General features: G+C 42.4%; 2 protein-coding genes across 5 annotated transcripts; one reads left to right on the forward strand and one right to left on the reverse strand.

Annotated features, from left to right (window-relative positions):
• Nucleotides 1-2,789: 2,789 nt before the first annotated feature.
• LOC110520182 (protein ADP-ribosylarginine hydrolase-like) lies at nucleotides 2,790-6,584 on the reverse strand. Its single transcript, XM_036964942.1, has 4 exons — nucleotides 6,012-6,584; nucleotides 5,859-5,896; nucleotides 5,177-5,295; nucleotides 2,790-4,583 (listed from the first exon to the last, which is right to left on the reverse strand). Exons 1-4 carry the CDS (start codon nucleotides 6,379-6,381, stop codon nucleotides 4,169-4,171), a joined length of 942 nt encoding a protein of 313 aa, XP_036820837.1. The 5' UTR covers nucleotides 6,382-6,584; the 3' UTR covers nucleotides 2,790-4,168.
• On the forward strand, nucleotides 6,209-58,214 carry LOC110520180 (rho GTPase-activating protein 15). 4 transcript variants are annotated; one of them, XM_021597316.2, is made up of 14 exons: nucleotides 6,209-6,337; nucleotides 6,696-6,802; nucleotides 14,852-15,026; nucleotides 17,938-17,997; nucleotides 18,301-18,450; nucleotides 23,330-23,419; nucleotides 33,725-33,823; nucleotides 34,143-34,305; nucleotides 35,457-35,588; nucleotides 37,371-37,469; nucleotides 39,121-39,198; nucleotides 44,661-44,795; nucleotides 52,096-52,201; nucleotides 57,689-58,214. In XM_021597316.2, the coding sequence occupies exons 3-14, from the start codon at nucleotides 14,937-14,939 to the stop codon at nucleotides 57,870-57,872; spliced, it is 1,386 nt and encodes a 461-aa protein (XP_021452991.1). In that variant the 5' UTR covers nucleotides 6,209-6,337; nucleotides 6,696-6,802; nucleotides 14,852-14,936; the 3' UTR covers nucleotides 57,873-58,214. The 4 variants fall into 4 exon arrangements, with proteins under 4 accessions (XP_021452991.1, XP_021452990.1, XP_021452993.1 ...); XM_021597315.2 differs by having other exon boundaries at nucleotides 6,237-6,367; XM_021597318.2 differs by lacking the exons at nucleotides 6,209-6,337; nucleotides 6,696-6,802 and adding an exon at nucleotides 7,912-7,936.
• Nucleotides 58,215-72,089: the final 13,875 nt, after the last annotated feature.

Here is a 72,089-nt window from a genome sequence, read left to right on the forward strand (position 1 = left end):
TAGTTATTTCGCTGAACACTTGATGGTTTAATTTTTGGGGGGGCAATGAAACGAGGCTACTCACCCAAATGTATATTCCTGTTGGAAAATATAAATGTAGTGTTTGAAAGTGTGAAAAAAAATGTGTATAACATTGCAAATACACTTAGAAGTTCCTTTTTTATATGAAATGACAATGTTCTTGCATCCCACATCCTTGCCTACTTCTCAATCGTATTGTAGAAGAAGGTCCAGGGTCACTCTCCTCGGACCCTCTTCTCCAATAGGTTTTGAAAAGGAGGCAAGGGGAGAGGATGTAAGCAATTCAGGAAATATTAATTTAAAAGACACTGTGTTTGGCCAATGTGTGAGTGCGAACATGTGGGTGGGGCAGACTTGAAAAGTTCTGTTCAAAACTTCCTCCAACTTCAAATAGAGTGGGGACTTACATCTTGGTTCCATCTGCATTCTGCCAGTGCTGCCAGCAGTGTTCTGGCATCAGACTGGTGGTGAAAGGGAAGAATGCTGGCTGGCGTACATCAGAAAATGGTTGTGGTAGGACTCTAGATCAGCTGTTGATCTGTAAAAACAAAAAAGAACACAAAGACATGTCATAATGAATCCGTCATGAAATCAACTAAATTGTAGTCCTCCTTTGGCTGTGAATGTCAAACATCACCCTGATGAAGGGTTTACCGATCCTCCCCTCTGTGAGGCGTCTGTTTCTCAAACTAGACACTAATGTACATGTTGACTTGGCCCATGTTGAATTGATACAATGCTTCCCACAGTTGTATGAATTTAGCTGGATGTCCTTTGGGTGCTGGATCATTCTTGATACACACGGGAAACTGTTGAGCATGAAAAATCAAGCAGCGTTGCAGTTCTTGACAGAAACCATAGCGCCTGGCACCTACTACCATACCCCATTCACGGGCACATAAATCTTTTGTTTTCCTCATTTACCCTCTGAATGACACACACCATCCATGTGTGTCCAAGACTTTAAAAATCCTTCTTTAACCTGTCAAGTGGATTTAACAAGTCACATCAATAAGGAATCATAGCTTTCACCTGGTCAGTCTGTCATGGACATTCTTAATGTTTTGTATACTCTGTGTATTTTCTTAGTCCAAGTAAAGTGACACAGGATGGTCATACTGCTTCTGGACAGTGCCAAAGTGTATTTTCTACAAGTTATTTCAAACATGATTAAAAAAATGACTCAATGTAATTACTACAACAAACAATTTAAGAAACAAACTTTCAATTGAAAGGAAACTTCTTGGCAGAGGAATAACACATTTGAATAAATGTGGGTTTGACATTCTTAAAAGTAGGGGTCATAACCAGCTATAAAATAATGCAATTTGTCAAAACAGCTGTAAAGATATGGTAAATAATGTCATGACAGTGTTATGACCATATTATGCAGGTTATCTCAGCTCTTATGATACATTTTCATAAGAAACATTAATGTGTTGGAAATCCCAAATTGTTTGCATAGTCAACTTACACACAGCTCTGACAAACATGCTTAAAGTTGAAGTCGGAAGTTTACATACACCTTAGCCAAATACATTTAAACTCAGTTTTTCACAATTCCTGACATTTAATCCGATTAAAACATCCCTGTTTTAGGCCAGTTAGGATCACCACTTTATTTTAAGAATGTGAAATATCAGAATAATAGTAGAGAATGATTTATTTCAGCTTTTGTCTTTCGTCACATTTCCAGTGGGTCAGAAGTTTACATACACTCAATTAGTATTTGGTAGCATTGCCTTTAAATTGTTTAACTTGGGTCAAACGTGTCGGGTAGCCTTCCACAAGCTTCCCACAAATTTTGGCCCATTCCTCCTGACAGAGCTGGTGTAACTGAGTCAGGTTTGTAGGCCTCCTTGCGCACACACACATTTTCAGTTCTGCCGACACATTTTCTATAGGATTGAGGTCAGGGCTTTGATGGCCACTCCAATACCTTGACTTTGTTGTCCTAAAGCCATTTTGCCACAACTTTGGAAGTATGCTTGTGTTCATTGCCCATTTGGAAGACCCATTTGCAACCAAGCTTTAACTGACAGTTCTCCAAAAAGTACGATCTTTGTCCCATGTGCAGTTGCAAACCGTAGTCTGGCTTTTTTATGGAGGTTTTGGAGCAGTGGCTTCTTCCTTGCTGAGCGGCCTTTCATGTTATGTCGATATAGGACTCGTTTTATTGTGGATATAGATACTTTTGTACCTGTTTCCTCCAGCATCTTCACAAGGTTCTTTTGCTGTTGTTCTGGGATTGATTTGCACTTTTCGCACTAATGTATGTTCATCTGCAGGAGACAGAAAGCGTCTCCTTCCTGAGCAGTATGATGGCTGCGTGGTTCCCATGGTGTTTATTCTTGCGTACTATTGTTTGTACAGATGAACGTGGTACCTTCAGGCGTTTGGAAATTGCTCCCAAGGATGAACCAGACTTGTGAAGGTTGTAGACCTTTTCTGAGGTCTTGGCTGATTTCTTTTGATTTTCCTATGATGTCAAGCAAAGAGTTACTGATTTTGAAGGTAGGCCTTGAAATACAGCCACAGGTACACCTCCAATTGACTCAAATGATGTCAATTAGCCTATCAGAAGTTTCTAAAGCCATGAAATCATTTTCTGGAATTTTCCAAGCTGTTTAAAGAAACAGTCAACTTAGTGTATGTAAACTTCGGACCCACTGGAATTGTGAAACAGTGAATTATAGGTGAAATAATCTGTCTGTAAACAGTTGTTGGAAAGATTACTTGTCATGCACAATGTAGATGTCCTAACCGACTTGCCAAAACTATAGTTTAACAAGAAATGTGTGGAGTGGTTGAAAAACAAGTTTTAATGACTCCAACCGAAGTGTATGTAAATGTCAGAATTTAACTGTACCCCACCAGACTTGCCACCTGGGGTCTTTTCACAGTCCCCAAATCCAATACAAATTCAAGAAAGCATCAAGTATTATATAGAGCCTTTATCGTATTTCAGAATCTAGACATACAGTACTCCATATTTGAGGGAAAACTATATGGAGTATAATGACACCAAGATGTGTCTGTATCATGTACAGTTCACAGATCACAGGGTCTTGCAGGAGGCGTGAATAGGTCTAAAAAGGGCCTAAAATGGCAATTCCTCTGTAAATATCCTTCCTCCCAATGAAGTTCTTATGTGAGAACTACCAGAACAATCTAGAGTGGAATTGCCCTATCTTAACTTATCAGCAGATAGGAAAAATTACTTTAAGGATATCAAAGACTGAGCCAGACATACAGTTCACGTTTAAATTGTTCATAATTTTCTACAGTGATGATTGCAACCACTTTCCTATAACAAGCTGATATGGGATAGAAGCCACACTGTTAAACAGGTTTCACTGGAAAATCAAGCTACAGAAAGGAGAACAGCATATTTTTCAGGGAGGGAACCAGTGAAGAAAAATCACCAGTGTAAATATGATTTATTTATTTTCCCTTTTGTACTTTAACTATTTGTATCGTTGCAACACTGTATATAGGGATAATATGACATCTGAACTTTTGTGAGTCTAATATTAACTGTTCATTTTTTTTATATATATTTTTTCTTCACTTTTATCTATTTCACTTGCTTTGGCAATGGAACCATATGTTTTCCATGCCAATAAAGACCTTATATTGAAATTGAATTGAGAGACGGGGAGAGAGGAGGGAGTTTCAAGAGTGATTTGTTAAGTTACATTGCCACCCTCTGGTCACCACCATACGTGTAGTCTCCATTTTGAAGATGTACACAATAACGTCAATCTAATCTGAAGTAAAGCAATCCATTTTTACACTCTGCCATAGCTAATGTGCTACAATAATAGCACAACTGTAGCAGTAATGTATGTTAGTGAAGGATTGATTATAGGCTGGTAATTAAACATTTTACGTTGCCATAAAATAAAATGTTTGTAATTATACAGCAAATTCTGCAGCTGCGTATGACTCCATCTCCTAGTCAGTAGGTAGACTACAGTTTGAGATCATAAATACTCTATAAATCTTTCCAGATCCAGTCATATTCTTTAAAAATATGTAATAAAAAACCAAGGGATACAAAATTAGTGTCAAAAAAGGAGAAATGACTGATCATCTGCAGGATATGTAATGAATTTCACCTTTAACCATCTTGGTTTCATTTACTTCACTCTTTCAAAGAACCTAGATGTTTCCCCCTGAGCTTGTATAGCCGTTCCCCTAGTTTGGATAGTCTGTCACGGTACTCAAGCCTCTGGTAGTTGATCTCTGGCACCCCTCTGAAGCCGAACAGTGCGCCCCACCAGGCAGCAGCGATCACGGCCGTGGAGTCGCTGTCCCCGCCATGGAAGAAGCCATGATTGGCCAGCTCAACCCAGGAGTCGCCTGCCCTCAGGAGGGCATCGTAAGCTATCATGGGAGCATCATGCCCACTGGCGCCACCACAACCCTTGAAGCTCACCGCCCTATAGAAACTCTCCCTCTCCTTCACACCGTAGAAGTCTGGGAACTGAGGTTTGCTCTTTCCATCCAGAATGCCTCTCTTTTCTAAATAGGATTTCCACTGAATTCCAAAGTAGTCCCTGGAAAAATGAGATTAGTCAGAAGCAGATGAAAGTTATACATCTTTCTACATTGTAAACCCAGCCATAGATGTAGGAATTTAATTTGGCCTGTATTGTCGCAGCAAAATAATTCTGCAGCAACAGGATTTGATCGTTTAGTCCATGATGTTGCATGATCGGTGATTAGGCTTTTTGCTGGTAACATGAGGCTACATGAAAAATGGAATACTGATAATTTGACTGGGTGTTAGTGCAGTTTTGTGTGAATTTCTGTAAACTCCAAGCTCATCTCCATTTCCTCTAGGGCAGGAAAACTCTCAGCAACAAAAAAATGTCAAAACTAAGATCCAATATCTGGGTTGGACAATGGTGTGTTATTAACTGGAATCAGTATGTCACATTTCTTTATAAACAACAACTTTCACTAATTAACATTGAGGTGTGACGTACAGTCAACCAAAGGAGGCTGTTGGGCAGAGATATTGGAGGACTGGCTTATAGTAATGGTCGGAATGGAGTGGTATCAAACATATCAAAGGAAACCATGTGTTTGACACCGTTCCACTCTGCCCACCAGCCTCCTCTGCAGAAAACCACAACAAAGGCCTCACCAGTGCGCCATGTTCAGCTCCACACAATTGCCCGAATGCCTGACGTACTCCTTGGCTTTGTCCAGGACCTCCATGAGTCTGTGTCCACAGGCAGGGTGCCCCTCACGTAGAGCATGGTGCTTGCAACGCGTGGGTTAGTTTCCCACAGGGGACCAGCATGAAAAATATGAAAATGTCTGCACTCTCCTGCAAGTTGCTCTGGATAAGAGTGTCTGCTAAATGACTAAAAATGTAAATGCTAAAATATTTGTATGTTTAGTGTTAGAGAAAATGTGCAGATTTTCTAAAGGGCTCTCGATCAAAACATCTGCCCCCATCTGTGAACGTCTCACAGAACGCTAGATTGACTTCCAGAACTCATTAGGAACACACCTTTCATCTCATGCTAATATTGTCTGTCTATGACAAATGGAAAGTGATTTTTATTTTAGATTAATGGCTATAATATTATGTCTGAATGTGCTACCCTGTTGAAACCACTCTCTCCTGCTGTGCTACGATGTAACTATCGCAGGCATGTGCTTCACCTGTGAGGTAGGGTTCAGCTCGGAGTGGATGGACAGTAGGAAGAGCAAATAAAATGGTTTCAGATTTCACATCCTACGACAGATAGGCGCAGAAAAAATGCTACTATGTACGTGGGAACCAGGGCTATTGCTCAATGCAAGCCATTTTGATCTACGGTGTCCACAGAACCGGTACCAGAACCACGTAGGTCCCCTATATTTACATTAAGATAAGTGTACCGTGCCCAAGTGTGCAGAAATATTGCCATATGCCTCTCATGTTAACACAACATGACACACCTCATGAAGGAATATAAACTGTTACATACCTGCTCCTCTTCCAGCCATGTCTGTCATGCTTACAATGTACTTCTCCACCAGGGCTCGATACAGCACAGGGAGGGACGCCCCTTCCCCCTCCCCTACCTTGACCAGAGCCTCAGCTGTAGCCAGGTGCATGACGGTGTCATCACTAACAGGGAAGTCTATGGCATCCAGCTTCTCTAGACCTCCTCTCTTCTGAACTTGCTCATGTATTAACACTCCATCATTTTCAAATTCCCAGGTACCATGGTTGCAGCCCAGGGCATCTCCTGCTCCACTCAGGACCATGCTGGCCTTGTACCTCTGTTCCAGGGGGACCGTGTCTGACATGGTGAGATCTGGATGGTGTTCAATCACTTCTGTAAGAGATTCCATTGGATCATTGACTAATTGAATGTGACATTGAATGTTGATTAATATAAAATACAGAAAAAAGCTGTTGAGACGAGATATGAGGCGGTCAACCCCAATGAGAGTCACTGAACCATCAATGATAAAAGACAAACGTCACAGAATGTAGAGATATGGATGTATTGTGTAGAATTATTGAATGTCCCCAATACGAGCTAGTGCAGTAAATTGATACCTTGTGCTGGTGGCTGATCTTATAGACTTATATAGGCAGAACTTGAGTGTCAGTTTCCCTCTGTCGGTTCCCTTCCTGTAATTCTGTACTTTCCCTTTTGCAGTCTCCGCCCCCTCTCAGCTCCATACAAGGCAACAATGAGTTTTGAAAAACACTTCCTCGATTAGGGCCAATGGGAATGTGAAGTTGCAATTGCCCCATCTTCTGGAAGTAAGTAGGAAATGCATAGTTTATTGACTATTGTACACTTTCCTCACGGTCTATTCTAAAACTTTATGCCTTATAAAACATTTATAGATTATTGTTTATGTTAAGGTTTGACCAAGGATGGCGCCCATGAAGACCACATTTTGAATTGTGCATTCAAATTAAACTGACAGTGTGTCCTCACTGTAAATAACCAAGCTGACATCATCAGGAGTGTTGTTAAGGTGAATCAGAGAAGGATGAAGAAGAGAGACATTCTACGAATTCATTTTTTCTGGTTCATACAGTCAATGAACAAAGCAGACCAAACCCAGCTGCTATCGTATTGGTGTCCATGGGACAGCCGCCACTTGCTTTTAAGCAGACTAAAACAATGACAAAATGTTTCAATTGTTAACATCCTCAGTAAGACATCTTTATTTATCCACCATCTTTGGGTGAATTCCCCAAGACCACAGGAAAACCCCAAATGATGTAAAATTTTGTCATCAACCAATGTCATCAACAAACAATTGTTTTGGAGCTTGTTGATAATGTTACAACATTCGTTTTAAATCTTATGATATATTTATTTCACCTTTATTTAACCAGGTAGGCAAGTTGAGAACAAGTTCTCATTTACAATTGCGACTTGGCTAAGATCAAGCAAAGCAGTTCGACACGTACAACAACGCAGAGTTACACATGGAGTAAAACAAACATACAGTAGAAAAATAAGTCTATATACGATGTGAGCAAATGAGGTGAGATAAGGGAGGTAAAGGCAAAAAAAGGCCATGGTGGCGAAGTAAATACAATATAGCAAGTAAAACACTGGAAGGGTAGATTTGCAGTGGAAGTATGTGCAAAGTAGAAATAATAATGGGATGCAAAGGAGCAAATTAAATAAATATAGTAGGGGAAGAGGTAGTTGTTTGGGCTAAGTTATAGATGGGCTATGTACAGGTGCAGTAATATGTGAGCTGCTCTGACAGCTGTTGCTTAAAGCTAGTGAGGGAGATAAGTGTTTCCAGTTTCAGAGATTTTTGTCATTCGTTCCAGTCATTGGCAGCAGAGAACTGAAAGGAGAGGCGGCCAAAGGAAGAATTGGTTTTGGGGGTGACCAGAGAGATATACCTGCTGGAGCACGTGCTACAGGTGGGTGCTGCTATGGTGACCAGCGGGCTGAGATAAGGGGGGACTTTACCTACCAGGGTCTTGTAGATGACCCTGAGCCAGTGGGTTTGGCGACGAGTATGAAGCGAGGGCCAGCCAACGAGAGCGTACAGGTCACAGTGGGGGGTAGTATAGGGGGCTTTGGTGACAAGACGGATGTTACTGTGATAGACTGCATCCAATTTGCTGAGTAGGGTATTGGAGGCTATTTTGTAAATGACATCGCCGAAGTCGACGAGCAGTAGGATGGTCAGTTTTACGGGGGTATGTTTGGCAGCATGAGTGAAGGATGCTTTGTTGCGAAATAGGAAGCCAATTCTAGATTTAACTTTGGATTGGAGATGCTTGATGTGAGTCTGGAAGGAGAGTTTACAGTCTAACCAGACACCTAGGTATTTGTGGTTGTCAACATATTCTAAGTCAGACCCGTCCAGAGTAGTGATGCTGGACGGGCGGGCAGGTGCAGGCAGTGATCGGTTGAAGAGCATGCATTTAGTTTTACTTGTATTTAAGAGCAGTTGTAGGCCACGGAAGGAGAGTTGTATGGCATTTAAGCTCGTCTGGAGGGTTGTTAACACAGTGTCCAAAGAAGGCCACAGTGTCCAAAGAACCCTGTGGCACCCCCATAGAGACTGCCAGAGGCCCAGACAACATGCCCTCCGATTTGACACGCTGAACTCTATCAGAGAAGTAGTTGGTGAACCATGCGAGGCAATCATTTGAGAAACCAAGGCTATCGAGTCTGCCGATGAGGATGTGGTGATTGACAGAGTCGAAAGATTTGGCCAGGTCAAGGAATACGGCTGCGCAGTATTGTTTCTTATCGATGGCGGTTAAGATATCGTTTAGGACCTTAAGGTGCACCCATGACCAGCTCTGAAACCAGATTGCATAGCGGAGAAGGTGCGGTGGGATTCGAAATGGTCGGTAATCTGTTTGTTGACTTGGCTTTCGAAGACCTTAGAAAGGCAGGGTAGGATAGATATAGGTCTGTAGCAGTTTGGGTCTAGAGTGGCCCCCCCTTTTAAGAGGGGGATGACCGCAGCTGCTTTCCAATCTTTGGGAATCTCAGACGACACGAGAGGTTGAACAGGCTAGTAATTGGGGTTGCAACAATTTAGGCAGATCATTTTAGAAAGAAAGGGTCCAGATTGTCTAGCCCGGCTGATTTGTCCATATTTTGCAGCTCTTTCAGAACATCAGCTGACTGGATTTGGGAGAAGGAGAAATGGGGAAGGCTTGGTGGAGTTGCTGTGGGGAGGACAGTGCAGTTGACCGGGGTAGGGGTAGCCAGGTGGAAAGCATAGCATGGCCAGCCGTAGAAAAATGCTTATTGAAATGTTCAATTATAGTGGATTTATCGGTGGTCACAGAGTTTCCTATCCTCAGTGCAGTGGGCAGCTGGGAGGAGGTATTCTTATTCTCAATGGAATTTACAGTGTTCCAGAACTTTTTTGAGTTTGTGTTGCAGGAAGCAAATTTCTGCTTGAAAAAGCTAGCCTTGGCTTTTCTAACTGCCTGTGTATATTGGTTTCTAACTTCCCTGAAAAGTTGCATATCACGGGGGCTGTTCAATGCTAATGCAGAATGCCATAGGATGTTTTTGTGTTGGTAAAGGGCAGTCAGGTCTGGAGAGAACCAAAGGATATACTGTATCTGTTCCTGGTTCTAAATTTCTTGAATGGGGCATGCTTATTTAAGATGGTGAGGAAGGCATTTAAAAAAAAATACCAGGCATCCTCTACTGACGTGATGAGGTCAATATCGGGTCGATTAGAAAGGCCTGCTCGCTGAAGTGTTTCAGGGAGCGTTTGACAGTGATGAGTGGAGGTCGCTTGACCGCTGACCCATTACGGATGCAGGCAATGAGGCAGCGATTGCTGAGATCTTGGTTGAAAACAGCAGAGGTATAGTTAGAGGGCAAGTTGGTTAGGATGATATCTATGAGGGTGCCCGTGTTAACGGCTTTGGGGTGGTACCTGGTAGGTTCATTGATAATTTGTGTGAGATTGAGGGCATCAAGCTTAGATTGTAGGATGGCTGGGGTGTTAAGCATGTTCCAGTTTAGGTCAACTAGCAGCACAAGTTCTGAAGATAGATGGGGGGCAATTAGTTCACATATGGTGTCCAGAGCACAGCTAGGGGCAGAGAGTGGTCTATAGCAGGCGGCAACGGTGAGAGACTTGTTTTTAGAGAGTTGGATTATATATCTTGATATAAAGTGTATACCATTCATATTGTGAACTGTTACTGTAGAAAACATTAAGGACACCTGCTCTTTCCGTGACATAGACTGACCAGGTTAATCCAGGTGAAAGCTATGATCCATGTTGATGTCACCTGTTAAATTCACTTCAATCAGTTTAGATGAAGGGGGGAGTCAGGTGAAAGAAGGATTTTTAAGCCTTGAGTCAATTGAGATATGGATTGTGTATGCCTGCCATTCAGAGGGTGAATGTGCAGGACAAAAGAGCAGGGTGCACCTCAATATTAGGAAGGTGTTCTTAATGTTTTGTGCACTCAGTGTATCTCTACATTTTGCTAATGGAAGTATGCTGGTGCCTTGCAAAAACAAATCAAATCAAAGTTTGTCACGTGCGCCGAATACAACAGTAGACCTTACAGTGAAATGCTTACTTACAGGCTCTTACCAATAGTGCAAAAAAAGGTATTAGGTGAACAATAGGTAGGTAAAGAAATAAAACAACAGTAAAAAGACAGGCTATATACAGTAGTGAGGCTATAAATGTAGTGAGGCTACATATAGACACCGGTTAGTCAGGCTGATTGAGGTAGTATGTACATGTAGATATGGTTAAAGTGACTATGCATACAGTATATGATGAACAGAGAGTAGCAGTAGCGCAAAAGAGGGGTTGGCGGGTGGTGGGTGGGACACAATGCAGATAGCCCGGTTAGCCAATGTGCGGGAGCACTGGTTGGTCGGCCCAATTGAGGTAGTATGTACATGAATGTATAGGTAAAGTTGCTATAAATATATGATAAACAGAGAGTAGCAGCAGCGTAGAAAGAGGGGTTGGGGGAGGCACACAATGCAAATAGTCCGGGTAGCCGTTTGATTACCTGTTCAGAAGCCTTATGGCTTGGGGGTAAAAACTGTTGAGAAGCCTTTTTGTCCTAGACTTGGCACTCCGATACCGCTTGCCGTGCGGTAGGAGAGAACAGTCTATGACTGGGGTCTTTGACACTTTTTAGGGCCTTCCTCAGGCCTTCCGCCTGGTGTAGAGGTCCTGGATGGCAGGCAGCTTAGCCCCAGTGATGTACTGGGCGGTATGCACAACCCTCTGTAGTGCCTTGCGGTCAGAGGCCGTGCAATTGCCGTACCAGGCAGTGATGCAACCAGTCAGCATACTCTCGATGTTGCAGCTGTAGAACCTTTTGAGAATCTCAGGACCCATGCCAAATCTTTTTAGTTTCCTGAGGGGGAATAGGCTTTGTCGTACCTTCTTCACGACTGTCTTGGTGTGCTTGGACCATTCTAGTTTGTTGTTGATGTGGACACCAAGGAACTTGAAGCTCTCAACCTGCTCCACTACACTACTGCTCCTCTACAGCTCTACAGCTCTTAACCTGCTCCACTACCACCTGCTCCACTCCAGCTTGGTCCTCCTTTTCCTATAGTCCACAATCATCTCCTTAGTCGTTGTTACATTGAGGGATACGTTGTTATTCTGGCACCACCCGGCCAGGTCTCTGACCTCTCTATCGGCTGTCTCATCATTGTTGGTGATCAGGCCTACCACTGTTGTGTCATCTGCAAACTTAATGATGGTGTTGGAGTCGTGGTTGAACAGGGAGTACAGGAGGGGACTGAGCACACACCACTGGGGAGCTCCAGTGTTGAGGATCAGTGTGGCAGATGTGTTGCTACCTACCCTCACCACCTGGGGGTGGCCCGTCAGGAATTCCAAGATCCAGTTGCAGAGGGAGGTGTTTAGTCCCAGGATCCTTAGCTTAGTGATGAGCTTTGAGGGTACAATGGTGTTGAAAGCTGAGCTGTAGTCAGTGAACAACATTCTCACATAAGTGTTCCTTTTGTCCAGGTGGGAAAGGGCAGTGTGGAGTGCAATAGAGATTGCATCCTCTGTGGATCTGTTGGGCGATATGCAAATTGGAGTGGGTCTAGGGTTTCTGGGATAATGGTGTTGATGTGAGCCATTACCAACCTTTCAAAGCACTTCATGGCTACAGACATGAGTGCTACGGTCTGTAGACATTTAGGCAGGTTGCCTTTGTGTAATTGAGCACATGGACTATGGTCTGCTTGAAACATGTTGGTATTACAGACTCAATCAGGGACATGTTGAAAATGTCAGTGAAAACATCTGCCAGTTGGTCAGCACATGCCCGGAGCACACGTCCTGGTAATCCGTCTGGCCCCGCAGCCTTGTGTATGTTGACCGGTTTAAAGGTCTTACTCACGTCGGCTATGGAGAGCGTGATCACACAGTCGTCCGGAACAGTTGACGACTGTTATGCATCAGTGTTGCTTGCCTCGATGCGAGCATAGAAGTGATTTAGCTCGTCTGGTAGGCTCATGTCACTGGGCAGCTCGCGGCTGTGCTTCCCTTTGTAGTCTGTAATAGTTTGCAAGCCCTGGCACATAAGACGAGCATCAGAGCCGGTGTAGTATGATTCACTCTTAGCCCTGTATTGATCTTTGCCTGTTTGATGGTTCGCCGCATGGCATAGCAGGATTTCTTGTAAGCTTCCGGGTTAGAGTCCTGCACCACCTTGAAAGCGGCAGCTCTACCCTTTAGCTCAGTGCCAATGTTGCCTGTAATCCATGGCTTCTGGTTGGGGTATGTACGTACAGTCACTGTGCGGACGACGTCCTCGATGCACTTATTGGTAAAGCCAGTGACTGATGTGGTGTACTCCTAAATGCCATCGGAAGAATCCCGGAACATGTTCCAGTCTGTGATTGCAAAACAGTCCTGTAGTTTAGCATCTGTTTCAACTGACCACTTTTTTATTGATGCAAACTATAAAAATCACTGTAACCAAATAGAATTTAAGTTAGGACAACATTAACTGCAGTGAAACTTACCACAAGGCATGCACAACTAACTTTCAAACTACACTTGGGCAAGGGAGATGTTTGAAACAAGCTGTTACTAAAAACAGGCCAAAAAGGAGTAGCGGAAAACCACACAAGTTGTTGTCCCGTACACCAACTCTCTGCTGCAGGAGGGATAATTCTGATTCACGCTGTTCTCAGATTGTGTGATGGTCAGATTCCACCTCTATTGTACATGCGTTAGTAATGTGTACCGGTATTCACTTTTGAAGTTGAAGCAAGTTTCAGTCAGACTATTTCTGTGCAAGTAGCACCCTTCAGGAAGTGGGGACCTGAGCCTGCGACATGTAACAGATGTTCACATCAACTGTAGAGCAGCAATGGTTTGAGTACAACACATGATGAAACCTACTTCCTCTAAAAGGAAGACTTGCACTCTTTCTCTCTTTTTGTGATCTGTGGCAGATTGATTTGATAGAGGCATGGCGGGGACGAGGTAAGAAAGACACCATTCTAGTGGGTTTGTGTTTGAAAATTGAAAGATTGCTGTTTCCTTGCTTTTAAGAGTATTTGGGGTTTAGTGGGGGCCATTGGTGACTTAAAGAGATGTAACACCTGAGCAATGGTGTCAGTGGCCTGGGTCCTTACTGGACGTGGCTGATAGGTGGAAAGTTGTTGACACGTGAGGAATATCCGTTATTCTTGAGTATTATATTCCAGAATCGTTATAACATGGTAGATGTTGTTTAGGAATGCCCTGTCTACATGCAGTTAAAACAGGACATGCTAGATGCCACAGGATACCGTAGATTTGCTGTTGAACAAGTGTGAATTCAAAAAATATAGAGAATTTGTCTCTTTTTTTTTTTACGTTGCTAAAGTAACTTTTTGAAACTGCATTCATTATCCTGTCTGTCAATTGACAATTCTGCACAATTCTGCAAGTCTATACCAGATATATGATGATATGTATCACATGGCCATCTTTATTTACTGCATTGTTAATGTGGTAATCAGAAACAAGAAGAGATGTTAGGCTCTAAGCAAACATTAAGTACTTTGGTTGATTTCTGAATTGTTTTTTTGGGGAAGGAGTTTTAGATTTGCTTCCTGTTGTGAGACACTGTGCAGCTTTTCAAAAAAACATCAGTCAATAACACACATTTGGTAAAAAATATATATATATATATTTTATGACATTGACTGGATGTGCCTTAGTATTTACATTTACATGATCGTTGTTTAGATTTAACATAGATTTTTGTCAGTGGGTAGATTTGTGAGAGTCGTTAAATAAGCAGACTGTGAGTATTTTTCCTGCTCATCGAAAGACACATTACAGCAAGAAGGGTGTTTTGCAATGCTTTATTGAGTCAACCATTACAGGAAGGAAAGTTAAAGTCCTCAAGCTTAGGCCAGACTTCTCGAAGCGTCTGCCCCTAAATGTTCCTCATCTCCTGAACGTCACAGCTAAACCAAATGAATTAATGCACTCCCAAAAGCAAAAACAGCACTTTTAACAGCCTTCTATGAGGTGTCCATTTAATTATTAGAAATCTTATCAGTTGGATACTACTTATTATTTATCAATATTTGAATCAAAGGAGGACCATCATTCTTTCCCAAAAGTTTGTTTGGGCCCTCAAAACGATGTTGCATGAAGCATACTTCATTTTCCAAAAATGTATTATTTTTTACTGCATCAGGATAGCATACACAGACATTTTGACTTAATAGCCTTCTTCAGTGTATAGGTTATTGATTTATAAGAAATCTTATCAATTGGATAATACTTGTTTTTTTCATCAATATTTTAATCTTAACATCCACTTATGTTTTCATCTCCTTTTGACCAGAATCACCAATCTTCAGAATGTAGGGAAACAGCCGCCTCTGATTTTGCCCCACCAGTTGACCGGAGCAGCACAAGGTACAGTCCAGATGCGCATCAAGAGCTCCCAGAGCAGCGGGGAACGCCTGAGTCAAACCAAGTCCATGGTCCTGCAGGATCCTGATCTGCCTCCCAAACCTGTGAGTATACACTGAGTGTACAAAACATTAGGAACACATTCATAATTTTGAGTGGAACCCCCTTTTGCCCTCAGAACAGCCTCAATTTGTAAGGGTGTGGACTCTCCAAGGTACTGAAACTTGGATTGATATTCCTGGACAGTCCTATCCAAGGGGCATTATCCTGTTTTAAAAATATACTGTTGCCATGAAGGGATGCACTTGATTGGCAATAGCCTGTGGCATTCAAACGTTGCTCCAATTTTATCAAGAGGCTCAATGTGTGCCATCCCAGCACCTACTTCAGCCTGCAATGTTGACACACAGCATGTTAGATGCTTGTACTCATGTGGTTATCTGCATACCCTAGTCCTCCCATCAGTGTGAAACAGCAGGAACCGGGATTCATCAGATCAGGCAATGTTTTTCCAATTCTCCAGTGTCCAGGGTTTTCGTTCCTTAGCCCACTGTAACCACAGTTTTTTGTTTTGTTTCTAAAAGAAGTGGAACTTTGTAAGATCGTCGGTTGCCATACCCCATTTGTGTTAAGTTCAAACGAGTTGTGCATTATTTTATGGTTCTTTGGACACCAATGTTGTACTGGACTGTCAGTTGACTAACTGCAGTTCGTCTGTTGCTCTGCACATTTTGTGTCAGCCTCCTTTGTCCTCTTTCGTCAATTACCTGTTTTCGACCACCGGCCTGCCTTGGTCTGGATGTCCCTTGGTTGTTGGAGCATTCTTGATACACAAAGGAAACTGTTGAGCGTGAAAAAAATCCAGCAACGTTGCAGTTCTTGACAGTTGACACACTCAAATCGGTGTGCCTGGCACCTACTACCATTCCCCGTTCAAAGGCATTTAAATATTTTGTCTTGCCCATTCACCCTCTGAATGGCACACATACACAATTGTCTCACAATCCATCTCTCAATTGACTCAAGGCTTGAAAATCCTTCTTTAACCTGTCTCCTCCCCTTCATCTATACTGATTGAAGTGGATTAAACAGATGACATCAATAATGGATCATACATACAGAGCAAGACAGTCACCTGGTCAGTCTATGTCATGGAAAGATGAGGTGTTCTTTATGTTTGTACCCTCAGTGTAGGCGTACACACACACACACACACACCTATCAGCCGGATATACTCTGATTGTAGAGGCTTATTGAATATTGTTAGCCATTTGGTGAACTGTGCTTATATAAATTCCAGTAATTATGATTATATTGTTTCTAAACTGTTGTCGCACATTAGGTGATTATCATTAGCTTAATTGAGCTGATCTCTGTTTGACTCTGAGCACTTCCCTGTGGGAAAATCAGGGTAAAGATAAAACAGATGATGCATTTACAAAATGAGCAATCTGGTGTAGCATATTTGGAATAATGTAGCTACCATGTTGACAATGAACTGGACATAACCCCAACCATTTAATATTTTTCAGAAGCTGGTGGAGGGGCTGGCTGACACCTCTAGTTAGCATAGTGGTTCATACATCGTATCATACAATACATCTGTCTGTTGGCTGGAATATTCATCTGCAAAATTTCAGATAGCGAATAGTACTAGATGTGTTTACAACAGGCCATTGACCTTCAATCCGTCAGTTTAGATTGCTTAACATACACAGTTGTATTGTAAACCTTCATAGGGTTTATTAGTCATTGACAGCAAACTGAATTATTCAGATGATCACTGCCGTGAGGCCACGTCTGTGGTTTTGTTGGGTTGCTTGTTTGCTAATTATGCAGATGATACTTGTTTGTGAGACGTCTTATACTGCAATAATACAGTTTGTCCGGAGGACAGAGATGCAAAGGCTACTGCAGATAATGAACCAGTTCCTACGGACTACAAACATGGTCATTAACAACTCGGAACAAACACAACTCAGAACACGGAACGTTAAGAGTGTTGCTTTAACATTGCATCAGTGTTTATGAATGTTGTTCGTATTGCAGATGTACTTTTCATTTCATTACATTCATTACACAGAGGGTCTCGTCTAACAGACATCAAAATAAACGTTATTTGTTTACTCCCATGTATTAGATATGTTACCAGAGAGCAGAGAAATGCTTTCTTGACCTCCTCCCATATATGGACGTAAGTGTGTTAAAACCAGCTGTACTGTGACCAGCTCCACCCTCTTACACTGTGATTAATGAGAGAATATAGCAGGACCCAATCATGATGAATATAGGACTCGGCGTGCCGGGGTAGGCCTATACTTTGAACAGTAGAGGGCAGGCCAGCACCGTGCTGAAGGAAAAAACTGACGACCAAACCATACATTCTGTGAGCTGTGTTTCCATAGTAAAGGGTGTGGATATCGCAGAACTCTTGTTCAACTATGTATAACCTCAACCTCTTCTAAGCTATCTTTACTATAGCTATACCTAGTACTGCTTCTGCTGCCACTCTATTACTACAATACTGAAATACATGCAGTTGAGAATGGATTTGTCAAATGACACTGTCAATAATCTTGCTGTATTTGTGTCCATGTTTATCTTTTGGAACGAGTGTTTACATTGCTGTGATATTGATCTGAATTCTCATGGTCTGATTTGGGTTAGCACTGGGTTGTGTGCGTTGTCAATCTGTTGTCACAATGCGAGGTCTCCTCATTAACCCCACGGTGGCTCCATACACATTACTATCAGAGACTGTATAGTCTTGTATGATATAGACATTGTATATGTATATTGTATATAGACGTTCACACGTAACCATACTCTGTATGCAGTATATTGCATCATCTTTACTGCATGGAATACATAGACCCTTAGCAGTACCTGTACACCTTTAATTTCACTGAACCGATTTTATTAGCTAAGACAATATGGCCACAATCAAGCAACAGCTCTGATTTGAAACAGTCAGGGAAATCACCTCCTCTTCAATATATTTTTATGTTTCTGTAGATCTCTCGCCACCGGAGGAACCAGTCTCAGCATAACATTGGTGGAGCTGCAGAGAGTCTTGTGAGTATGACAGGTCATCAAAAATAACTGTTTGTATGGCAACATATGGGAAGGAATGTATTTGGTTTATTATACTTTATTGCTATATGGTTGCTATTGACTATTAGACTATTTCTATAAGTCTAACTTTTAAGTATTATTCACTATAAATATGTTTCTATGCTTTTAACTCAGCAGGCCTTTTTTACATATTAAAATAGGTATATTTATTTAGTTTATACTGATAAAATAGCATGTGTTTTATTTTAATATTTAATTGATTTAATATACGTTAAAGGCTAAATGTTACATCATGCATTTCAGGTTGTTTTGAAAGGTGAATATTTGAATAAAGCCAAAATATCAGATGGAGGCAAAAAACTGAGGAAGAACTGGGCTTCAACTTGGGTAGTCCTGGAGACTGATAAACTTCTGTTTTATAAAGAGAGCAAGCAAGAAGCCCTGACGAATTTGGTAGGTTTTTACAACACACACACACACACACACACACACACACACACACACACACACACACACACACACACACACACACACACACACACACACACACAGTAAAGTAAAAAGTGACAGTTCTGTAAAGTAAAAAAGTGACATCAATAGGTTGGTAACCTGCTGAATACGAGGGGGCAATGTTCAATTACAGCCTCAAATCAACCTTCTGAGGGATTGCCTATTAGCATTATGAGTGCAAATGTTGAGTGAACACACGCTATGTGCATTTTAATTTGATGCCAGAAATGAAGCGTTTTCTTTTCATTTTCTGATTTCTCAAACTGGCAAATTAACTTTGGCTTTGATCCCAAGGACTGGAGCTCACCCCATCAAAAAGCAATGAGGAACTGTTTACCCCCTTGTGAAGTGGACTGCATATAGTGTGTGTGTGTGTGTGTGTGTGTGTGTGTGTGTGTGTGTGTGTGTGTGTATAGTATGTGACTTTAATCCACCCTGCCCTGATGTGGTTCTGAGAGAGAGATGGAGAGGGAGAGGTGGAGCGAGACAGAGAGAAACTGGTGACTGGCAGAGAGAGCGAAAGAAGGGGTGGTTGGGGGGAGTCTCTAAAATGAGCTTGCCATGCTTTTTAATGAAGCTCCAAGGACTTAATCAAAGCCCTCTCCCTTACTGAGCCCCACCAGGGCAACGGTCTGTCAGACTCTCCCTGTCCAATAGTTCATTATGGGCGAGAGAGACATTTCCACTTCCACATAGATTGACATATCTCCCCCCTTTCCGATGGAAATAGTTGGTACAGTGGAGGTTGGTTGTGTGTGTGTGTGTGTGTGTGTGTGTGTTCATTTGATAATTTAATTTATCTTTGTTTCAGAGTAGAATAAACAGCTTATTAATCTCTTGTGTTATCATTTGGTCGCTGTGGGCAGTATTTAGGTTTGGGTCTGAATATACAATGTCGTCACCAGCATATAAAGTCAGGATATATGAGTTCACCTGCAATGTGTACATCATTCTGTAAGGAGAGTTATTTATTCAGTAGAAACAAGAATGGGCAGTATTTTAGATCATCCAACTTAAACACATGTAGTTTACTCTGTCTGAGGCAGGTACTATAAATCAAATATCCCCTAATTTATCCAATACTGTACCTGTCAGCCAAGGTAGTTAATTGAGTCGTCAAGGTTCAGTTTATTCCAGGCTAGGCATGTGGGATCTCAGTGAGCAAATCAAGGCCTAAGATAGCTTGATTTGATTCTGATTTATGGTGTTTACAGTGTATTGTGATACTACATTGTAATACTGTTGTAGAATGTCCTTATCATCTTGATTTTTTTACAGCATCTCACTATAATTTACCCATGATTTCCCTTGTCTGAGACAACAATAAAGGGATATTATATCTAAATGAGTTCCCATGCCTTTAACACTGATTAGTTCTTCTTTAAAAAAGCTACATTTTCTAAATCACATTCTCTTTGTCTGAAAATGATACCATACTTGTTTTCATACGGTTACACACCGCTTCTTTAATTCCATAGAGGATATGAATAAGATATTAAAGGTTTGAATGATAGAGAATTACAGCACATGTACATTCTCAGTTTACAGCATAATGAATATGAAAAAGTGCTATAACAAAAATATGATATTTGGGTAGAGCACTTCCTTTTGTTTATTCATTGTGATTTATATCAAATATCTGTCCATTATAGAGAAAGCGTCCCTCTTTAAACATCTATTTTGATATTTACTGCACAACTATGATACATTTAGGAGTCCCATTCACAAACACAGCAGTGAAACTACACTGAGCAAAAATACAAATTGTCACGTTCTGACCTTTATTTCCTTTGTTTTGTCTTTATTTAGTATGGTCAGGGCGTGAGTTGGGGTGGGCAGTCTGTTTGTTTTTCTATGTTGGTTTTGTGTTCAGCCTAGTATGGTTCTCAATCAGAGGCAGGTGTCGTTAGTTGTCTCTGATTGAGAATCATACTTAGGTAGCCTGGGTTTCACTGTTGGTTTGTGGGTGTTTGTTTCCGTGTGAGTGTTTGTCGCCACACGGTACTGTTTCGGTTTTCGTTTTCATCACATCGTTTATTGTTTTGTATTTCAGTGTTCAGTTTGTTTTTTAAATAAATCGTCATGAACACTTACCACGCTGCATCTTGGTCCGATCCTTACTCCTCTTCAGACGAAGAGGAAATCTGCCGTTACACAAACACCCACCAAAAAAGGACCAAGCAGCGTCCAAAATCACAGGACTCCTGGACTTGGGAGGAGATTCTGGATGGCAAGGGACCATGGGCACAGCCGGGTGAATATCGCCGCCCCAAGGCTGAGCTGGAGGCAGCGAAAGCTGAGAGGCGGTGGTATGAGGAGGCAGCGCGGCTTGAAGCCTGAGAAACAGCCCCAATAAATTATTGGGGGGGGGGTACACAGGGAGGCACACGGGGAGTGTGGTGAAGTCAGGTAGGAGACCTGTGCCAACTTCCCGTGCTTACCGGAGAGAGAGAGGGCCCGGGCAGGCACCGTGTTATGCGGTGGAGCGCACAGTGCGTGTGCATAGCCAGAGCCGTCAGTCAGCCAGGACCTGCCAGAGCCGTCAGTCAGCCAGGACCTGCCAGAGCCGTCAGCCAGCCAGGACCTGCCAGAGCCGTCAGCCAGCCAGGAGCTGCCAGAGCCGTCAGCCAGCCAGGAGCTGCCAGAGCCGTCAGCCAGCCAGGAGCTGCCAGAGCCGCCTGTCACATCGGTGATGCCGGAATCGCCCTTCACTCCGGAGCTGCCGGAGTCTCCCGCCTGTCCGGCACAGCCGGAGTCTCCCGCCTGTCCGGCACAGCCGGAGTCTCCCGCCTGTCCTGAGCTGCTAGAGTCTCCCGCCTGTCCTGAGCTGCTAGAGTCTCCCGCCTGTCCTGAGCTGCTAGAGTCTCCCGCCTGTCCTGAGCTGCTAGAGTCTCCCGCCTGTCCTGAGCTGCTAGAGCCACCAGTCTATCCTGAGCCGTCAGCCAGCCAGGAGCTGCCAGAGCCGCCTGTCACGTCGGCGATGCCGGAGTCTCGCGCCTGTCCGGCGCTGCCGGCGTCTCCTGTCCATTCGGGACCCGTGGCGTGGGTCCCCAATCCAAGGTCCGCGGCGAGGGTCGCCGCTCTAAAGAGGCCACGGAGGCGGGCTAAGAGGCGCACTAAAACTAGGGTGAAGTGGAGTCCACGTCCCACGCCAGAGCCGCCACCGCGGACAGACGCCCACCCAGGCCCTCCCCTATAGGTTCAGGTTTTGCGGCCAGAGTCCGCACCTTTGGGGGGGGATACTGTCACGTTCTGACCTTTATTTCCTTTGTTTTGTCTTTATTTAGTATGGTCAGGGCGTGAGATGGGGTGGGCAGTCTATGTTTGTTTTTCTATGTTGGTTTTTGTGTTCAGCCTGGTATGGTTCTCAATCAGAGGCAGGTGTCGTTAGTTGTCTCTGATTGAGAATCATACTTAGGTAGCCTGGGTTTCACTGTTGGTTTGTGGGTGTTTGTTTCCGTGTGAGTGTTTGTCGCCACACGGTACTGTTTCGGTTTTCGTTTTCATTACATCGTTTATTGTTTTGTATTTCAGTGTTCAGTTAGTTTTTTAAATAAATCGTCATGAACACTTACCACTCTGCATCTTGGTCCGATCCTTACTCCTCTTCAGACGAAGAGGAAATCTGCCGTTACACAAACACAACACACACAATTTCAAAGTTCATATAGGGAAATCAGTCAGTAGAAATAAATACATTAGGCCCTAATCTATGGATTTCTCATGACTGGGAATACAGATATGCATCTTTTGGTCACAGATAACCTAAAAAAAGGTAGGGTCATGGATCAGAAAACCAGTCAGTATGTGGTGTGACCACCATTTGCCTCATGCATTTGCCTCATGCTCTCCTTCACATAGAGTTGATCAGGCTGTTGATTATGGCCTGTGTAATGTTGTCCCATTCCTCTTTGATGGCTGTGTGAAGTTGCTGAGTATGGGTGGGAACTGGAACATGCTGACGTACATTTTCAGCTTCCAAGAATTGTGTACAGATCCTTGCAACATGGGGCTGTGCATTATCATGCTGAAACATGAGGAGATGGCGGCAGATGAATGACATGACAATGGGTCTCAGGATCTCATCAGGGTATTTCTGTGCAATCAAATTGACATGTAATTGTTTTTGTTGTCTGTAACTTATGCCTACCCATACCATAACCCCACTGCCACCATGGGGCACTCTGTTCACAACGTTGACGTCAGCAAACCGCTCGCCCACACGACGCCATACACGCCATCTCCCAGTTGAAAACGCGATGAATCTGAAGAGCACACTCCTCCAGCATGCCAGTGGCCATCGAAGGTGAGTCCTTGGCCACTGAACTTGGTTACAACGCTGAACAGCATTCAGGTCAAGACCCTGGTGAGGACAATGATCACGCAGCAGCTGAGCTTCCCTGAGGAGGTTTCTGACAGTTTGTGCAGAAATTCTTCAGTTTTGCAAATCCACATTTTCATCAGATGTCCAGGTAGCTGGTCTCAGATTATTCCACAGGTGAAGAAGCCAGATGTGGAGGTCCTGGGCTGGTGTGGTCACACTTAGTTTGCAGTTGTGAGGCCAGTTGGACATACTGCTCAATTCTTTAAAAATACTTTTGGCTTATGGCAGAGATATCTTGGCAAAGGAAAAATGCTCACTGACTGGGATGTAAACAAATTTGTTCACAAAATTTGAGAGAAATAAGATTTTTGTGGGATCTTTTATTTCAGCTCATGAAAAATGGGACAAACACTTCACATGTTGCGTTTATATTTTTGTTCAGTATATTAACCTTTATTCACTAAACACCTCTCCACTCTGCCTCTTATATGTCTGTAGAAACCTGGCTGCAGCCCTGATGGGGTGGATCTCTGTGGGGTCGTGGTTGAATGGACAACAGAGAGGTCCAGCCGGAAGAACGTGGTTCAGGTACGGCCATTTTGTTTCTGCGTGAATACAAGGATCAAGCAAGTTTACAATAAAACTGAGCAGCCTGCAAATGGTCTGTTTCAGTTGTTGATGATGGGATGTTCTCGGATGCACTCTTTCCTTGATAATTTCTACATTTATACATTTTCATAAATTATTTTTTGTTGCTTCAACCACCTGTTCAGAGAAGACATTTCAATTGAGTCAGATTGCATTTGAAGGTAATGTTAAGCCAACATCTAGTCTCCTCAGGCCCAATGGCCTTTAGTTTAGGGAATTAGACCTTTGAACTTCACAGTACTATCTTATTTTTGCCTTTACACGATAAAAGCTTAAACCAGCAAAGCAAACTGATGATCAATTCATTGGCGGTGGCAGCACGAGTTTTCATGAGAAAAAAAAAATGCTGTGATAAGCGGGAGAAAAGGACGAGGATGAGAGCAGATTTCACGATCTCATCAGACGCTTAAGACACTTCATCGCTGCCGGTCGCTACTCTTCCACATAGTATTTCAGCCTGAAAATCTTAATGCAGTGAAGATTAAAATGGGAATTACACCATAATCTTAAATAATCCAAGTGCTGTGGACAGAAAAGTGTGTGTAATGCCGACGCAAAGCTATTCTGAGTTCTGACAACATTGTCAATCAACACTAGGATTACAGTTAAAATTAGTACGGAAAGTTAGTTTTAATTTCGCACCATTCCAGAGACTGATTTATACAATAATCGAAGAAATACCTCACAAAGATATGCCTGTCAGATGGGTAGATACGATTACAAAAATATAATAGAAATGTTTGTTTTGTTAGCCCGCTTATACAGTATCTCCGCTCCCCATATCTCTGACTTCCAGATAGATCCCAATTTCTATGATATTTCAAGGACGATGACAACATAATTACTCTATTGAACCACATAAACTAAGGGCCGGTTTACAGACTTGATGAGTTTGGCACTATTGAAAATGGTGATCTCAAAAGGCCATTCGCGAGATTTGATAAGGAATAATTTAAATTTCCTGCAAAGTACCCAGTGGTTGCAGACATAAATGTGACTCTCAACTTTAAACCTTGATTGATGGCATCAGTATATGCACTGAATGTACAAAACATTAGGAACACCTTCCTAATATTGAGTTGCACACCTTTTTGCCCTCAGAACAGCCTCAATTCGTTAGGCCATGGAAATCCTTCTTTAACCTGTCTCCTCCCCTTCATCTACACGGATTGAAGGGGATTTAACAGGTGACATCAATAAGGGATCATAGCTTTCACCTGGATTCCCCTGAGCGGTCTATGTCATGAAAAGATTCCTAATGTTTTGTCCACTCAGTGTATTTCAGTGTATTTCTTCCAAATCCAACATTTCAAATGCACAAGATATATCGATTGATTGCGCTTCAAATCCAATGTCCAAATATGACAAGGAGCCTCAGCTCATTAAATCCTGCAATCAAATAGGCATGAAGCCGAACCTTATTTTCCACTCAGCTCTCTATCACTATCATTCTCTGTGAACATTCCAGTAAGGAAGCGTCCTCCCTGGACAGTGTTGTCATTAACAGGCTACCCAGCCGAAGATCACAGGGTCATGACCCTGAGAAATGTGCCTCTCAGTCAGTCAGCGTTGACTTTCTAAGACCTCAGTACTCACCAGCTGTTTTTCCCCACAGTAGCTTTTCAGATCAGTGACATGGCTGCTTGGCAGGCAGGAAGCAGCCAACCTGCCTTTCTAGAGGAAGTCGTGGGTAAAAGGATAGAGAGCTGAAACTGACTCATTAAGCCAATGCCCGCCTGAAAAAAAAAAATGTTTTTCTTATCTATAAAGTTAAAAGTTTAGTGAATGTGTGATCGACTGAGGAAGTGGTTCAATCAGTTTATGGGGGTTCCTGCAAGGGGATTAACATGGTTAGAAGAGAGCTCTGGTTTGGCCCGAGGGCAGCTGAAGGAATAGTAAAAGTGTTAGAAAAAGTTGTTGATGGAAATGGTTCAGAAATAGGTGTTCATGTTATTCATCTACCCAGTTTATTTATTCACTTTTTTTCTTTATTTTTGTCATTGTGGAGGAGTGACAAGTTTGGTGACACAAAGGTCTTCCATATTCCACAAGCAGGGGAAAGAGGATGGGAATGGGAGGAGGGTGTTAACTGAGGCCATTGTCACCCACATTATTTATTCAGCTGCATGCTTCTTTTTAGACTTGACACAAGTCTGTTACTCACCCTTCCCGTTATCTCTTCACTCACCAATATCATCATTTGTGTTTATGAATAGATGGACATTGTTCTTCATGATTCAGTATTGCCCTACCAAGAGCTTAAGGAAGGAGGGACTTTGTTTTCCTTCAAGGTTACTCCACACTTCAGCTTAGCGAGACACTGTGAATAACCTTCACTTGGTCTCTACATAGGAAATTCTTAAAACAATGCAAGGTTCATGTCTGCTACATTTTTATCAGGCTATCAGTTACACAGCCAGGGTTGACAAAGTGAAACGTAACCTTGCAGAAACAAGGAGGGAGCTCTGGTCTTTGTATTTGGATTCCTTTGACACCTGAGGGACCCCCGTATCTTGTGCCATGCTCACGGAAAGAATGCATACACAAACATAGTTAGAAACCAGAGAAAACTGTGGTCAATTGTGATGTGGTTGTTTTGAGGCTGAGAGTAAGTCACTTCTGCGTCTGCATCAGTCTCAGGTTAAACATCGCATGAGGATTGACAGGAAATACACATATTTGACTGCGATGTGAGATGTGAGATATGTCATTGTTCGTCACACAGCTGCCTTATGATACATAAGATTGTAAAAACATACAAAAAGGTTCAATGAAGAACAGAGATTGTTTAAACTTATTACACTATTTGTACTGTGATAAAAAACAAACATTTGAAAAATCATAGAGGTAGGAGGGGACATGATGCAGAAAAGGGACATGAGGAGAGGACATACTTTACCTTGGGGAACCATAAACCAGACCATATATAAGGCTGTATAAGGCTAACATTGTCCGATCAAAGTCAGACACAATGAGCAGAACTCTGTATTCCAAACTGCAGTCTATCTATATTGAGCTGTCATACCAGGGATGGCAGGTAGCCTTGAGGTGAGAGCGTTGGGCCAGTAACTGAAAGGTTGCTGGTTTGAGGACCGGAGCTGACAAGATAATAAATATATATAAAAAATCTGTACCTGAGCAAGGCACTTAACCCTAATTGCCTTTAGCGGTGCTGTTCAATGGTGACTGTGACCCTACTCCCTGTGGGGGGTTCAGGGGGTTGGGATATGCAAAAAAATAAAAAATAATTCCACTACAAACTTGTGTTTAACAGGACAAATGTAAGCACACCCCAAATTATATACTAAAAAATAATATGTCAAAACTGAATGGAAATGCCTGGCACACTGTCTTTATAACCAAAAGCAATTCAGAAGAATTTCAACATGATTCGTTTTTTTTAACTGTTTTCAGCATTGATGAAAGCAGATCGTCTGTTTGAAAGGGGCTAACGGCTCAAAAACTATCCCACGAGGCTAATAAAACTAGAAGTATCTCTGACGTTGCTCAACAAATGAAAAGGAGCACAACTTTGAATAAGTGGTCGTGCATTTTTCATGCCTTTCTGCATATTTCAGTATTTGAGTCTGGCGTGAGTGAGTTAAAAGCAAATAACAAAAGGAGCAGAAAAGTCCAAATTGCGTCAACTCCACCAGAAGAAAGAGAGACAAAAAGTAGTGTAGTGTCAAAGGCGTCTGGTTAAACCCACTGGCCGCAGCTACAGAGACGTCAACACCAGCATCCTTCTCTCATCACTAATTGATTCTTTGGAGTTTTGGGCGACTCTCGCTGTGAGCCCCCTGTACCCTCTCTGCTCTGACAAACATCGTTCTCATTGTCACGATGTGGAAAAACAGACTTCAACAACAACCATGGAGAGAAGACAGAAACAACTAAGATGATGAAATAGAGCCCAGGGCTAGAAAATAATGAGTCCATTTTAGTGGAGGAGCTTTAACCTGCCACCACTCTAAAAACATTGCTTTATCTTGACTAATCAACAGGAAAGTTTAATATTCTTGCGAAAGACCCGTAATCACTTCAGGAAGCGTCCTTCTGAGTGTTAAAGGTGAATTATACTGTCAGGATGTCATCCTAATTTTTTTCGGAAGAAGTTCATTGAGGTTAGCACAGTTTTTGATCTTTTGGATTTCTGTATGCGCCTCAACCATTCTAAAGTTCAGTCAGATGAAAGGCATTGACTTTTACAACTGGCTTGGCCCTTGTTACACCAACACAGAGATACTAAACACCTCCACATCATTATGCATCAGCCAGGCCCTGAAGTGTAGGAGCTGTATCTTGAGTGGAGCAAATAAAATAAAAAGCTGGACCAGATCGATGTAAATGAATGTATTTACTATTTAAAGCAACTGAAAGATCAGTACAGTAGATAGTCAGAGCAGGTTATAGTTTGTACAGTAGGAGTAGGATTTATCCCGTGCCTACGGGTCCCCTGATCCCAGGATGTAATCGTCCAAAGCTGCTGACCTGACTACTTTAATGCCATCTGTCTTAAAGCTCACGGTGCCTGATTGCTTCTTGATGACCAGCCGTGATTACGATTGTGAATAGGAGTGGCTCGCTCCCAAAATGGATCCCACATCACACACATATAGAGGTAGCCTCTCACAGACACAGACTTTGCTTGTCCTAGCCAACACTACTTTGGTGAGGTCTAGGAGATTGACCTGTGGTTAACCTTTTACTGCTGTGGGCTAAATCAGGTTCACGCAGAGTGTTCCTTGCTAGTCTTAAACAAATCTACTTTGAAACAAAAGTATATACCTCACAGACATGGTTATGGGGGGGTGAAGACACCTGTACCATGTCAGATATAGAGTTGAATGTATTTAATTTTGAGTTTATCCAAATATTACACTTTATATACATCACAGAAGACTGAAATATAACAAAACCATTTCACATAGAAACACTATTTTCTGCATATTTTGTTTTTGTTTTCATGTTTATTAATTATGAAATTATGAAAAATATTAATAACATTCCACCCATGAAGCCACTAGAGGGTGATTTGGTAATTTGACTGCAGGAAAGGGCTACACCCAAAAAGAAGCTGGCATCGGCCATCAACTAGTACCTTAGTTTATTTAAAATACTGCCTATACTAGAATGTTAATGGAAAAGTTAGTTGGACCATAATAGCAATATCCAGATCAATGAATGAATATTACCACATTTTGTTTGATTTTGAGCAATCACATTTTATATAATGAGCATATCCTTGCATTTCATTCTCCACTGCTACTACTTCATCCACCTCCTGTCTTGTCATTTCTTGTCCTCCTGGCTGGAGGGTAGAGACTGCACCACTAAGACATGCACCATATTGTAGCGATGCATGTCTCCGTGGTGTCAGAGCTGCGGGAGTCTGGAGCTCTTTAACAGTGTTATCACAACTGGCGTTTCACACTGTACCTCACGGCCATGCGCACGGATTGATATGCTTCGGAGTGACTTTGTGATAAGTGTTATGGCTAATTGGCCCAGGAGGATGGCAAGATCTTAGGGCTTCAAATGGGGTCGTAAGATCATTGTATATCCATCTATTTACATAATGGTAGTGTATTTTGTTTGTTATGAGAGGAAGGCCTGTCTATTTGTCACTCTGTGGTCTGGTAGAGTACCATCATACGTTGTATTTTTACACATATGGATAGCACATTACTCCCAGCTCGGAATAAGGATAGTTACAGCTCCACTTTGTTACTAAGTTATTACACATTTATTATAAGCTGTGAAGTAAAGTGGCACTGTGATTTTTATATCTTGTCTCTTTCTCCACAAACCATGTAAAAAAAAAAATTTAAAAAAAAAACAACGAGAGCGTTTGAAAGATTCTTCCCAGTAACCCTTAAACACAGATACTTTATGACAACAGAGTCGCAAGGCAGCTGGCAATAGTCCCAGATTAACACAGAATGTCACCTTGTGAAACACTAGCCGTCATCTAAGGCCTGACCCCTACAAGACGTAGTCAGGTTCCCCATGTCATTCTCTCAGCTGGTACTTTCTCGCACGCAACGCCCCCCCCTTTGTTTTAAAAAGCCTTTTATCTGTGTATTTCATTCGGTCACTGGAACACAGTGTTCTTATTCAAAGGAGGGAAACAAGTGGAAAAGATAATAGTTTATTCAATTGCATCGGCATTGCGTTACGTTGATTGCGTAGCTGTAAGTTACCTTCGTAACGCTCCCTCTGAACTGGGTCTCTGGAGACTTGATAAACACTTTGAGGACTTAATCCGTTAAAATGACAGTCTCTCTCTGGTAGTCCCAGAGCGTAGAAAAGGTATTTGTGGTGTGGCCCTTCTTCCTCAAAGCTGCTTACATTGAAGTGGGCATTAATTTGGTTCTTCAGAGAAACAGTGAAAGTATATAGTATGTTAATCGCCAGTACGGTGGAAGGATTTAAACCCCCAACAGCAGATTGCCTTGGAGATTACAACTTAGAAATGAACTTCAGTTAAACCACATGACTTAATTCTAGCCAGACATGCATCACACAGTATTAAATGTTATACCTTTCTTATGTGGAGAAATGTGAGCCACCAGGATTGAGCATCTGGGATGAGTTCAGGTCATGGAGCAAAGAGAAGAGAAGTAAGCAATTTGTGGGTTATGAATTGTGGAGATTTATTACATTTTCAGCAAATGATGGAACATTCTTATGACAACTGTCGCCTTGGCCTATGATAACTCAGCAGTACATTGCAGGATTAACATTCTGCTCAGGTCAGAACTAAATAAAAAGCATCCAACACTTAGATACTCTTTAATTTCACACTATTTCCACTGTTATTCTAAGAACTTTTCTTTCTGTGATTATCATCGCAGTTTTGACACATCTATAGATATTTTGTTGCAAATTGGAAATAATTAACTTGGCAAAGTAGAATGCTTCAACATTGCATTGTTCCTTTATGAAGAACCACAATTAATGTTTAATTTAAGAGCCACATGCAAATGTAAAGGCACAAATGGCACTCTCCTCTCTGCTCCGCTGTGCATATTTAAATATTAATGGCTCCAGTCAAAATATAGCCCAGAAATTCAACACCCTCTTTATTAAGAAATGTGATGAAAAAAAATAGATTTATTTCATATTCTTTTTCATTTCTAAAAGCAAAACACTACTTTGCACTGGTTACTATAACTGCATTTCACTTCTTAAAAATACACATACAACTTTTGACTTTTGTTTTTGTATCGTGGCAATGAGCTGAATATGTTCCCTGAATAGAAGTCAAGTCATACCCTTTATATGCAGTCATTTTACAATGCATTTCCATTGCGTTGTCAAGGCTGATTATCTCCTATAATACCTCACATTTCATAACAGTCTATGAATAACCAACAATTGGTCTGTTGGTTATAAAGAACAATGTTATAAACTATATAATTACATTTTTATTTCCCATAGTCCTTCTTTATTAATTCATATGTTTGCCTATTGTTTTGTTTGACTGTGGGGACCTGGATGTGAGTGTTGCATTAGCCTGCACCTCCTACATTGTCTGTAGTGTTCCATTTGGACTATAGCTAGCATGTTGATATGAAGGGCCTTTGGGGGGATCTATCTGCTTTCACATACATTAGCATCTCCAGCAAACATTTGCCTGAGAATAAAATGACCATGCTAATTAAAATCACCAACTCTTAGTTCAAGAGGCCTGTGCACGTCAGGATTAATATCATGGCATACTAAGGAGTTTGCGTCGTCCCAACGAACCTACAGCTCAATATGAGCCTGAGAGGCGGTGCCCTACACACTGTACCTTTTGTGCTGTCTCAGATTAGGACAGTTGACATGTGAACATGGAGACTTGGTAGGGCCATATTTAGTTGAAGGAGCTTATCTCCATTTTTCATTAACTGAATGAATAGACACGAAGCGTCCGCTGTCATTTCTTCGCGCTGCTTCAGATAATCTTAAATGCATCTTTAAGATGCTCCTAAAAAATATATATATATTTTTTAAGCAGTTCGCTCTCAATTTTTGATTAAACTTCAGAGGGAAGAGTCTGCCTTATCAGGAAGTCAGATATACTTTGGTGTAAGCCAGACATTTCAATAGGGTTCTGTTTCCAAGATGACAGGAGAAGAAAAAGGACGTAATGTTCAGGATGCATTTCTGTATGAGGATCCCATGGACTACATGATAAATCCTGAGTCTTAAACCCCAAGATTGTAGGCTAGTTTCACCATGATATGGACACATTGGATTTCAACAGAGATTCCAAGTTGCAGGGACCAGTTAATAAACAGTCACTAATATTGGTTTCCTATTTCAAGGCCTAGGATTTTAGGCTTATCATTTGAAGTTGACATCCAGGCACATAACTTAAAAATCTTTGCAAATCTCCCATTTGATATTAATAATGTACGTGAAAGGTTGCTTTACTCATTCTTCAAATCAGCTCGTACTATGATTCTAGAGCTCTGACATACTGGTGTAAATCATTTCTGCCAAATTATACAATTACGAGGGGCTGTGAATGGCAAAATGAAACATCAATGCGTACAGTCATCCCAGTTGAAGGTAGCTAGATCAGTCCCCTGTGGGAATAGAGGGGGAGCTCAGTGTGTCCACCATCTAACATTTATAAGAGGAACAGACTGTAACGAATGCAAAATTCATGCAAATACATCTAACTTGGGTTATAAAACAACCTATCCAAGTCCATTATGTTCCAGTTAATCATGGAGAGAAGAGGTGATACAAACACAACCGATCTGTGTTGTTATTTATAGGATGTAATGTACATGGTAGTGGTTGAACATTTTTTACACAAGTTCCTGCATGCATTTTTTAAAATGTTTTGTGTATCTGATTACACACACTTTATGTTAGAGAACAGAAAATAGATCCTCGGAGCCCAAGGTTTGTGTGTTTGTGATTGTTTTGAGAGCACTTTCAGATTCACCAGTGAGCCTCCCCGCAACCTGTCCCCCACATTGCAGCGTGATTGCAGAGCCTATTACTGACACGTCCTGGGGAAGCCTCGAGGAAAAACAATGTTCCAGAGCAAACATGCTTGTTCAGATGCTTGTAACCCAAGAAAAGAGGGATGGCAAACTCACTCTGACAAGGATTGTGCCCCTAACCATTCTCTGTTTTTATCTGGCATCACAAAAGCATGCTGCTTAACTGCTCCTGACGCTTTGTAAGGAAGTCACAAAAGTCAGTTCCACAATAGTCCCAAACTTTGAAGGTCCATGTAGGGTAACCATGATTGCATGAGTGGAATATTGGGACAGCAAGATGTGAGATGCTACTCCCCAAGGCTACGAGTGACTTTGCAAGCATGGTTGTTGATAAAATATGAAATTTCCTCCTCAGAATTTGTTAAAAGGTTTTGTGTGACAAAAATAATTACAGTCTGGTCTGGCTTTTCATGCTGGATTAAAGAGATATTAATATACGAAGGGGAAAAGGTTACTCACATCCCAAACTCCATACGGTAAAAACACTTCCTCTAAGGAATTATCACATAGATGAATGATGAACAATTGTCAACATTTGAACTAATTTAGGAAGATAAGTTTCATCGTTATGTATGGTATGAAATACCATTTTATCTCCTTTTATGTTATTTTTACCATTTCTGTTACAAAACATGAGCAAAATTTAATCAGCTGTAATATCAACCACACTTGACAATGCTGACCTTGATGTCATGGTTTCTCAAAGACTTTTACTAACAGTACAGTTATTCTGTTTGACGGCGCCAAATGCTGTTACTACACTGTTGCAGAGATGCAGAACAGGCCTGATATTAAGATGACAAGTATCACACTAATTATGTTTTCCCCTCTGAGAATACAGTCTGCATTTGTCTCTTCTTTTGGCACACACACACACACACACACACACACACACACACACACACACACCCTGCACAACGTGAGCTTCTTGTCAAACACAGAGAGCACACATATTAACAGGCACATAGCTGAAAAGACTCAACAGACCAAGGGAATGAGTATCAAGTACAAAGCCTGCTGATGCTGGAGTGAGCATAGTCTTATAAACTCATGTGAATCAGTAGGTGTCATTAAAATGACAAGAACATGTAAATATTGATTGTTAGTTTAGGGTATTATGAATTCTAACCTTTGCTATTCGGTATGTATTATACCCCGCCTCATGGGAATGCATTAGGTAAAGGCCTGTTTGTTGTTGTACCTTTATTGAGGTCAATTTGAACATTCTCTGTTCCAGATAACAACCAGCTCTGGCAGTGAGTTCCTTCTCCAGGCTGACAATTACCCCACAATATGTAAATGGCATGATGCTATTAAAAGCACAGCTGACAACTTGGTAAGCAGTTTCCTGTTTCGTACAGACGGTGTATCTGAAGTTCAACAGTTCTGAAGTGTTTATGATTTTGGATATTGAAATTATGACTAAATCATTCAGAATATTGCTTAGTCATAACATGCTTCTCAAAATGAAAGTAAGACAATTCCATAGATCAGTGACTATATATCAGGTCAAACATATAATGAATTGTATGTTCCACGTAGTGCAGATAATTGCATAGACCTGCTTTACTGAATAATGACTGATAATAATGAGTTACTGTATGCAACCAGTTACCTTTGGACTCTGACAGGTTGTAACCTCCTTTCTGATGTAGTCTAAAGGAGCTGGAGGACAGGCCTCTGGCAAGCCTGGCATACAGAGAGCAAACAGCACTGAGTACCTACCCAGACATGGGTTGCCTAGCAAGACACTGTCACTGCCAAAACTTGCACCTGATTCCCCCTGCACAAAGGAACCTGAACACAGACGCTCACTCAGTAAGTTGTCTCCAACGACTATAGTTCTACTACAGCTGCCAATCAAAACACTTCTTGACGTGTTAGTACAAGCTGGAACTCGGAGGTATGCTGATTAAAAGTTGTCTCTTATCTGTGCTACTGTAAGGATTTAATTGCTCAAAACACAACTTTTCCAGGGAAATGGTTGCGCACACATTTGCATAATGTATGTGTGCTCGTTTCCCTTACCCACCGACGTGATAAGGTCTGACAGCTTTCCTGATTTTTAGTGGCACTTTTTTGTGTTTTCTTTTTATATGCCCAAAATGTGTGTGGGACTGTTGATTTCAATTATGGCTCTTGTAGGAACATGACACAAGAACATGCTAATTAACATTATGTCACCGTATGTCAAGTAGCAATTATGTTAATCCCTGTCATTGGTTCAAATCAATCTCATCACCTTAAGCGCTGCGAGACAAATATATTGATGTTGGATGAGCATATTAAAATCTCTAATTAGGGGCCAGGGACATAGAGGCCAAGATCCAGTCTCTTATATCCAGCTGCTTGAACCTTTCATTATGGGTATGATTCTGGCTGTGTTCATGTGAATTTATGCCCATGGAAAAAGACAGTACTTTACACAAACTGGAGAGCAACATGGATATCTTTTTTTCCACTGTAGGTCCTACTGTATGTTTTCAGGAAATGATATACAATCACCTGACAACAATATTATTTGCTTTGCAACTCTGTCTAACCCAACTGTAATATAATAAATATATTCAACTTGTTTATTTTATGGCAAAGCTAGTCCGTAGACAAAAATAGGTCATTTGATTCATTTGGGAGGAGCAGTGTTCATTTTTATTAGAATGACAAGCAGCACCCGGACTTTAAAAAAACGACAGGGAATTCCTCTAGACATGGAGAAGTTCAATTGGAATGAATAATAGAAAAAGACAGCCATGGGAGAGACCCCTGGAAGGATGCCTAATTAATAAATAACACTGGGACTCTAACGAGAGAGAGAGAGAGAGAGAGAGAGAGAGAGAGAGAGAGAGAGAGAGAGGGGAAGAGCGAGGGTCAGGTAGAGAGATGAGGGGAACCATGCTATCCACCTCCACTTTACTGGCTGAACATTGTAAAGGCATATTTTAACCGTGTGTCTGTGTGTTCCTGACAAGTTTTCAAGTCTTCCAAGCTCACCTACAGCATGTCGGACAGTGCTGATAAGATTGGGGTGAAGAACAGACTCAAAAAGTTCATCTCAAGGCGGCCTTCTATGAAGACTCTACAGGAGAAAGGCATCATCAAAGGTATCACAGTATTCTGTTTTAAATGTGTGTTATTTTCCAGCACACCTCACATGTTGTGAAGAACACAAATCGTTCAAAATGTGTTGTACATTTTGTCATCTTTTTCTACTAGGACAGCCCTTCCAACAAGAAAAAAGAGAGTTAACTGTGTGTATATTCCCAGATGTCACAATTTTATTTTATAATTGATTGTAAATATAGAATAACTAGTGACGATAATGAGTTATTATACTGATTTGAAAAGGTCTTTCCACGTTTATTAGGAGTCACAGAACAACAGTGATTGATAAAAATTAAACTGAATGCATTTTACTTGATCAAACCATGCCAATCCAACCGGCAACCACAGAATCCATTCCTCTAAGGGGGAACTAATTTATTGAGCTCACGGTTGAAGGAAAATACACCATTAAAGGGCATATTTAAGCACATTTGCAATCCTTAGAAGAAGGTAACGGTATTTGGAATTTCCCCCAGCTTCAAGGAGACCCTTTAATGTTGTGTCCACGGGACAAACGCTAGATCAAAGGGAGAGGACGTTATTGACGGAATAAATGAAATACTTCTGGATTAAGGAGTGGGGCAGGTGGCCTCCAGACTGTCCTATTTGGCAGGGCTGGTGGGCAAGCCACTTCAGAGAGTGTGCTTCCTCAAATCAGGTCCCCCCCCCCCCTCCCCCTTTCCTATCGTACTTCAGAATGCAAATTAAATCCATGCAACGCGAGGGTTATTTGAATTCCTTTAGGAGGGGTAATTTTGCTCCATTTCTCTGCCCCCCTTCCCCTCTCCCTCGTCTTTTCTCTTGCTTATCTGCCGAGCACTGGGAAGTGCATTTTGTATGCAAAGGTGCCGCGCTTGCAGTCATTTATGTATTTGGTGCACACTTCCCTCCAGTGTATAAACAAGAGAGGGCGATCTTTGATGTTGCACAGTGCTAGAGAGACAGCACTGTTCAAGAGTCCCGATAATGTAACATAAGCCAGTTGATGAGTGAGAAAGTGTACCTCTGTGCACAGTCAGTTTGAATTCCAGTCTATGATTGATGAGGTATGCTTTGCTAACCCTAGCTTTTGCTAGCCCTATAGGGCGTCTACTAGAGATTAACTGACCAGAGTTAGTGACCTGAGTTTAGAAGCCTGAGTTTATTGCCAGTAAGGGCAGGTTAAATGAGGGACGCCTTAGTACATTTAAATGGACAAAAGTAGAGTAATGAAGCAATGGGAATGTTCATATAAGGCAAGAAAATGTGGCCCCCCTCTTCCTCTGATTGGAGCAAAGCGGCCTGGGATTCTCAGGGTTCATGGGAAAAAATGTTAGCGATAAAATGCTAAGTGTGTGATTAAACATTAGATTGTTTATCCTTTACCAATGTGGCCGTGGAATCCATGTAGCCTACTGTTAGTAGCACTGTTCTGGAAACGGCCATCAGAGGAAAGCAGGGCAGTATGAGTCAAGCGCGATGAGTGTTACTACTCATGCTATGAAATAATTACCTATCCCTCCACATAATGATGATGATGATGATCAATGGACAGTATTAATGAGATTTTTCAAGCGTGAATGGAATGACTTATTAAACAGACCTTTTACCGTTCTACCAAAATTCCTGAGATCTGAAAACAGACATTTCAACACATTCCACGTTTGAGGACTTTTGATGCAATTAAATGCAATATCTGGTGATTACTGCTAATATCTATATTTTTACACTGTCTCTAGTTCAGTAGTTCTGGGAAATAGATTTTTTTACTTGAACAAATCATGTCTTTTTTTTCCTCACAGATCGAGTGTTTGGATGTCACTTGTTGGCACTTTGCGAGCGGGAAGGGACCACTGTGCCAAAGTTTGTCAGGCAGTGTGTGGAGGCCGTCGAAAAAAGAGGTATGCACTTTTACTAAAATTGTTATTTTTAATTAATACTTTGTTTATGGGAAATAAATCAACAATGGATAAGATGTGTGGGGGAAGTATGTACTGTATTGTCCTCCTGTATTTGGGAGTTTGACCCTTCTCCACACCCTGACCCTGTCGAGTCGGCCTGTCCACCTCAGTGATGCTTCATCTCATACAGTTACAGTAGCTGCTTCAGCATTTCACCACTGTTTACACTTCCCCCTCTGTTTTGACATTTGAGAGTGAATATGAAAAGACCTATAGTTGAGAGTGCCTGTTTTATAAGACGTGTATCCCGGTCATTGACTCGTAGTGTTCTCACACAATGTGTGTGATCGGTAGTTTCCCAGGCTCCGTCACATAGCTGGCCAGGCAAAGGCGCTGAACCCTGAGGAAAATGCTCCTCGGCATCCCAAATCACTCACTCCTGGTCCGAGTCCAATTCCGAGTCCACTTCAGACTGTTTATAACGCGCTGAAATTGAGACTGAATTATGTGTTTGTGTAATGGGTTCCGTTTGTGGTTTTGGCTGAACATTTGTTCAGGACTATTAGTTATCTGGGGGTAAAATTGCTGTGGCCCGATAAACACGCTGAGAAAATAATAATGATTAAGAGCGTCTTTTAACTGTAATGATTATGATCTAAAGGTCTGTTGCATTTCTTGATACACGATGGACTTTAGTGTGTTAGAAAATAAACCTTTAGACACGCACTCACTCGCACACACACACACACACACACACACACACACACACAAACACACACATACACACACACAAACAACATTTGGGAGGCCATTGGCTGGGCTCTGGACACAGCAGGGAAAGAACAAACAAACAACTTCTGACTGCTTTCTATGTAAACAAAGGGCCAAACACTGGGGTGAAATTCCTCTGGACATCTTAACACTTGAGCTGCAGAAAATAGCCAGGACGTTATACAAGAATGCCTTGCAAAGAATGAAACCTACGTCTTCTTTACTTTTCAAGTCAACCATATCCTCAAGTTACCCCACCAGTGACAGCGGTATAGTACAGTACATAGCGTGCCACTGTCAAATGCTCGGGAATGTGGACGGACATTCATTAGAGCAATTGATAGAAAGGGCCAGAGGAAAGTGTCGCCCCAGCTACCTCTATGCAGTGGCAGTGTTAGTTTGCACTGACAACAGTGTGACTCAAATATTTAGCATTACAATCTGTAGCCTAGCCTGTATTTCATCTTTAAAGCCTCCTGCCTTGTGTATTTAAATGCTGTTCACTTCTGAATGTATATCTTTTTTAAATGGCTTGTTTTTAGAGTATGTACAATGAAAGCATGACAATCTATCAAATGCTGTTGAGCTGGTTTGGCAGGCTGGTCTCCTGTACTTGGATGCAAAAGAAAATGGCAGTCAGACTCTATAATCAAAGTAATGCTCAAAATGTCACAGTGAAATAGAGCCGCATGTTGTCCAAGTCCAAGCCCTTATCTAGGCAAGATGTCAACTATCCATTCCACTGCAATGAATGTACACATTGTCTATTGTAAAACCCAGGAATTGTATCTAAATGTGTCATTTATGGTCATATAAGTCCAAATCAAAATGTAGTCTTGTCATATTTGCTTGTATTTAATGTCTAACATGTATCAACCAGGTTTAGAGGCTGATGGCATCTACAGAGTGAGTGGTAATCTAGCCACCATCCAGAAGTTACGATTCTTAGTTGACCAAGGTATGTTCTGTCATTTAATTCACTTGTGATTGACTGTGTTATAGTGTTTGTGACAGTACTTGACTTCATACAGTTCATTTTCTACTGGATATCATATAATGAACACAACACGATTCAATTAGGGTTCAATTAGGGGGGTTTCTTTGTGATACAATGGATACAACTAAGACAGTGTGTTCTGTTGAAATCAAATCAAATTGTATTTGTCACATGCGCCGAATGCAACAGGTGTAGACTTGACAGTGAAATGCTTACTTACAAGCCATTAACCAACAATGCAGTTTTAAGAAAATACCTGAAAAAAGTAAGAAAAACAAATAATAAAAGACCAGCTGTAAATAACAATAACGGGGCTATATACAGGGGGTACCGGTACAGTCAATGTGCGGGGCCCCAGTGTCAAGGTAATTGAGGTAATACAGTATGTACGTATAGTTATTAAAGTGACTATGCACAGATAATAACAGAGAGTAGCAGCAGTGTAAAAGGGGGGAGGGGGGCATTGCAAATAGTCTGGGTAGCCATTTGATTAGATGTTCAGATGTTCAGGAGTCTTATGGTTTGAGGGTAGAAGCTGTTTAGAAGCCTCTTGGACATAGATTTGGCGCTCCAGTACAGCTTGCTGTGCGGTAGCAGAGAGAACAGTCCATGACTAGGGTGGCTGGAGTCTTTGACAATTTTTAGGGCCTTCCTCTGACATCACCTGGTAAAGAGGTCGTGGATGGCAGGAAGCCTAGCCCAGATGATGTACTGGGCCGTACGCACTACCCTCTGTAGCGCCTTGCGGTCAGAGGCCGAGCAGTTGCCATCCCAGGCAGTGATATAACCCGTCAGAATGCTCTCGATGGTGCAGCTGTAAAACCTTTTGAGAATCTGAGGAACCATGCCAAATATTTTTGTCTCCTGTGGGGGAATAGCTTTGTTGTGCCCTCTTCACAACTATCTTGGTGTGCTTGGACCATGTTAGTTTGTTGGTGATGTGGACGCCAAGGAACTTGAAGCTCTCAACCTGCTCCACTACAGCCCCGTCGGTGAGAATGGGGCGAGTTCAGTCCTCCTTTTCCTATAGTCCACAATCATCTCCTTTCTCTTGATCACGTCTCTGACCTCCTCCCTATAGGCTGTCTCATTGTTGTTGGTGATCAGGCCTACCACAGTTGTGTCATTGGCAAACTTAATGATGGTGTTGGAGTCGTGCCTGTCAGTGCAGTCACGAGTGAACAGGGAGTACAGGGAGGGACTGGACTGAGCACGCACCCCTGAGGGGACCCAGTGTTGACAATCAGCGTGCTGGATGTGTTGTTGTTTTTTTAAATGTATTATTGTTACCACCTTTTTCTCTCCAATTTTGTGGTATCCAATTGGTAGTAGTTACTGTCTTGTCTCATCACTGCAACTCCCGTACGGACTCGAAAGAGGCGAAGGTCGAGAGCCATGCGAGAGAGCCATGCAAACACAACCCAACCAAGCCGCACTGCTTCTTGACACACCGCACATCCAACCCGGAAGCCAGCCGCACCAATGTGTCGGAGGAAACACCGTACACCTAGAGACCTGGTCAGCGTGCACTGTGCCTGGCCCGCCACAGGAGTCGCTAGTGCGCGATGAGACAAGGATATCCCTGCCGGCCAAACCCTCCCTAACCCGGACGACGCTGGGCCAATTGTTCGTCGCCCCATAAGCCTCCCGGTCGCGGCCGGCTGCGGCAGAGCCTGTGCTCGAACCCAGAATCTCAGGTGGCACAGCTAGCACTGCGATGCCGGGAGGTGGATGTGTTGTTACCTACCCTTACCACTTGGGGGCGGCCCATCAGGAAGTCCAAGATTTAGTTGCATAGGAAGGTGTTTAGTCCTAGGGTCCTTAGCTTAGTGATGAGCTTTGAGGGTACTATGGTGTTGAACGCTGAGTTGTAGTCAATGAATAGCATTCTCCCATAGAGATAGCATCATCTGTGGATCTGTTGGGGAGGTATGCAAATTGGAGTGGGTCTAGGGTTTCTGGGATAATGGTGTTGATGTGAGCCATGACCACCCTTTCGAAGCATTTCATGGCTACAGACGCAAGTGCTATGGGTCGGTAGTCATTTAGGCAGGTTACCTTAGTGTTCTTGGGCACAGGGACTATGGTGGTCTGCTTGAAACATGTTGGTATTACAGACTCAGACATGGAAAGGTTGAACATTTCAGTGAAGACTCTTGCCAGTTGGTCAGTGCATGCTTGGAGTACATGTCCTGGTAATCCGTCTGGCCCTGCAGCCTTGTGAATGTTGACCTGTTTAAAGGTCTTACTCACATCGGCTGTGGAGAGCGTGATCACACAGTCGTCCGGAACAGCTGATGCTCTCATTCATGTTTCAGTGTTACTTGCCTCGAAGCGAGCACAGAAGTGATTTAGCTCATCTTGTAGGCTCGTGTTACTGGGCAGCTCTCGGCTGTGCTTCCCTTTGTAGTCTATATGTCGGAGCCGGTGTAGTATGATTCGATCTTAGTCCTGTATTGACGCTTTGCCTGTTTGATGGTTTGACGGATGGAATAGCGGGATTTCTTATAAGCTTCCGGGTTAGAGTCCCACTAATTGAAAGCAGCAGGTCTACCCTTTAGCTCAGTTCGGATGCCTGTAATCCATGGCTTCTGGTTGGGGTATGTACGTACAGTCACTGTGGAGATGACGTCATTGATGCACTTATTGATGAAGCCAGTGACTGATGTGATGCACTTCTCAATGCCATCGGAAGAATCCCGGAACATGTTCCAGTCTGTGCTAGCAAAACAGTTCTGTAGTTTAGCATCTGCTTCATCTGACCGCTTTTTATAGACCGATTCACTGGTGCTCCCTGCTTTAATTTTTGCTTGTAAGCAGGAATCAGGATATAATTTTTGAATTAGGGTCAGAGTTGCCAAATGGAGGGCGAAGGAGAGCTTTGTACGCATCTCTGTGTGTGGAGTAAAGGGGGTCTAGAGTTTTTTTCCCCTCTGGTTGCACATTTAACGTCCTTGTGTCAAAACTGATATAAGTGTCCCTGCATTAAAATCACCGGCCACTAGGAGCTCCGACTCTGGATGAGCATTTTCATGTTTGCTTATGGCTGTATACAGCTCATTGAGTGCGATTTTAGTGCCAGCATCGGTCTGTGGTGGTATGTAGACAGCTACGTTTAATACAGATGAAAACTCTCTCGGTAGATAGTGTAGTCTACAGCTTATCATGAGATACATGAGATATCGTGCACTAGCTGTTGTTTACAAATGTACATAGGTCCCCGCCCCGTGTCTTACCAGAAGCTGTTGTTCTATCCTGCCGATAGTGCATAACCCGTCAGCTGTATGTCATCGTTCAGCCACGAATCAGTGAAACATAAAATATTACAGTTTTTAATGTCCCGTTGGTAGGATATACGTGTTTTCAGTTTATCTAATGTATTTTCCAGCGATTGAACGGCAGATTATCCACTCGTTACCTGATCCTCACAAGGCACCCCGATCTCTTTCCGCAAAATCTCAGTTTCTTTTTCCAGCGAATGACAGGATGAGGGTCTTTTCGGGTGTTTGGAGTATATCCTTCCCGTCTGACTCATTTAAGAAACATTCTTTGTCCAATTCGAGGTGAGTAATCGCTGTTCTGATGTCCAGAAGCTATTTTCGGTTATAAGAGACGGTAGTAGCAACATTATGTACAAAATAAGAAACAAACAATGCAAAAAAAAATAACAAAATTGCACGGTTGGTTAAGAGCAAATTAAACAGCAGCCATCCTCTCTGGCGCCATCTTCAATAATCATGGATGATTCTGGGTAGTTACTGAGTAACTCTACTTAATTATGAATAACTGTAGAGACCTATTGATGTTGAATGAGTAACGGATCACAAGGCATTCTTTGGCAAATAAAAAATGATTGATGAATACCTTAAGAATGGGATCTTTCAGAGTTAAAGGAAGGATAAAGCATCCCTCATGAGAATTCAAGTCAGATCTGGGCCTCCAGTGAAACACGTCTACGTACTTCATCTGAATTATCCAATGTTTCCTGTAAGGGACTCCTGGGGCATTTCTCCAGCAAACCAACAAGAGAACGTTTGTTGTTGTCCAGGCTCTGAGAATAAAGAATAGACTGGTTGACCTTTAGCCTAATTTATCACTCTGGAACGTATTTCTCTGTCTTGAGGTAGCTAGCAACCTTCTTTTTATTTAGAGACACCATTATTTGTTACTGTGCCCTGCAGTCCTAGAGATTAAAGAAGTGGTTTGTGATGCGGGACATTGAGGGGAGAGTGACATCATCAACATTTTGCACATTCCAAGCATTCTGACACGATGACACCATGTGCCTACATTCTGTCCCACACATTCCATTTATCCTGAATGTGCTCCCAACCCCCATAGTTATAGAGAGCCAGTACAGTACAATCTCAAGTGAGAGTGAGTTAAAAACATTGACCATGTAGTAGGCTACTATGTCCTTCAGGACCATAGAACGCAGCAGGTTCAGTTTCCCTGAGTGGGTTTTGTACCAGGATTCAATACAAACAAGGAAACCATGGGCTGATTAGCAATCAGCTCAGATGTGTCAAGTGCACACACTGGAGAGGCTGGCTAATTGAAAGTCTGGACTTTTTTCTAGGGAGTACCTAAAACTGTGCAGAAAAAAAAAAAAATACCCTTCTGGCTTTATGTAATTCTCTATGACTCTGGCTTTCCAACACATTGCCTTTGTTTTTGGTTGGCCTAGGATGGAAGGGAAGATCTAAGATCATCTTGACATGCCAAATACATTACTCTAATTTCAAAGCATGGATAAAATCTCTCTAAGATAATTATCTCTATGAAAATGATTCAGAAGTTCCCATGGCACTATATTTGTATTATCATGTAACAGGGTTGTCTGAAACGAACGATTGCTTATTTCCAGTTTCAACATACAGCATAATGTGACTTAGTGCTGTACCATTCCACTGTCTTCAGACCTCCAGGCCTGTCATCTTGGCTTTGGATCATCCTGCACTCCTCCTGTGGCATATTGAGCCTGGTGCCTCTGAATCACTTCGTCACCTGATGGCCTGTCTCTGTCACTACCAGGGGTTTTCTCTATTCTCAGCCCTATCAGAACTAACTGATTTCAACAGAGGGTATATGTCAGTCTAGAACAGAAACCCAATCCAACACATGTGGCTTCATCAGACCTCTGGGTAGCTGGGAGCCTGTTAGCGAGCTCCGCTGTTAGCAGGTAAACATTAGCATAGTAATTAGCCTTTGCAAATTCTCCCAATTAAAGCTTTGTTGTTCCCTCTCTATTCCCTCTCCTGTTCTTTTTCTCTCTCTCTCTCTCACTCCCTCTTTCTCTTTCTCTCTCACTGCTCCTGTTCCTTCTCTTTCTCTCTTTCTCTGTCTCCCACTCCCACCTCTCTCCGAATCTTCTCCCTCTTCCCCCCTCTCTCTTGCCCCCTCTCTTCCTGGTGTTGTCCCAGAGGAGGAGTTTAATCTGGACGACAGCCAATGGGAGGACATCCACGTCGTCACCGGGGCACTCAAGATGTTTTTCCGGGAGCTGCCAGAGCCCCTGTTTCCCTTCCCATTATTTGAGCTGTTTGTGGAGGCCATCAGTGAGTATACAGCCTAGATGTTTTGCTGTTGTCATCAGCACATTAGTTTGTGTCAGCATATTCGCAAAGCTTGTGCTTGCAGTCAGATTTCAGTCACTTTCATTTTGAGGTCAAGAAGACTGAAAATATGGAATGCAATGAAATTCTCCAGATCCAGATTAATAACGGTTTGTGTCAGAACTGTGTAACGGTTGCTATTCTACCAGTGAAATAGGCAGGCTTGCCTGGGTTTTACATAGTAACTTATGCATCAGGCCCTGTGGTGTGTTAGCATTAATCCTGTTTATACTGTACTCCATGCACTTTTATTTGCCTCTAGAAACGTTGTCCTCAAGGCAGCTCACTTAAACACTAAACGATTTTTCATTCAGAGAGGCTGAGAGAGAGAAAGACCACTGAGGATTGAGCTGTGGTACAGTATGCTAAGTTGATACTCCACTCTCTGCTAAGCAACAGGGGTGAAATCAATAGGCATCTTTCCACATGGTCACTTGGCACATACAGTATGTATGGGCCCAGAGGAGAACAACCTCAGAGTTAGAACTTTAGGTTGCATTTGGAGGCGGTGAATAAACTCTTCAAACATTCAGATAGATCTACACAGTATGTACAGGATTTCTTTCTGTGCTTCCTGTACAATGTACTGTATCGTTGACTCCACTTACACCAGGTAGTCTCAAAAAGGTTGCAGAGTTCTCTGCCTCTCTCGATCTGTCCAGTCAAAAGAGGTCGCTGTCGAACTGTGAGGTGGGTCACCTCTCTCTCGCACCCCTGCAATCCCCTGGTGGTTAGTGGTGGGAATTCCACAGGTCAAAGGTCACGACAGCCAGGGCTGGCAGTCCAGACAGAAGCTAACACAAGATCAGATCTGACACAGTCATGTGTCGACGTACTTCCACTCTACTTCACCACACACACACACACACACCCCACCACACACCCACCACACATTAACCCCCATCATGCCATTGTTCCGGCTCCCACCCTAGCTGCCGTCCTACTGACGCCAGTGTTAACCTTGTGTAAACAATACTGTTAAAGGTTGTGCACTTGTGTTGAAATGCTACCTGGGCCCTGTAACCCCACCTCAGGGTTGGAATACAGGGAGCATCAGCTCTCTCCTGAGCTCCATGGATGAAACATAAGGAAATTATAATGAATAATGCTTTTTCTTCTACCCCTTATTTATTTTTTTATTTGTTCTATATGTGTCATTTGTACAAAAGTGCCTGCTGTTGTCAATGCTGTCCCATCCCATACCCAAATATTCTCTCTGAGACCCTCGAAGCCCCCGGAAACAGATTGCGAAAACAATCCCAAGGTGGTGCTATAATTTGCCAATAAATATTTACATGCTCCAGAATGTAGGCCAGAATCCCCTCTGGCGCTCAAGGTGGTTACATCCAGTTAATCAGATAAGTATGTGCACGGCTGATGAGTCTCAGACAGCGTTTAGACAACTAATTAGCAGTGTAGGAAGCCCTTCATAGCAGGAGGTGTAATTAGGATAACCTGGTACGCCATGCTCCGCTGTAGAGATGAAACGGCCAGGGGTGGAGTCACTACAGATTCGCCACTAAGTGAATGTAGTTGAGCAGCTAAATAGATGCATTAGTGACCATATGGTGACGTACACCATTAATTTATATTGCAAAGATACTGAAAAAAAAAGACTGTGAAGATTTAGCATCAGCACATGGCAATCACCTGCCTCACGTCATTTAAGACGACCTAGTCCTAGTCCAAGATAATGAGCTGGTTGAACTGTCCAGAACATGAGAGCAAGGCCTAATCTGCAGCCAACACATTATTAGTAAACAGTTGTTTGACTTCATGTCCCATTTAGGACCTTGAGACAGGGAGAGAGTCTCCTGGTGATGGAGATGATGGGTCGTCATCATTAGAGTCGCGTTGCCCATTGCTGGCTGGCCCTGTAATGGGGTTGCATTACGGGGAGTTCCTATGGGTCCGTGGCTTGTGTGGACGGGAGGTGAGCTGATTAGGCAGGTTTCAGTACACATCACCAGGTCTCTAATTGAAACCACCGTTCCAAGAGCCAACAGTGTTGCAGCTTACTGGAACCATGGCCAGTGTGCATGTGTTGTTACGAATGGGCAGTGTCGTTACCGGAATCATGGGCCAAGCTCTTTGGTCCCATTGGACAAAAAGACTTACAAGTACTACAACATGATGGAGAGTGTAGCATTGGATGTAGTCCAGTCCATTCACATCATATGAAAGGATTTTCTCAGCCACGGATAATGGAGACATGATATTGTTATCTCCTAAATATCCTAAACACAATGCAAACACTTATCATATCTTCAGTCCGACACCTCCCTTTCTTTCTTTCTTTCTCTGGTCTCCTGTTTCATTTGTTTTCTCTCTACTTTTGTATGAACAGATGCCCCCTCCCCTCCCCTCCCTCCCTCTCAGCCCCGTAGGTTTGATTAGTTGTTCAGTCTGAGGTCCTCAGGTGGTGTCCATGCAGGCCTTGTCTCCCTGTCTCCCTTCCAAGTGAGCTGTTCATTCTTGGAAGGCTGAGAGGAGCAGCTGTGTTTGCAGGCCGTGATCCTGGCACCAACTTACCACGTTCTATTATTCATGTGGGCCTCAGTATCAGAGAGGGGTATCTGGAATCTCCAGCCACCTGTCTCGCAGACAAACGCTCCTTTTTGTTTCGCAAGCAAATCAATGCAAACACTGGTGAATTGAGTTTGATCTCGTTCGAGCACTGCTTCTATAGTTTTGTAGAGGATGGTGGCGGCATTGATAGTGTTGCCGTAAAAGTGTAAATGTTTCGGGGGAGGAGCGGAGTCTTGGGTTGAGAAATTTTTACACTGGTTACAAGAACGAAGATGTTACATGTTCATGGATGAGCGGATGCTATCTGTATGCATGCATGTGTGTGTTTAACTGTTGATATTTACAAAGATTTGAACTCTCTTAAACATAAGTGATTTTCTTAAAATGTTTGGCTGGCATCCTTAAAATTCTTCTGCTGTTAATTCAAAAATGCTAATTAGAAAAAGATGCATATTTTCCCAAGTTGTTTGGTCCTTCTCTATGCCCTCAGTAACCATGGAAATGGAGTCATGTGAGTTAGTAACTGGGCCACGCAGACGAGGAGAGAAGTCTAAATACTGCTCCCTCCGCATCTCCACCAAGCCAGGGACTTTCTCTTCATTAACTAGCTAGCACAGTTTTATACATGGCTCTTATTTATTCACCATACTGACACAGAAACAGAAACACAGCAGAAAAACATTACTGCAGTGAGAATCGAGGGAATCTATTGTGTCTCAGTTGGGGTTGGTTGATTCACCCACTTAAGCAATAACTTTACCAATGTGGGTTCAGTATTTATGATAATACTGTAGATTAGGGAAGACAAAATGCCTGTACATGACAAACGTAAGAGAGAATCACATTTCTCTGTAGTGTTTGGTATCTGTTTGAAATGCGTTTGTGGTTATAATGGTGATATCCTCGCTATCTCCAGGTCATCTTGGGTTACACACCACTTCTCACGCTTCAAAGAGACACATCATTTACATATGAATAATTGCACGTATTTATGATCTGGCGTAGTTTAGTTGATAATCACCATTACAGTAGGAAAGAATAGCATTCTATAGTCTAACTCAAATACAAAGCACACATCACAGAAAGGCAGAGAGCCCAGAGCCCTACAAGTCCTGTAGCATAGAAAGGAGTTGTTTTTATTAGTTTGACATTGTTTGGTTTGTTTCTATTTCTGACTTATTGAGAGCATACAGAGCACTCATCATAATCACAGATGGATTATTAACTTAGGACCTGTGTTCATAATGAGTATTAATTATGTTTGTGTATTTTCTGTAATGGGGAATGTGGTGCAAAGCACTCTCATGAATATGCAATTAAAGATTGAACAAATTAGAAAAAAACTATCTAGAAATTCTGCACTTCTGTGCTACTGTGCTGAGACTTCTTAAATTGGTAGGTAACGTTTCAGTTTGAGAATAATAATTCCTCATAATTAAGTTTTACCTTTGATCAAGATACTTGAAGATACTACCTTTTCATGAAATGGGGGCATTCAATGGTACTTATTAGTTCATTTCTTTTTATAACGCTCTAAAACAAATTTGCATGCAAGTAAGCTGGCCATGCAAATCGTTTGAAATGCAAAAATATCTAGTTTCTATATTTCATCAAGGAGCTTTTCATGTTTAATAAATTACAGACACCATCCTCCAAGACTTTGTTATTCATTAACCAAAAGCACACAATTGGGATCCATTTAAAATCTTAATCACAACCTGCAGGATTATTTGCTTTCTGCTAATATTTGCCTTGACGGGGCTTTAGTGAGCCATGCAGTACACTAAGCCTGGAGATGAGGTTGTACAGCTAGATTTCCTGAAACAAAATGCGTCCCCCCGTTTATAATGGGATTATGTACACAGAGGTTTAGATGCTGAATGTGTATCTAGTCACTGTGTCACCGATTGAAACACTTATCAGAAATCAAAAAGAGAAGAAGAACTTGAGGCTATTGTACAGTAACTGGTTCTCACAGAAATCTCTATGAATATACAGCTATTGACATTCTCAAATGACTAACATTGGGTTTTAAGATTTACATTGCGAATGTTTAATAACTGGGAAAGTAGCTTTGCACAAATGCAAAAATGTCGACAATTCCATAAATCTTATTGTCCCAACTTGATACCTCAAAACAAAACAAATCAAATGTTATTTGTCACATACACAGTTTACAGCAGGTATAAAAGGTGCAGTGAAATGCTTGTAGGCTTACAGACTACAAAAAAAAAGTTTGTATGCATTCGTTTGGCATTTACCTTCTTGTTCCAATCGATACAGATCAGCAATTCTTAAATATTTGTTTGGGATCAAAGGACTATTCCTTGGGTTACACCCCATACACAGTATTGATTTTCATTGGCACAGCCATGTTTGTTTGTGTTGTTGTATACAGACCTGGATGGGGAGTTGTAATGGTCTGTTGTCATAGCAGCTCATAAATCACTCAATCCCCTCTAGGTGCCCAAAAGCTGCCTAATGCTGCAGCCGGGGACTAAAGTTGACATGACTAATGTTCGTTTAGTCTTCTGTGGGGTACGCTCGATCCCTTGAGATGTTTCCCATCATTGAGAGGCTTTACTCCTGTTCATGCCAGATTCATAACCATATTGGATTTGCAAAAAAAGGAAATGGGGTCTTCCAGGAAATGGTATCACACTTAATGTTCTATGCTTGCTATGGATGCCAAAAGTCAGCTCAGTCAATGAAATAATCACAACTTCATTTATACGAAGGCTGAAAATGATCTTCTGGTTTAGAGTAGTTGTGTGAAGAGCAGTATTACCTGTATTCATCTGGCTTCATTGCTCATCCAGTGCCATATTATATGACCCTGTGTGACTTTTGGGTCAGGTTGTATGTTTCAGTGTGTGGTACATTGGAGTGAATCAGCAAATGTAGATGCTATAATCCTAACAGGGCATTTCAGCCTGCTTTAAATTAATGACACTGTCCTCGCCATCTGTCCACAATAGTGAGCTGAGGGGCATCTCCAATATGTCAGCCACCAACGGCAAAGTAATGAATGAATCATGTCCTTTGTGCCAGTAATGTAGACTAGATTAAATATTTTAGGGTGAGGCCTACTATTGATTAGTTGTGTAGCAGCAGGTGCCTCTTATAAACAGTTCTGCATTGTACTTAACAGATATATCGCCTGATCTATTTCAGAGTGGGTCATCTCTAGTCAATTCAGATAATCTCAGTGATAACTTCCAGTCATAGTTAATACTGAGGACAAAAACTAAACAGGAAAACTCTGTTCAGAGTGACAGCCTGTCCACCAGGCAGGGAAAGCTGCCACACATTCCATCCTGCCGGGCCGGCGCAGAGCGTAGCTCAGGCTAGGCTCACCTAGAGCAGAAGGTCAGGGGCCCTACTCTCTCTCCCAGAACGGGTTTGTCCATCTGTGCCCAACTGGCAGGGTTGGCACCCGACGTGGGCATCTGCCACCTGTGCCTGTGCCAGCTCGGTGTACACGCAGACATCTGCTCTGGCCGTGCTCAAGGGGAGCCTCCACGGTACGACAGACAGGGGGCCAAACATTGTCCTCGCCTCGCTCTGCGGCTCTGTCTGCTAACAACCTGGGGTAATGAGAACAAGCAGAGCTGAGTAGACTCCATTAGGCCATTAGTGTTAACCTAACCTGTGGGTTCCTCTGGAGGTCAGAGAAGGATGCTGAGCAGTGAGTACAGGGAGGGTAGAGCAAGCATGAGGTTATTGTCACTTCTTTGCAGGATGTCGATATAAAAAAAACAGGTAGCAGGTTTCAACAGATGGATGGGAGGTGTTGCATGGCCGTAGTGCCACAGTGGGTGGGACAGTTTTTGGACTATAGATGTGTTACTGAGTGTTGCAGTTTCTTGTCATATTTATCAGGGATTGAGGACTGGATTTGTCTTGTTTTATAACAAAAACTTTTTTAGTACTTTTCACTCTCTCCCTCTTCAGCAAATACATCAACACAAACACACACATTCACACGTGTTTCCCCAACTCTTCCTAAATGGAGTAGCAATACAAAAAGCAAACATCTGTTCAGATTAATAACACGCAAAGTTGTTTTGGGGTGGAATTCAGGGTTGGAAAAGGAGCTCGATCCCTGGACTGGTTGTATTGACGTCCCCACCTGGCCTGGCCCCTATGAGGACTAAATCATAGAGGATTTTCTCCCTGGGATTTATCTAACTCATCTGACCATAGTGTTAGGTTTCTATTTGTTTTGATTACAATCAAATAAAGTCTCATTGAAAGACATGCACATTGTTTGAGAGATTTCATTGGTGTATTCCTCTTACAGAACAGTGTGTATCAGGAGAGGAGGTGCGGTCTTAAGAGTGTTACCCATCAGCTAGCACAACATGATGGATGCTACCAATTTATAAGGGTCATAGGTCAGACACAATGTCGCCAAACAGTTTGCCATCTATATAAGGCATTATGGGTAAGGGCCCATCTGACTCCCCATTGGAGACTGGGAGGTTCCCTTGGGATGGCTAATTGGTCAGCCAAGTGTTGTGTTACAGTAACAGAAAGGCTCTAATGGTTTCCAGTAATAACAATAATGACCATCCATTAAAAAGAAAACTAAGTAAAGTCTCACTTACTCTTGAATTGAATGTGAATAATCAGACAAACATCTACACTTGGATAATCAATCTTTATAATGTTGCCACTTAACGATATTCCTCCAAATCTTCCTTCGGAACAGAGACGAAGGCTGGCAAGCAGAAGGTGCAGGTGATAAAGAAGCTAGTACTTCAGCTCCCTAAACCCAACCAGGACACCATGAGAGTACTCTTCAGACACCTGCAGAAGTAAGTTGACAGCCTGTTAATGTCATTGGAGCACAGCCGGAACATGTTGTATTCAATGTCCAGAATTCGGATGGATTGTAGAATGCGGTAGGCGAATGCTATAGTACTACAGTAGTAGTACTACTAACTCATAAACAGTCATTTTTTTCTATTAGCCCAGTGTTTTTTAAAAGTAGAGTGACAACAGAGGGTCAAACGTACAGTAAAGGGTGACGGAGAGGTCACACTAAAACATCAAGCTCTGGAGAAAGTTACGTATGACCCTCCTATCCCCCTTCCCCCCACCCGACCGTGGCATCCCGGCCCCATGTGTGTAGGACGGGGAAATGACCTCAGTGCTGCCTGCGTGTGCAAGTTGCCTGGCCCCAGTCCACTCTGACTGTCCTGGCCAGGCTAAAGGGGCCATATGGCTAAACCCATGTCCCAGGAGAGGTGTTCTATCCCATCTTACCCTTCTCCATATTTACCACCCCACACAGGAGGCCAAATGACTCATTTTAGATTGATGAGCCCCTCCCTAACTGGAACATACCCCTTGGCTACAGCAGAGGACGTGTGTGTGTTTGTCTGTTTGCTTTCGAATGCCAGGTCCCTCAATAAGTCCAAATCCCCCATTCATATCCCCATGCAGAATTGCCTGCAGAGATAACCCCAAAACATCTCTATCTCTTTATCTCTCTCTTTCTTTCTCTCTCTATTTCTGTCTCCCTCCTCTCGCTCTTTCTTTTTCTCTCCTTTCTCTCTATCTTCCTATCTCTACCTCTCGTTCCCCCTCTCTCTTTCAGCAATGACACACCTAGTTCAAGGAATGGTTTCAGCGGCATTTCTATCCTATTTCTCAGTCCTTCTCAGCTCTTCTTTGCAGCTCCTTTATGCAGCTTTGCATAATAGAATATGTTGAATAATATCCTCATAAAAACTATCAATGGACTGAGTGAAGTAATGTTACTGACACATTGTTTTGCTCACACGGTTTCATTGCGCGGGGATTGTGGGGACAGAGTAAATCCCAGGCAGTGCCTCCAAGTCTGCCCCCACCACAAAATGACTTCTCCCTGCCCTCTCACCATGCAAATAATCAAGCCAGAACGTCTCATGTGACAGAATGGCAGGAGAACGGGCCCCTAGGGACCAGATCCAGGACTTTGGCTACCACACCCTTACCTATTGATGTGGTTTAGCTCTAATTCACTTATTTCTCTCTCCCTCTTTCTCGCTCTCTGTCTCGCTCCATACCGCGTTCACTTCCAGTTCCACTCTTTATTTCTCATAGGCTAGATGCGTTTGCCTAATCTAAATTTCACACCAGACCACAGTAAATTGGGATCATGTGTGATTTTTTTACATTTATTATTTGCCTTTTTTCCCCCAAAGAAAAGAGCATAGCAGCATTGGAGGGCGCACAGGCACAGTGTATAAAACATTCTCTGAGATTGCCAGAGAGCAAAAAGAGGGGGAACACAGAGAAAATCTTATAAAGACAATTAGAGGTAAAGAATGAGAGTACAAAGTTTACGCTGACAAACGCTTATCAGTGGTGCATGTTGCCTTATCGAGGATATCAAATGAGATTACAGAGTGTGTGAATGTGTCCCTGCCTCCCATATTAAACAACTTTTATTCCAGAAGGAAGAGTGGTTTATGATCCCAGGCTTCACTGAGCGGTTTTATTTCGGTCCTGGCTGGGTTGTCTGTGCCTTCAGTAATGTAGGAGTCTATGAAGTTTTCTGACTGCTTTGTTGTGGCTTCATTCTCTGCCTGTGTGGAACCAGTGTTCCTTTTTCCCCGATCCATAGGGTCTGGCTTCAATATCGAGCTGTGTACTTGCATTGTGATGATGTGGTCAAGGAAACCAGATTCTCTGAAGTGTACCTTCACTTAGCCATTCTATTTATTCTCCTTTTTGTAAGTGTTTTTGTCACTGCTGTTCATGGTACAATTTACCACAAGGGCTTTAAAAAAATCCATGGGCTTTCAATTCCTGCTGACCTTACTACAGAGTGGAAAACAAACCTCAATAGGTGTGATAGGTAGCCTCAGCCGAGGCTAGGAGAGGAATCAAAATCAATGGGTGCTGCTGAACTAGAATGGATGACATACTGTAGGTCTGTCTAGGACAGCTCTTATGATTGGCTCTCAACTGCCATGATCCAATGCAGTGTTGTTTAACCATAGTGCACCAAGAAGATGCTCGCTGCTTGGAAACTTTTCAACACTTCAACTCAAATGTTTGATCCCATGGGGTATTTTTAGTTCAGATCAAATGGGGCGCTGTCTGTTCACTTTACGAGACTGACACTTATAGTTTCAACCTTCGAGCTTTAGACCACCCCCCCATCCCCTCTCCTCCTTGTCCCCACCTCCTCCGGCTCCCTGCCCCTTCCTCTCTCTCTCTTCCCATCCCCACCTCAATTTATTATCTGTCCCATGATCCTGAAGGAGTCAGTGATCCTGACCCAATTAGGAGGAGCCTTCCAGGCGAGGAGGAGGGGAGGAGGAGGAGGAGGAGGTGGAGAAGAAGGAGGGGACCCCATCATGGTCCAGCTCTCATTTTCTGTCATGCCCCGCCTGGAGAAACTAGATGCTAATTAATTACCATTGGCATCTTGGGCCGTGCACGTCAGCTCATGTAGGAGACATCAATGATTCGTCAGATCAAATCACGAGTCCCCTCAGGTCAGCTCTCTGGGTAGGGTAGGATGGACATTGCTGATATGAGATGTGTATGCCACCATGGCTTTTTGGAAACACTGTGCCAGGGTGTTGGTGACTAGTCATTACTTGCAAGTTTGGGTGTGAAGTATTTGAAGTGTGATTTTGTTTCCTGTAAGTATAGCTAGTGTTAGAGGTTGTAGCCGTTGTAGTCAGAGGAAGAGGAGATGAGGAATAGCTAGTCTACACAAAGTTATACCAGTCTCCATTGTGCCGAGGCAGAATGATCCTGAGAACTAAGGTGATGTATTCCTTCTGTGAATATACAGTGGAATTACTTTAATAATTGAGTCGCCTTATTTGAGATCATTAGTGAACCATTAGGCATGGTAATCCAGACCCTTAGATCATCGCAGTGTTCTAATTAAGTTAAAACGCTGATGGTCAGACAGGCAGAGAACAGTGATGTACTGTACACAGGCACAGGGCTGAGGTTAATTGCAGACATAAATAGGAAATTATAGCGTGTACACATTTTAATCAGGTTTCACTCCAAGACACACTCCAAGACACTTAGTCACATGGACACACAATACATGCAAAGACACAGACCTACAGTAATGGCAAGTGCATGGATAGAAACTCTATTCATTAATCTATTCAACAACTGCATTTCAAAAGTCTAAAATAAAATAAAAAGCACTTGCACATCATATTGTCCACCTCAAGTACGTGCGTTCAGTAAACTTTGTTTTTCCCAGTCATCCCCTAAAATATATATTTGACCAGAATCTTACAGCACATGCACGCGGTGACAGTAAATCTCTAATTCTGCTTTGCTAGCACCGATAAATAGGTGGCAGTGAATTTCACTTCCTGCAATTACACTCCCACCTGTGAACGTAAGTGCTCTCGTCTGGAATCAATTATGGCACTCTTTTCACAATATAGCTCCTTCCAAGACATCAGTGTTCTGTGCCTTACTAGCATTATGGCACAGGGGAGACACTGTTCAGTACTAGCTACATTGGTATTGCTAAAGCTAGCACTCTGAACATTATTAATATACATAAATTACCACAGCACATTGATACAGATTCGCTCTGACACCGTAGTATGATAGCATATTTTATGGAAAATAAAAAAATTTGGCTTAAAGTGAGATGAGGATAATTATTCATAATGATTGTGTCAGGTTGGATCATCATCATGCCTTTCTCTTAGTAATGAGCTTGAGAAATATGCATGGCATGAACACGCTGGGTCGATATTATAACGACATGTGGCAGAGCAAGATGTTGACCATCCCACATGATTAACGATTTAGAGGCATATTTCCATTGGTGAGAGATACAGCCTGATCGTGACCTTTCCAGGCACGTGTTTTATTGACATATACTGTAGCACTCAACTGTTTAGACAGACTATCCCGAATGTGAATGTCAGTCCATCTTAGATGTCTATCCTGATTGAGCTCTTGCATACCTGTACATCGGCTAGATGTTATGTTAACTTAACTATTATAGTAGTTGTCACAAAGAATACGAACTCCATACTTTGGGGAAAAAGGGAAAGAAATCAAATTGAACTGTTCTAGTGTGTTTTCTTACTATACATGTGCACTACATTTAGGCAATGGAAAAAATATTCAGACTGTTGTTTTATTTTGCTTTCTGTTTTATGACATGTAAGCCATAGATAACATCACTTAGGGCTTTCCAAAAGACCAGCTTCAGGCGCTGCAGTGCCTAATCCTGGCACCCTGACAATACCTTTGGATGCAATTATCTGCTGAGAGGCCCTGTGTGAATCTGTTTTGGGCAAGGAGGGACCCCATCCCACCTCAGAACGCTCCGTCAAGATCCCACTGACAGCTTGGAGATGCGCCCCACGCCACAGCCCTTCCATCCCGTTCCAGGCCTCACTCCATAATGGGCCCAGAGGCCTGTGGGCGGCAGCCTCCTCCACAGAGGGAGTAGAGACTGGAGCGGAGTGGGTCCCCCTGCCTGGGCCTGCCTTGGTCTTTGTCCCACAGCCAAGCCTCAGCTCAGGAAGAATACTTCTCAAAAAGCCTCCCTGTATCACGTTCTCTGTGCTTTCTCCAGAAAGTACAACCACTGAGTCCTCATATACACCATGCATAGCATACTGCTCATGTCAAGGTAATGGAATATACAGTATATCTAATGGATTATGGCCAAGGAAGAAGGCGAGGCAATCTGTACAGTGAAACAAAAGCAGGTCACTGCAGATTGTACAGTAGAGAATATCATCTACAGTTTCCTCATTGCGGCATAGAATCGTACAGCATGTACGTAATGTACAAGAGTTGCATGTGCTTCTTAATTTCCTGCCCCTGTTTTATCCAGTCCCCAAACCTTCTCCAGACCTCCTCTCTACACTGAAACTCCATCCAGATTTATTTTGTGACTTTCCCTATTCAGATACATTAGAGTCAATAGATGTTCCGCAGTTGACTGCCGGTGCTGAATGTGTGGCATGAAGTGAAAGTACACATCTTTGGATCTTTGAGTACACAAAGCTGGGTGCACAAATGATATACAGAGTTACCAATACTGAAATAAGATATGTTTTCAACAGGGGCCATTGAATGGTAAAAATCAGCCTTGCTAACAAATCTACTGAATGTGTGCAGAAATGATCCAACATTTTCCGGTAGCAATGAGATGTCTGTTTTTGTGATGATCATTGATGTTGACTTGAAAAGCCTTGTTTCGTGACTCATGAGTTAATATCCCATTGTTTCAATCTCAACCATCTAAATCAAAGCTCTCTCTTATTTTCCCAGATCATTTAACCATTATCTCTCTGCAGGATTCTGACGTGTTCACGGAAAAACCTGATGTCGACACAAGGCATCAGCATCGTGTTTGGCCCGACACTCATGTGGCCTGAGCTGGACTGTGGGAACATGGCGGTCAACATGGTTTATCAGAACCAGATAGTGGAGTTCATCCTCATTGAGAGCCCAGAGATCTTCGGCCTAGAGAAGAAGTGATAAGGACATTTTATCTACAGCAATGGATGGATTCATGAACAGACAAGAGGACCTGTTGTGCCTAATGCTTGGAGCTAGTTGCTAGTATTTCTGTAATATATTATTAATAGTGAGGATGTACACCTTATCTTAAAGTTTTAATAGCATTTATATCTTACTATATTGTTAGTTACACTTCTTGAACCCAGAACCCAAACTGTGATTTCTGAATTGTGCTATAGTGAATGCATACTAGTAAATAGCTTATTTTGTGGTCTGGCTCTTCCATTGCCTTATACTGCATAGCTACAGTATCATGAAAGAAGTATTGACAAAAGTAATGATACTATGTTAAGTTAACTGTGTGTGCCTGTGTGATGTATTCAAGTCTGTGAATGAGCATCATCCTCAAGTGTGTCTGAGACAGGCTGTATGCAAATGGGCCTGTCTCAGACACACTTGGAAATTAAAAATAATCCTTTGAATATGAGCATTGAGGTTTTTTTTTTTTCATATGCATTGTATGAAACCACAAGCACATTGGAAAAAGTCTCCCTTCCTCCTCCAATTGGAAATGTCTGTTTTAAGGGTTAAACAAACATATACAATGATGTAACATGAATACTGGGTGATCAGAGGAGCCTACCTACACACAGAAACACACACAGAGTGTGTGAGTGAGTGAGAGAGAGAGACAACCCGGATGAGATGATTACTTTTAATAATTTTCTCTGACGAACGACCACTCATCGAAATATAACTAATGGAGCTGTCCCTGAAATAAAACAGTCAATCACAGTGTAAATGAATGGGAGGGCGAGCAGAGCAGAGAGGAGCAGCCACAGCCTTTGTAGTCTAATAAGTGATCACAGGACTCATATCATACGTCTGTCAGCTCCTATTACACAGCCCTGCTCCTCAAAGTACGGCCGCAATTAAAACAGGCTCCCTAATCTGGACTTATGTAATGCCATTTAAATGTGTCACTTTTAAAGTTGCCATCATGTCCAGTACTGTACACAGTGAACCCCTTATTCTATTCTCACATCACTTTCTGTACCGCACGGTATACTGTAAGAAGTTACTGGGATCTGAAACACCTGAGAGATTCATGACAAGAGAATCACAGCAGATTATTGGTGGGTGTATTGACCTCTTTCCTGGATATTGTTCACATCGATTCGTCTGCAAGTCCTGTTTGATATACACAAACCTATCTGTTTCAGATCATTTAATTCAAGAGTGAATCTAATTCCTGAATGTTTGATGAAGATCGGGAAAAATCTTTAATCTAGGAAAAGACTTCGTTTAGGCTTTTTGTCAATATGTTTGCTTTGATTTATCCAGACTGATCCAAAGCTGGTCAGCAGCTCTTCATTGATCTATGTCAGACCAGAGGGAGGGTGGGGTGAATCAGCACCCTCTGCTGGTCACTAGTGGCCAGGGCAGAGTCACTCAGACAAGGTGTTCTCCATCACTATCAGATCACAGCTGCTCTGCTCCTACTTATATGACTAGAGACCACATGAAACACACTCCCTGTCTGCTCTGACCATTTGCTCTCTGGGAGCAAAGCTTTGTTGTGCTGTGTGCTATTTTTGTCTTTTCGGCTGGAGTAGGAGTCCCTTGTCTTTTAAGATACAGGTTTACCAACACTGCAGACTTGCCCTCAAGGAAAATTGTTTGTCTTCGTTGTGGATGCAGAAACCCCAAGAAAGCCATAGACTGTGTAGATACATTTTTGTCAATGTGGTCATCCATTTTACAATGTCTAAATATCAGTATGATGACAACTCTGCAATACTGCAACAATGACAACAGTTGTCCTAGAACATGTCCTAAATCAATATCATTATACCAGGAGGACTAATGGATCTATGTCATTTGGGATGGTCCAAACACACCCTCAAGCACCAACCACTTACAGCATCTGTAGCATATAGTATCATAGACTACCAGTCCAAAGAGATTCCACTCTGAAGCTGCCACTTTAAAGCCACTTTGAAAGTCAAAGTATGTCAAAAGAACCTGTATCAAATAATTAATTAGACTTACTCCCAGTAGGTTGAGAGTCGTTTGAAAGGCAATAAGGTGCCATGCTTTCATACTCCTCAACAGCACTATAGAGCTGGGTAGATGACCCGTTGTGGATGTACTAATCAGTTCCCTGTAGAGCTTATTTGAGGAAGAGCATGTAGAGATAAGGCTAAAGCAACAGGAGCCCTGTCTAGTATGACAAACACACGTCCAATCAAAATGTTCCAAGTTAAATCAAGATCACTGCATCTTCTGGTAGGGTATCAACCAACTATTGTATTTGTTGAGGAGAAACGTGATTTGTGTAAATACTGTCAGAAAGCGTTTCTCAGTCAGCATATCTCCATATGGATTGAGTGTACAAATAATCCAGAGATACAATTGTAGCTGTGTGGTACTGTACGACAGCATTCACATCAGTTTCAAATCAGCCAACTGCTTTCATACCCCCTAACAGAAGTTTCTGTTTATACACTTTTTAAAAGCCAATGCAAAGACCATGCCATTATGGAATGCGCAATTTTTTTTCTACAGAGCTCAGCAGAGATAAGAGAAAGTCTAATTATGGGAAAGCCATTTTTCTGCATTTCATTATTCTCCAAATCAGATGTCTCATGCCTTGGCAGAGAACTGGGAGAACGATGGGAGAGTGACATACTTAAACTAGCTTTGTGGTTGTGTTTCACTAAATCTCCACAGAGAATAAAAGACAGAACGAGTTCCAGCTTTGGGTGACCTCCCTCCTGGCACGCAGAGACACTTTCGAAGACCAAACGAGCCCGGCAGGCCACCAATGATTTCAGCGCCACATTTCACTCTCTACACAACTTTTGACAAAAAACATGAATGCGGTCTTGGATCCAAGAGACCGAGTTTTTGCTGCATGGGAATGTTTCATCCATTTGCTTGTTTTGTTAAAAGGGGTTGTCGAAGTGTTGGACGGAGAGTAGGAAGGATATGCTTAAAGTAATTGGCAACATAAATATGTAATGTAAATAGGGCAGTATAAATAATAGGAGCAGGGTTAACTGCAGAGTGGTCTGTGAATAAGGGAGAGGTAACAGAAGAATGACAATTCTGCCATATGACACTACGTTCAGCTTGGGACCCCTCTGTCCAACTCCATAACCAAGACGTGAGTCAGAGTAGGCTACAGTACAGGGGGAATGTGGCCGGTTTGTTTTCCTTCTCCCAGCCAAGACTCTCTATGTGTGGTGATTTCATATAATAACTGTCGACCACTCTGTTTTGGAATAGCCCCCCTTTGTTCCTTTTTGGAAGAGCTTCATGGCAACGGACGTCTGCCTTCTTTAGTAAAAAAAAAAAAAGAATCCTTCAAAAAGAAGAAATGGAGGCATAACAATACGGTGTCCCTGTGAAACGCATGCCACGTTCTAACCACCAGGCCTATTAAAACACAACCCCAGCTCCAAAAGAACATGGCAGCATATTGATAGCATATGACTGTGTCACTTGAGGACAAACTCCTTTCTCCATTCCTCCCCCTTTAAACATTTTCTATCAGGGAACACCGTCACAGAGAAATTAAATGGCCCATATGGCAACTGTAAAAAGCTAATGTGGACTAATCAGAGCTAGCCGGGCTCTGCTAATTACTGTACCTTTAATGCTGCCTCTCCTGGGACTGGGCTCATCAGAAGCCTCATGGAAAATTGAGGCTGGCCTTTATTTAAAAATGTATTTTCTTTCCTCAAGTGTTGCATTTTTAAATAACTCCCCGTGTTTCTGTGACAGTCTCAGAAGTCCTCTGATAGGCCTACGCTTGGGTTAAGGCTTGATTTGCTAAATTCAGTTTACAGATGTGGTAAATGAAGTTGCCACTTCAAGGACGTATTTATAAGTTTGTCACTGTGAATTTATGCATTTTCTTTTCCCTTTATCGTGTTCTAGGAACAAATGCAGCAACATAGCATGATGAGAACTAGTGTTGCATGTAGGCTACAATACAGTTAACTGGGAGGCACTTTATCTTATGACACTGTTTCTACTGGCTTCATGCAACAATTTCAAAGATTTTCCCTTTTACAGTTCTTATAAGGAAATCAGTAAATTGGAATAAATTCAATAGGCCCTAATGTATTGGAATACAGATATGCATCTGTTCAGGGACGCAACTTTGGTTTTAGAAGTGGGGGAGGACCTAACCTACGCTCCTCCTATTTTTGGGAGCATCTAAAGCTAATTTCCTGCATTTCTACACAATCTGTCCAGTCATCAACTAGGTAAGTGATCCTTATTAAATATGTTTAAGTGATTGATAAGATTGAACTAGATCAATGATAATTCAATAATCATTACTGTGTTGCACCTTTAACCAATATACTAACACAGGAACAACTCTTTAAAAATACAAAGACTTTTGATTGTCTTTATTCAGACATCCTCTATATAAAATTTTAGCCAGACCGCCCAGCCAGCCAGGGCCGCCAGCACGCCCAACCCCCACCAGGCTAGTCAATAACTCAAATCTTGGAACAACTTCCTTCCCATGTTTTTGTTTTATGTCTCAAGGAAAGGTTTGGAAATAAGACACAAATACACCTACATATTAACACACAGAAACGGTACACACTCCATATAATTCATATCACAGGCCTAATAGTACTGTAGAGCTGTTTTTACTTGCACAATATAGCTGAATTGCCCCGTCGTGTCCCTAAGGGTCCACGTCCCTGCAGCGCCCAAATCCAACACACCCCACTCAGCTTTAGGATCTTAGTGAAACATTCATTATTGGTTTCAGGTGTGTTGGGCCAGAGTGTCAACCAACAGTAGGCAGACCCCCAGGGCCAGGACTGAGCAGCCTAGCAGCTAGGTATTGCCTAAATAGGTATCTCCCCTGATGTGGACATGATTTCAATACAGACTCCTTTTGTCATACTGAATTGTAGCAGATCCTTTGTTCGCACTCCCCAGGGCGATTGAACTGATTCCAGAAGCAGACCGGCAGAGGAGAGGTGCTCGGAGTGGTCTTCTAGTCCGACTTAGGAGGCACGCACACCACCCACCGCTTCCGAGTATATTACTCACAAATGTTCAGTCTCTGGATAATAAAGTTGACGAGCTCAGGGCAAGGGCTTCTTTCCAGCGAGACATCAGGGATTGTAACATACTCTGTTTCACAGAAACATTGCTCTCTCGGGATATACTGTCTTAGTCGTTCCAGCCAATTGGGTTCTCAGTTCATTGTGCAGACAGGAATAAATATCTCTCCGGGAAGAAGATGGGCGGGGGTGTATGTTTCATGATTAACGACTCATGGTGTAATTGTGATAACATACAGGAACTCAAGTCCTTTTGTTCCCCCAACCTAGAATACCTCACAATCAAATGCCGACCGTATTATCACCCAAGATAATTTTCTTCGGTTATAGTCACGGCAATGTATATCCCCCCTCAAGCCGATACCACGACGGACCTCAAAGTCCTTCACTGGACTTCATGCAAACCGGAAACCACATATCATGGGGCTGCATTTACTGAAGATGGGGATTTTAACAGAGCAAACTTGAGGAAAAGGCTGACAAATCTCCTTTCGGAAAATCTGTCAACGATTTCATTTTGCTTCTCCCTCCTACAGGCAGAAACTCAAACAGGAAGTACCTGTGCTGATGACTATCCAACGCTGGTCTGAACAATTGGAATCCATGCTTCAAGATTGTTTTGATCACGCGGACTGGGATATGTTCCGGGTAGCTTCAGAGAATAATATTGACGAACACACTGATACGGTGACTGAGTTAATCAGGAAGTGTTTAGGAGATGTTGTACCCACTGAAACTATTAAAACCTACCCTAACCAGAAGCCGTGGATAGATGGCAGCATTCACGCAAAACTGTAAGTGGACCACCGCATTTAACCATGGCAAGGTGACTGGGAATATGGCATAATACAAACAGTATAGTTATTCCCTCTGCAAGGCAATCAAACAGGCAAAACGTCCGTATAGAGACAAAGTAATGCCGCAATTCAACGGCTCAGACACGAGACGTATGTTACAGGGTCTACAGACAATCACGGACTACAAAAGGAAAACCAGCCACGTTGTGGACACTGATGTCTTGCTAAACACCTTCTTCGCCCGCTTGGAGGATAACACTGTCACACCCTGATCTGTTTCACCTGTCCTTGTTATTGCCTCCACCCCCTCCAGGTGTCACTTGTTTTCCCCAGTGTATTTATCCCTGTATTTCCTGTCTCTCTGTGCCAGTTCGTCTTGTATGTTCCCAAGTCAACCAGCATTTTTTTCCATTCTCCTGCCTTTGCTATTCTCCTTTTTATAGTCCTCCCGGTTTTGACGCTTGCCTGTTTCTGGACTCCGTACCCGCCTGCCTGACCATTCTGCCTGCCTTGACCTCGAGTCTGTCTGCCACTCTGTACCTCCTGGACTCTGAACTGGTTTTGATCTTTTGCCTGTCCACGACCATTCTCTTGTCTACTCCTTTTTGGATTATTAAAAATATTAAACTCCAACCATCTGCCTGCTGTGTCTACATCTGCGTCTTGCCTTGTGTCATGATAAACACAGTGTGTTGGTGGCCCGCTACCAATAACTTTGGGCTCTCCTTCTCCATGGCCGACTTGAGTAAGACATTGAAGTGTGTTAACCCTCGCAAGGCTGCCGGCCCAGATGGCATCCTTCGTCGCGTCCTCAGAGGATGCGCAGACCAGCCTGTTGGTGTGTTTACGGACATATGCAATCTCTCCCCATCCCAGTCCGCTGTCCCCACATGCTTCAAGATGGCCACCATTGGTCCTGTACCCAAGAAAGCAAAGGTGACTGAACTAAATGACTATCACCCCGTGGCACTCACTTCTGTCATCATGAAGTGCTTTGAGAGACTAGTCAAGGATCATGTCACCTCTACCTTATCTGTCAACCTAGACCCACTTCAATTTGCTTACCACCCCAATAGATCCACAGACGATGCAATCGCCATCTCACTGCAAACTGCCCTATCCCATCTGGACAAGAGAAATTTGTATGTAAGAATGCTTTTCATTGACTATAGCTCAGCATTCAACACCATAGTACCCTCCAAGCTTATCATTAAGCTTGAGGCCTTGGGTCTGAACCTTGCCCTGTGCAACTGGGTTCTGGACTTCCTGATGGGCCACCCACAGGTGGTGAAGGTAGGAAACAACACCCCCACTTCGCTGATCCTCAACACTGGGGCCCCACAATGGTGCGTGCTCAGCCCCCTCCTATACTGTGTATCCATGACTGTATGGCCAAGCATGTCTCCAACTCAATCATCAAGTTTGCAGACGACACAACAGTAGTAGGCAGGCTTGATTACCAACAATGACGCCACAGCCTACAGGGAGGAGGTGAGGGCTCTGGGAATGTGGTGCCAGAAAAATAACCTCTCACTCAACATCAACAAAACAAAGGAGATGATCGTGGACTTCAGGAAACAGCAGAGGGAGCACCCCCCCACCCCCCACCCTATCCTGATCGATGGGACCACAGTGGAGAAGGTGGAAAGCTTTAAGTTCCTCGGCATACACATTACTGACAAACTGAAATGGTCCACCCACACAGACAGTGTGGTGAAGAAGGCGCAACAATGCCTCTTCAACCTCAGGAGGCTGAAGAAATTTGGCTTGGCACCTAAAACCCTCCCAAACATTTACAGATGCACAATTGAGAACATCCGATCGGGCTGTACCACCGCTTGGTATGGCAACTGCACCGCCCGCAACCGCAGGGCTCTCCAGAGGGTAATGCGGTCTGCCCAACGCATCACCGGGGGCAAACTACCTGCCCTTCAGGACACTTACAGCACCCGATGTCACAGGAAGGCCAAAAAGATCAGGACAACAACCAGCCGAGCCACTGCCTGTTCACCCCGCTATCATCCAGAAGGCGAGGTCAAAACAAGTGCATCAAAGCTGGGACCGAGAGACTGAAAAACAGCTTCTATCCCAAGGCCATCAGACTATTAAATAGCCATCACTAGCACATAGAGGCTGCTGCCTATATACATAGACTTTAAATCACTGGCTACTTTAATAAATGGAACACTAGTCACTTTAATAATGTTTACATATCATGCATTACTCATCTCATATACTGTATTCTATACTGTCTTAGTCTACACCGCTCTGACATTGCTCGTCCATATATTTATATGATCTTAATTACATTAATTTACTTAAATGTGTGTATATTGGGTATATGTTGTGAAATTGTTAGATATTACTGCACTGGTGGAGCTAGAAAAACAAGCATTTCGCTACACCCTTAATAACATCTGCTAAACACGTGTATGTGATCAATAACATTTGATTTGATTTATTCCATATAAGGCATGATCTTATGAAAGTTGAACAGCATACCCTTCATCTTGTCATGAATCAAATCTAGTGATACATAACTTGACATTTCTTCCATCCATTATGGGAGGATCAACCAACCTTCCAACAAGCATTTCACTACACCTGCAATAGCATCTGGAAATATGTGTATGTGACCAATAAAATGTTATTTTGAATGAATTGCAATGCATTTCTTAGCCGCTACAAATACTAGGTTACACTGTTTCTTCTGATAAGTTTCCAGTATCAACATTTCCAAGCAAACAAAAACAGGACGAAGGGAGAATCTGTAGACATGCTGAGATAAAATAACATACTCTTTGCCAGAATTCATCCAGCCTTCACAAGACCTGACATGCAAATATTTTCCCTTTTGTGTTTTACACCTCCAGCAGTGGAATTACATTTCTGTGTGCATTATATTCAGTTTCACTGGCATATAGTACATTCTATGGATGGTCTTAAACTACAGTAATTTATGTCGGAGATTATATGAGCATGACTGGACATTCAAACATATCTGTATCCATTCATCATCATCAATATCATCTCCCAGTTCTTCCTCACATTTTTGTTTCACATGTTTTGTGTCATCGGGAAAAGCCTCTATCACCCCTTGGTACAGTTTGGAAATTAACTTTAGAGGTTTGTCAGACTGCTTTAAAATAGTTTAAATCTTTTAAGCTTCTTGCTTGCCCCATGTTTTCTGTACAGAGAAAATAAAGTGTTGTATCTGCAGCTCTGCCACAGACTGGTCTTCCCTGGCTGCCTGACCCTGATGAGACCCCTGTCACCGTCTGATCCTGCTCAGATGAGGCATGACAAAGAATGACATTAGTATACATTATATTATCCGTGAATAGAATCAATGGTTCAACAATTGAAATGACCATTATTCCCAGATCCCAGACTGTAGCCTACCCATCTACCCTACCCATGGAACTTTGTATCCATTCACTCGTAGTTATAATATACTGGAAAATTTACCTGAGCTATGTAGACCGGTCTTCCTTGGCTGTCTGACGCTGCAGGGACACCAGTCACCATCTGATCCTGCTAAGACATGATGAGCATAGTGTTGTGTACTGACTGTGCACCGTGACAGTGAAGCCTGTAGAGCTGTATATACTGTGTCAGTGTGAAAAGTAGGGAATTAGCTAGGGAAACGGACAGTTCAAAAACATTATATTGCTATACTAACTAATAAAAACTCACATTGTGCTGAAAAAATGTCTGAATATCGGTCTTCAATCATTTGGCCACTGGTTTCATCGTTTGATTCAGGTCTGGTGTGATTGAGGCAAAAATAATAGCTAAAGTTAGCCAGTTTTTGGCTAGCTCTGCTAGCTAATGGTACAATGGTACATCATCAAATGTACCTCTGTTGAAAAGGGACAAAGCAAAGGCTACAAAACATTTCCATACACACAACAGCTGTTAGATACTGCTTTCTGACAGATAGTTAGAGGCTAGCTAGAGCTGAGCTGGCTGTGGTAGCTACTGGCTAGCTAACTAGCTGCTGGTAGTTCATTCACCTCAGTGGAGGGGGGGTGAAACATTAGCTAAGGTAACATGTCAGTTACACTACTAGCTCAGTACTGGGAATATATATACTTTTCTTCTGTCAAACAGTAGTTACCTTGCCAGCTAGATCAGACAACTAAAGAGTAGCCAGTTTCTGCTCTGCTTGCTTTTACAACTCAGAGAAAAAGTGCAACACAGACAGCAGCTACCTCTGTTCATCTCTCCTGTGCTGGTCTTATACGCCAGCCTTTCAGAAGCTTTGCCTTCAAACAGCCTGTCTGCTCTGCGGTGTCTCTGCGGTCCTAAATGCAGCAAGCTGAAACCAGAAAACAGCCTTCCCGACTGCTCTGAGGCGTCCGCATGGTCCTAAAGCACACCGGAGATGTAACACAGTGCAATGATAAAACTATGGGGGACAAAAATGCAATTTCAGAATCGTCACCAGCGAAGGTTGGTCACAGATACCTTTAAAAAAAGTAGGGCATGGATCAGAAAACCAGTCAGTATCTGGTGTGACCACCGCAGCACGACACATAGATTTGCATAGATTTGATCAGGCTGTTGATTGTGGCCTGTGGCATGTTGTCCCACTCAACTTCAATGGCTGTGCAAAATTACTGGATATTGGCGGGAATTGGAACACGCTGTCGTACATGTCGATCCAGAGCATCTCAAACATGCTCAATGGGTGACATGGCTGGTGAATATGCAGGACATGGAACAACTGGGACATTTTTAGATTTCAGGAATTGTGTACAGAGCTTTGCGACATGGGCTGTGCATTATCATGCTGAAACATGAGGTGATGGCAGCGGATGAATGGCACGACAATGGGCCTCAGGATTTCGTCACGGTATCTCTGTGCATTCAAAATGCCATCGATTAAATGCAATGGCGTTCGTTGTCCATAGCTTATGCTTGCCCATACCATAACCCAATGGCAACAGCTCTGGTGCAGTCAGCATGTCAATTGCACGCTCCCTCAAATCTTGAGACATATTTGCCATTGTGTTGTGTGACAAAACTGCACATTTTAGAGTGGACTTTTATTGTCCCCAGCACAAGGTGCACCTGTGTCAATGATCATGCTGTTTAATCAGCTTCTTGATAAGGTGGATGGATTATCTTGGCAAAAGAGAAATGCTCACTAACAGGGATGTAAACGAAGTTGTGCACAGAATGAGACAAATAAGCTTTTTGTATGGAAAAAAAGTCTGGGATCTTTAATTTCAGCTCATGAAACATGGGACCAAAACTTTACATTGCGTTTATATTTTTGTTCAGTGTATTCAATTCACAAATCATTATTCCCAATTGCCTGATATTAAATGGTATTATACGGGGGTTATTATTCATAGGTTATTATTGCATAATTAGCACTTAGCCTGCAATGTTTCAGAAAATACCTGATTAATAACTGACGGTTTGCATGTAGGAAATGTATTATTTTCAAAGACCTTGACAGTTATAATAAAGCCATTGGAGAGATCATCAACATCTTAATTCAGCATCTCACTCAGTCTCCAGAGTGGAATAACAGGTCTTTCCCACATAGAAACCTCTATCTGATGTAATGAGGAAAACATTTGTGCCTTATCCATATCCACATGTGCACATGTACATTTGCATAAACACATTTCCCCAGACCAGTCTTTGTTTTTGTCTTTCTTTGAGTTTGTCATTCCATGCTGGAGGTGTTGTTTCAGTCTAGAATCAGACAGCCTCAGAACCAAGAGGACGGAACCAGGCTTTTTTCTGATGCGTGAAATTAATGTTGCTGTTCTTTGTTGATAATCCACCAGTTTCAAAATGCCCCAAACCAACATTTTCTTACTTTCAAATTCAAATAGCAGAGGCTTTTTTCTGTCTTCCATCTCTCTTAAGAGTTTCTTATTACAAAAAAAGTTAATTCTAATTTTAATATTCACAATAATACTGTCCGTCATATAGGGAAACTATCTGCAGGAGTCAGTTATTTCTTGAAAAATGGCATTAGCCTTAGACATGAGGAAAAATGATTTTGCCATAGTTCATGGATCTATAGAAGTATATTTCATTGTGAGGCTAAGACGAGTGAACAAGCCCTGTGCTCAGGGCCACAATCTAGTCATTCAGAACCTCCAGCAACAGTCTAGCCGACCTACACATTAAGTCGACCTACACATTAAGGAATGAACTGTTTCCCTTTATTTGACCCGTGGCAAAAATAAAATACTTTAATTACCAGGGAGAGAATTATTCTCACTTGGCTGTACGCATGAGTGGAGGGGATAGGATAGGGAGTGACAACAGACTCCAAATGTAACACCAAGACATAGCGAGAGATCACGGTACGTTGATTCTCATGGGTTAGCCTTTTCCTTCTTCACCTTATTACAAAGTATGCTGAATGTCAACTCCTTAAAAACTTTCATAGAACCGTAATCTCTGGAAATAAACTGTAACCTAGCTATAAAAGGGATTTAATGATTCTGCTCTTATCAGAAACTAATAACAAATATGGTAGATGGTCAAAATAAAGGGAGGGGCAAACAAGCATCTCATTCATGTTTCCATCCGACTTAAATTGGGGATATTGCCAATTTTCCTAAATCAAAACAGGGAAAGTGGTCACAAGTCGGCTGTTTTTGAGTAACACAGTCCTAGATCAACAGTCATGTACAAATCAAACACGCACACGCTTTCAGAACACACAACTAATACAGTAAACACACACATGCAGTACACACGACACCAACTGTTCAAAGCAACGTGTCTTAACAGGCCAATGAAAACGTTTAATGCATTCAGTATTTTATGGACTCTGCTATAAAACCTTTTACAGTGGGGTGGCATTTTGCGACGGGGTAGACGGAAGGCATTGTTATGGGCTTTACGGCGTCGTCAGGTCGCGACCTGGGTCTGTTGTGGCTGCTCTGCTAGTCTACAGCTACTAGGAGCATGGTACATAGGGCATGGGTAGAGGAATGGTGGATGTGGAGTAGACAGAATAGGGTTGTAATTGATTCTAGGGGTGAACCAAGTTATGGACATGAAGCTAAGGTTGGAGTTGAGGGTTGGGGTTGAACCGGGATGTGGACATGAAGCTAAGGTTGGAGTTGAGGGTTGGGGTTGAACCGGGATGTGGACATAAAGCTATGGTTGGAGTTGAGGGTTGGGGTTGAACCGGGATTTGGACATAAAGCTAAGGTTGGAGTTGAGGGTTGGGGTTGAACCGGGATGTGGACATAAAGCTAAGGTTGGAGTTGAGGGTTGGGGTTGAACCGGGATGTGGACATGAAGCTAGGGTTGGAGTTGAACCGGGATGTGGACATTAAGCTAGGGTTAGGGTTGAACCGGGATGTGGACATGAAGCTAGGGTTAGGGTTGTGGTTGAGGCTAGGGTTAGGGTTGAAGCGGGATGTGGTCATCAAGCTAGGGTTGGAGTTATTCATAATCAGGAGGGAATAGAAACCCTGTCCACGGTTATGGATAATATTAAATCAGGTGTTAGTGAATGATAACTCAATGAATCCACTGATGGAAGGATGCTAGATGTTCCCCGTGTGAATATTGGAACAAAAGTAAGAGTGATGTGGACAATCTAAAGGTTGTCACAGAATAAACTAAAATGTAACAATATTACCTAATCTCTGCCATGACTTTAACTGTTCTATCAGAGGCACGCAGTGATTCATAGCTTCATAACTGTTGGTTATCCTATCGTCTCTCCCAATTGGTCTGTAAAGAGGGGTGACATCTATTCAAATTTCATAGTAATAATACCTCATACAATCAGAGGAGGAGTAAGGAAAGATAGCCTTCCACCTGTGACCAAATGCATCTACTTTTTGGTTAAATTTGAAGACTAATCTTCACACATTTACAAACAAAGAATCTCTTCATTCTCAATATCCAATGCAGCCAGTCTTTAATACTGTCTACACAACAGTACATGCAGCCACTCTTTAATACTGTCTACACAACAGTACATGCAGCCAGTCTTTAATACTGTCTACACAACAGTACATGCAGCCAGTCTTTAATACTGTCTACACAACAGTACATGTTTATTATGTTCAACAGTCTTGATTTCAATTCTGTTCTAACCGTACTATTGTTGACAAACTGAGTGGGCTGTGCTGTTTGTTGCCTCTACAATACAGCGCCACGACGTGAACAGCAGAGTCAGTCTGACACACTTTGCTTAGCTCGAGAGATTGCATTAATTCTCCCGTTTCTCCCTGCGACTACCAGGTGGAAGAGCATAACCGCAGGGCAAAATTGTTCAGTGTTTAAAACATGGAATGCCATTTTTCTAGTTGTACGGATTGAATACGTGTTAGCGGTAAATT

The sequence above is a fragment of the Oncorhynchus mykiss genome, chromosome 3 (genome assembly GCF_013265735.2).
Source record: "Oncorhynchus mykiss isolate Arlee chromosome 3, USDA_OmykA_1.1, whole genome shotgun sequence".
Classification (NCBI taxonomy): Eukaryota; Metazoa; Chordata; class Actinopteri; order Salmoniformes; family Salmonidae; genus Oncorhynchus; species Oncorhynchus mykiss.

What these genes read in the sequence shown, in the direction of transcription:
- LOC110520182 (XM_036964942.1), bottom strand. Translation starts at nt 6,381, where the DNA reads ATGGAATCTCTTACAGAAGTGATTGAACACCATCCAGATCTCACCATG. An exon ending in CATGGCTGGAAGAGGAGCAG is followed by an intron (nt 5,897 to 6,011) that starts GTATGTAACAGT and finishes ATGTAAATATAG; the next exon opens with GGGACCTACGTGGTTCTGGT. An exon ending in GTACCGGTTCTGTGGACACC is followed by an intron (nt 5,296 to 5,858) that starts GTAGATCAAAAT and finishes ACGCGTTGCAAG; the next exon opens with CACCATGCTCTACGTGAGGG.
- LOC110520180 (XM_021597314.2), top strand. An exon ending in GTGGAGCTGCAGAGAGTCTT is followed by an intron (nt 17,998 to 18,300) that starts GTGAGTATGACA and finishes CATGCATTTCAG; the next exon opens with GTTGTTTTGAAAGGTGAATA. An exon ending in TGAACACAGACGCTCACTCA is followed by an intron (nt 34,306 to 35,456) that starts GTAAGTTGTCTC and finishes GTTCCTGACAAG; the next exon opens with TTTTCAAGTCTTCCAAGCTC.